This window comes from Helianthus annuus, chromosome 14, assembly GCF_002127325.2.
Source record: "Helianthus annuus cultivar XRQ/B chromosome 14, HanXRQr2.0-SUNRISE, whole genome shotgun sequence".
Taxonomy (NCBI): Eukaryota; Viridiplantae; Streptophyta; class Magnoliopsida; order Asterales; family Asteraceae; genus Helianthus; species Helianthus annuus.
Genome location: NC_035446.2, coordinates 6,093,480 through 6,165,568, shown reverse-complemented (window position 1 = coordinate 6,165,568; position 72,089 = coordinate 6,093,480). Strand labels below are relative to the sequence as shown.

The 72,089-nt window shown below is 37.9% G+C and overlaps 2 protein-coding genes across 2 annotated transcripts; both read right to left on the bottom strand.

Moving 5' to 3' along the window:
• Positions 1-33,756: 33,756 nt before the first annotated feature.
• Positions 33,757-38,949, bottom strand: LOC110908003 (50S ribosomal protein HLP, mitochondrial). The gene is made up of 4 exons (XM_022152907.2): positions 38,795-38,949; positions 36,927-36,990; positions 35,090-35,181; positions 33,757-34,390 (listed from the first exon to the last, which is right to left on the bottom strand). The coding sequence occupies exons 2-4, from the start codon at positions 36,958-36,960 to the stop codon at positions 34,016-34,018; spliced, it is 501 nt and encodes a 166-aa protein (XP_022008599.1). The 5' UTR covers positions 36,961-36,990; positions 38,795-38,949; the 3' UTR covers positions 33,757-34,015.
• Positions 38,950-58,896: 19,947 nt separating this feature from the next.
• Positions 58,897-62,483, bottom strand: LOC110907944 (G2/mitotic-specific cyclin-2). The gene is made up of 12 exons (XM_022152853.2): positions 62,272-62,483; positions 61,704-61,766; positions 61,469-61,598; positions 61,315-61,371; positions 61,172-61,220; positions 60,513-60,650; positions 60,306-60,419; positions 60,138-60,227; positions 59,830-60,051; positions 59,632-59,730; positions 59,371-59,549; positions 58,897-59,276 (listed from the first exon to the last, which is right to left on the bottom strand). Exons 2-12 carry the CDS (start codon positions 61,756-61,758, stop codon positions 59,126-59,128), a joined length of 1,284 nt encoding a protein of 427 aa, XP_022008545.1. The 5' UTR covers positions 61,759-61,766; positions 62,272-62,483; the 3' UTR covers positions 58,897-59,125.
• Between the last annotated feature and the right edge of the window lie 9,606 nt (positions 62,484-72,089).

The window sequence follows — 72,089 nt, the reverse complement described above, 5'->3', positions numbered from 1 at the left end:
GACTAGAAATTGCAATATTGATTAACAAACTACAAACAATCAAACATACACCATGACATTCAAGCAACGCAAGTTGTCATTCTAGAAATGCAGAAATTAAACACACAAAGGTTCAAGAAACATTCACCTAAGATGATCACCGAAGAGTTTAGCCGGACATGGCTCGGTGAATCATCATCAACATCAAACTATTGTTCATACGAATCAAAAGCACAAACCGAATTATTGAAATTGTTCAAAACCAAGCAAGTTCTCCAAAAATCGCCCCCAATGATGTCTAGAACCGTCCAATGATGAAAGATAGTGAAAAGACACTCCAAAACTGATTATATGATGGCAGTTACACTTTGGGGTCGCAGCTTCCACCGTAAATTACGGCTCCACCGTAATTTACGGTGGACATAATTCTTTTACGGCGCGAACAACCTGTGTTACGGTGGAGGAGAAAGTGAAAACCAGGTCCACCGTAAATTACGGCAGGACCGTAATTTATGGTGATCAGCTGCCTTGTCTTCTTTGTTGTTTCTTTTGTTCCACGCATGACCCGTTCTTCACCAAAGCCTCCAAAGCTGCGGTTACTCCATCCTTTAGCTCCTAAACTGCACCTGAAACATAAGCACCGTAGTTATCTAATTCAAGATAATTACACGATTTAGTGGAGGATTATTTCGTCTTTTAACATGCTTAAGGGTTGTCCAAAGGACCACCCGTCAATCACCAAATTATGTATTCGTTAATTTAATTATTAGCTCGTTTGTGAATTTGAATACACTAGAAATCCAATCACGGACTTCAATTAGTACTTTAAAATATCCTCAAGAATCTAACTATGAAGATAGGAAGATCTTATAAGGATTTGGAATTTGTTTCTGTCGTGTTATAATATTCGTATTAGGATAAATAAAGAATCCAATTAAGGACTTACGACAGTACCTTTATCAAATCAAAGATTTGAAATGGTACTTCAAGTATCTGATTAAGAAATGCACCTGTACTTTGTTTCTTAAAAAAAACTAGTACTTAGGATTTTTGGGGAGATCACAAATGATCATAGAATAAAGGAATCACACGAGAAGTTTGTTCTGAAAAGAACATGGTTCTTTGGTGTCGATATTGTAGGGGTATGTCAACACACACACAATCGTATCAGTTTTGGAAATAAAATTGGAACAACCATTTTGTTTATAGTAACTGAATTGTCTCAAATGTCAAAAGATAACAAACGAAGGAAATACAAAAGTCTAATTGTTCACTACTGCATTGTCATTTGCATTTGCCTCGTTTATGTTAAATGCTCGTCCGCGCGCTGGATTTGCATTAACAAGTCTCGGGCAATTGTTCCGGTAGTGAGTAAGATCACCACAGTTATAGCACGATCCAGGTGGAAATTGTGCTTGAACAGCAGCAGGATTTGCAGCATTTCGGTTTTGGATAACATGACGGCAGGTTTCGACCAAATGTCCCAATCGCCCACAGTGGGTACACTTGAGACACGGTGTTTGATTCACATGATGACGGTTGCATTTGTTGCACAAGGGTGCAGTACCAATATAGTTCTTCCTAGCACGAGGCTGTGCTGGCTGATTTGGTGCAACCTGATCATTCTGAGAGACTACTGCGAAGTTTTGTGAAGCCTTACGCTTCTTCGATTTCTTAGAGGACTCGGTCTGTTTATCCTTTGGTTTATCTTGTGCTGACTTGTCAGATGGTCTCGGATCGCCTTTTCGGAAAAGCTTACCCTTCCTGATTTGAGATTCAGTCAGGGTGGCAGATAGTTCAATGGCTTGTCTGACGGTAGTAGGGTTGCTACCAGTAACAATATCCTGAACTGGGTCAGGAAGACCATCGATGTATCTTTCAATCGCCTTATCCAAGGGCGTAACCATGATAGGACATAACAGACTCAATTCCTCGTAACGATCAGTGTAGGCTCGATGTTCACCGCTGTCTTGTTTGAGATCATCAAATTCCCGTTCCAAAGCCCTAAGCTCATGACGAGGACAGAATTCCTTCATCATTAGAGCCCGAAGCTCTTCCCAGGTTTGTGCCATTGCTACATCGGCACCTCGATCCCTCATTATTCCATTCCACCATGTGAGTGCTCTTTTCTGGAATACACTCGACGCAAACTCAACTTTTCGCTCGTTTGGGCATTGCACATGACGAAATGTGCTTTCAAGACTCTCAAACCACTGTAGGAGTCCCGTGGCCCCTTCAGACCCAGTAAATGTGAGTGGCTTAGCTGAGTTGAATGTCTTAAAGGTGCACTGAACATTGTTATTGTTTGCCTGATTTATCTGGGTGATAAGGTTCGGGAGTACAGCAGCGAATTGCTGAGCGATTAAGGCTGCCAAGGCGGCATCCTGAGCTTGATCACGTCGAGGAGGCATATTCTAAAAGGGCAAAGAAACATGAAGGAAAAACTAGTGAGATGTCATTGGATATTTAAAACTGGATGTTAAGAATATCAACAAGGCATAAGGATTGTGACCAGTTGTTCGTTACTTAAAACAAACAAACGACACTGTGACAAATCAAAGTAAATGGGTCAACATGATGTATCACTGAAGACATGCTCGCCTATAAGTGAACACTCACCCCAAGAGTTCCCAGGTAAGAGTGACTGGTCCGATACTGCGGATTTGTACGAACACTCTAGCCTTAGACAGAAAACTCAGGGTACAGGCATTCACCCTTCCAGTTTGCACGTGTTCACATTATTTAGACCCAAACTTTGACGAGATTTTAAAAACACCAAAGGCTTAAAATCCTAAAAACAAATCATCTAAGGATAGATGACTTCTTGTGATGTTTTTGAAAGATTTTGACTCGAGAGAATGAATTGTGTTTTGTTTTTGTTAATCACCTAAGGATAGGTGAAGTGTATTGTTTTAAGACTAAACACAAGATAACTTGTGTTAGGGTCCTAGGAAGGTTATAGTCTAGGTCAAAGCATTACTAATAACCTAATTCCCTATAACCATTGGCTCTGATACCAACTTTTCTGTCACACCCCGACCACGTAAAACAACAAATCGTGGCGGAAACGTCGGGGAGTGTTGTAACAGAATCATTGTTTCGCAACCATGGATCAAATAGTTTTGTTTTATTGAATTATTGAAGTCATTGTTTTTGTACAACTTAGATAAATACAATAATTGTTTTCTCAGTTTTTAAGTCACTAAGGCACGAGTCCATCCTACGTTTAGCATGCATCAACAATCATCACATAGCAGTACCCGAAACATATATGAAAATATGTACGTCAGCATAAAAATGCCTGTGAGTAACATAGGATTTTGTGTATTAGATTCATGGCTTTGGATAATGTGAGAAAAGGTTTTATGTTTTCAAAATAGCCATGAATCTAATGTAAAAGTTTTGTTTCTGAAACGAGTCGTTTTGGAAAAGAGTTTATAGTATAGACAAAAACATACTTTGGTTTTGAAAAGCTTGTATAAATAGTATAACAAAGTATACTTTAGTTTTGAAATGGTTAAATGGATAGTATATCGAAATATACTTTAGTAATTAAAATAATAGTTTTGGTAGTATATCTCAAATATACTTTGGTTTAAGGATAAAAGTGTTGGTAGTATATCAAATTATACTTCGGTTTGAAAATAGCATATCAAATATGCTTTGGTTTAAAAAAAAATAGCATATCAGTTATGCTTTGGTAGTATATCAAATTATACTTTAGTTTATGAAATAACAAAGTAGGTAGTATATCAAACTATACTTTGGTAAACAGTAGCATATCAAACTATGCTTTGGATAGTATATCAAAATATACTTTGGTTTAAAATAACAAGATTGGTAGTATATCAAACTATACTTTGGTAAACAGTAGCATATCAAACTATGCTTTTGGTAATTAACAAAGTAGTATGTTAAAACATATGTTGGATTTGTACTTAGTATATCAAAATATACTTTGGTAGATCACATTTGAGAGCACACCAGACTGTACTTTTGTAGTATATCAACATATACAAAGAGAGTGTGATTTGGTATTCAACCAAGCCTTAGTGTATCAAACTACACTTTGGAGACTATAGAAATACCACGAAGGCAATTTCTATTTGGTTTAAATTAGGTTTCTGACATTCCATACAACAGGAATGGGGTGTCTAGTCCTATAGCGCTATATCATACTACCAATCGGCTGGGTGAATGTGTAAAAATGGTACAATCCAACAATTTGTTTATTAAGTTTTGGAAAATCAGTGTTTAAACCATAGGTAATTGTTTAATTTGTCAAAAGAATATGTATTAAGCATGTGTAATCATATAGTTTAAAATCAGGAAAATAACAGATAGGCATATATGTTTCACCCCAAAACAATTGAAAACAGTAAAAGAGGGGGACTATGTACTCACTTGAGATTGCAAGTATCCTTGATTAAGTGTCCTAACAAAGCTCGGGAAATCAAGGAATCAAGTGGCACCTAGTATGGATCACTATGTTAAACAATCGGATCCTAAATCGGAAGATAGGATAGAATGAAGTTCTATAAATCAAATGAGTATTGCAACTCACATGGCATGATTTAATAGACCTAACATTCTGATTTGGAAGTTTACCTAAGTGCTTTTGACCCGTTTCGACCCATTATGGTAGTATAAGCCACTATAATGCGTCGTTTGCGTAAAACTTATGTTCGGATGGTTAACTATGTGCTATGTCAAGTCTTACATGCCCAATTATCCCTAAACATGTTACTAATTCAGATTATATGTCAAAAATATGTTCACATAATCAAAATATGGATTTTAGCTTCAAAAGGGCATTTTGGTCATTTCCTATGGGCATACAAGCTAACTAGCATACGACTAACCAATCCTATGTGATCATAAGGTATAACCTCAGTGGTTATTCCCTATGCAACTATGATCACTAACTAAGCTTGGTCGGATCTTAAAGATCGACCAAATGGGTCGGGTTCGAAAGGCTAAGCGGTTGTTTAGACCGCTTACCTTACGACCCTAAACAAGCACTAATCTAATAGTGTCGAGTTAAACATGTCAAAACATGTCTAACCTACTGATTTGGTATCAAAACAAAGCGTTTTGATACCCTAAAATAGTTCCGTTGCAAAATGCGTGCTAAAACGCATTTTGACCGAAACTTTGACTCGACACTACAACTAGTTAACGTGGTAATCAGCGGCTATAATCACGAAGGATTATAACTATCGTGATTACAATCACGTTTCAAAGTTCAATTGAACTTTGACTTGACCAATTGATGGTCAAAACCGAAAGTCAAACTGTTGGCCAAACGTTTGACTTTCTGCATTACATAAGGAAAAAGCCATAAAAAGAATGAAAGAAGCTCACTAAGGGTCCTTGCTATCTTTTCAACAAGAAGACAAAGTCCCAATTCAGCTTAGGAGAGCTCCAAAGCAGATGTGAAGGAGAGAAAGAAGGAATGAGCAATGAACAAGTGAATGGAGTGGCCTATTTATACTTGTTGGTGATCAACAAGATCATGACAAGTGGTTTGTTTAGCCATTAAGCAATGAATCACAACCATACAAGTGTAATTGACAGCTATACTTTGCTTGGAGAGGTGCTAACTTGGTCACCACACAAAGGAATTGCAAGAAAGGTCCCTGAATTATCAAACTGATGCTGAAAACAATGTTTCTGCCCAGATGTGATGGTCGCGTAGCGCGACCATAAAGCCTTATGGTCGTCGCGCTACGCGACGGTGTAGGCTGAACTTTCAAAATTTGGCAGAAATGGTCCCTGCACGTTTTTAAAGCCTTTTTCGATGCGTTTAAACCCCGTTAACCTCATTTCAAGGCTCTAAAATGAAGTTAAAGTATAGGGGACTCAAAACATGCTCGAAAACATCTCGGATGTCGGTTCGTTTGGTCGTACGATCGCGTTGTTCGGTTAATTACGACGGAACTCAAACGGATGCGAAAACGAACCAAATTAAGCGACGAATGGAATTTTTTGCATGCCGATCACTAAAATAAAAATATTTTAGTGTGTACAAAAATTTTGGATGTCCAGATGTGTCCAGAACGTGAGATATGCGCGAAAATGCAAACTTATGCCATTTTTGACACTTTTAGTCCCTGTAAGATCATATAAGCATGTTTTCGCACACCGAACCTATCAAAGCTTATTTCTAAGCTATGTTTAGGTTATATATGGTATGTTTAGCTTATGATCAAGTTCCGGACTATTCGTTACCTTACGAATCGGTATAGTTTCGCAGTTTGACGCAAATAGTCCCTACGATCGAATAAACTTGTTTTTTGCCATACCAAACCTTCCAAAACTTATTTCTAAGTTATGTAAAGGTCATTTAAAGTATGTTAAGACTATTTCACTATTCCGGAGTGTTTGTCGCGCTAAACTGATTACGTTTACGCACCAGTGCGCATATAACTTTCCAGAAAGCGATTTAAAGCTCGGAATTGAACAAGAATTGATATGTGCAAAGGATACACATATTTACACAAATCCCAGGTATGAAACACAATGTTTCATAGGTTTGGCATTTGTTTGGTGTTCGTGGTGACACAGGTGTCACATAGGCGGACTTGGGCCTTAGTGACAATAAAAGATGCAAGACTAGTTATTTATGTTATATTTCTTTGATTGTCAAGACATTGTAACTCTTTTAATCAATAAAACAATATTTCAATTTCCATGTGTTATGAAACAATGATTATGTTACAACACTCCCCGACGTTTCCGCCACGTTTTGTTGTTTTACGTGGTCGGGGTGTGACAGTCCAAAAACAGAGGAAACTCTGCCCGTTTTCCGAGAAAATATGTAGAACAAAACGCGTTTTATTATCAAACAAACCATCGGTTTCAAATAAACTTCTATAGAAACAAACACAAACGTATATATTTCTTCGACGACACCTTATAACATACAAGAAACAACGATGACACAGAATTCTTTTTATAAAAAATAAAATAAAATAAAATATAGTTAGTTCCGATAACCAACGAAACGACGATTCTTTTACTTAAATAAATATAGTTAGATATTTATTTCCGTTAACAAACAACACGACTTCTTTTATAAAAATAAATATAGTTTATATATTTATTTCGAATATCAACCAACACGATTTCGTCTTATAAAAATAAATATAGTTTCTATATTTATTTCAAACACCATGAATTCTTTTATAAAAATAATATAATTTATATATTTATTTCAAACGCCAAACAACTCGTGTTCTTTTATGAAATAAATGTAACTATCGTATTTATTTTAAACGACGTCAACACGAAAACGCTATTAAATAAATATAAGTTGTTATATTTATTTCAAACACCTAAAAGGAATATTCCTATATACACAAACGACTTATCAGGGCGACAAAGTTTAACTTAATCGTTTTCGTTAAGTTAACAACGTACCGTCAAATCGTTCGATTAACGACTCGGTAGAGCTCGGTGACACGTGGTTTAGTTACCGTGTTCATTTAGAAACTTATTTAGATATTCCGTGTTAGGGATATGGTAGAATGCACGTTAGCAAGTCAAGTCTTAGAAACGACATTACGAAGTTGTATTTAGCTAGCTTTGCACAGGAATATTCAGGTGAGTTCATAACCCCACCTTTTTACAGTTTTACATTTTTTCTAAATGTTTTTGGAGTGGAAAGACATGCACTTTTTGCAAAGCATACAAGAATTACATATTTCTAAACCATTTTACAAGCAAGTTTTAACTAACACAAATGGATTACGAAAAGCTTATGTTTTATACCGGTTTTTCAAACAAGCGTATTTTTCGAAGTATGCATACACACGAGTTCTAGTTTTCTAAACTACGGGAAAACACAAATACAAGAGTTTACAAGATACAAATGTTACAATGTTTACAAATGGTATGATGAATACAAAAACAAGAAGCACCCTTGGTGATAACTAGTACCAAGTATGATGCGTTTGAGGAAAGATACGAGGAATCGTGTCACGAATAGGGTACCATAAGCACCATTAATCATGTACGTACTTAGACCGCAGAACAAAAGGTTAGATCTAACGGGTGTAGGGCAGCCACACTCTTGGTGAGAATGAGTACCAAGCAGTGCTTTTGTGTCTCAGAATATGCCAACTAGAAAAATGCCTATGGTTTGGTTGCTTCCTATGCCGTGTCACATGTTAATGGCCTTGGAACCCATTAACAACATGATACATACAGAAATACTTGATTTATACAAGAATACTTGAATTATACAAGATACATACCATGTTTTGATACAAGGTTTCCATATAACTTGACAAGAAAATGATTTTAAATTCGTTTTCTCAACAATACCTCAAAAACCGGTTATTCAAAAAGATTTATTTCAAATCTTTTACAAACAAACTATGAACTCGCTCAACTTTATGTTGATTTTTCGCATGTTTCTTTCTCAGGTTACTTTTCAGAAACTATGGCACAGTTGGAATAGGAGAACCATGAAGAGTCGAGTACTTAGTGGGCGTTCAATTTCTAAAAGACTTAGATTATTTGCTTCCGCTGTGCAATGAAGATACCAGTCCAGTCACGCCAATGCTCTGATATTTAGGGGTGTGACATGTATCTGCATAATGTTAAGGGTTGGAATAAGAATATGCATTTTATTTTGAGTTCTGACACCTGTTACATGTGTTACACCGACATGTAACATGATTTTATGCTAACCGCCCACCCCTTTTTTCCCAGGTACAACATGATTTTTGTACCATTCACTGTTGTAGACAACCACATGCATTGTGTGACCTTTGGTGTTGGGTTGCTTTTAAATGAGACTGTTGAATCTTATGAATGGGTAGTATAAGCATTCCTGAAAGCACATGGGACTGAACCCCGGTTGATCTTAAGCGATCAGAACCCGTCGATGAAACAGGCTATTCAACAAGTCTTTACAATCGCTGACCAGGCACCAAATTTTTGACACGTGTTATGTACGTGTAACAGTATTTTGGACTTTGCACCTTGATGCAGCAGCAAAACTGTTACGTGTGTAACACGCATTATCCAATACTTGTTTTTGTTTAGGTATGCTACTTTTTGCAAGTTAATTGGTGATGCTCAGTATGTTCTTCGTTACTTAGTTTAAAGTATGTACGTTTCATGTGAAACATAAACAATATCCCGCTCGTGTTTCAACATGTATTTTGGTTGTAATTTGACAATGGCATGGTTGCCCTTAACTTATTTCACTAGATGTGTATGTTCTTGTATATGGTACCACTTTTACATGCTACGTTTACCAGCATTAAGTAAATTTTAAAAACTTTTGTTGTGCACTTAGATGGCGGTTTTTATGTTTAAGGACCTATTTTTGTTTTTTGAAAAGGGTGCACCCCCGTAACTAATTCGGTAACCAATGAAACCATCATGTATTACTTGTGTTAAACACTACTTTTATGTGGTTACTTGGATTATATTACATGACAATGATTCCCATGTGTTGCATATACTTTTGTAACTTGTGTTACAAATCACATGTATAGCATGTTTAGATGTATACACGTTACACATACCAAGTGTTTTTCATACACACATGTAACATGCGTAAGCCTTGTGGTGCATGTACTCATGTTACATCTATACGTATGTTATTACATATGTATACATGTTACGCACTCTATACTTATGTAACATGTGTAGCTCATAGAATACTAGGATACGTATAGATGCGTCTTGTTTACACACGTAAGTAACATGTGTTAATGACTATCACATGTTACAATTGAAGTAACATGTTGACAAACAGCATACACTTACATAACATGTGTTAATGAGTGTCACATGTTACAATTAAAATAACAATTTTAACATGTGTTCATTACACTTATGTAACATGTTTCAATGAGTGTCACATGTTCCAATTGAAATAACATGTTAAGATTCGTATATATGTGCCTTGGTTTTATTTACTACATCGTATGTAACACATGTTACTTACATGTTCAACCAATATACTTGCGTAAGATGTGTAACACATGTTACAATTGCTTATTGTTTTGAAGTAACGGTAAAGCTATGTACCTTATTTTCTACTTCATCATGTGTAACACACGTTACACTTGTTAATGAGTATCACATGTTACAATTGAAACAATATGTTGACCACCCAATGCTCGTCTACTACTTGCTTACAATTGGTAATGAATAAAACATGTTAATTAGTAACACATGTTTAACATTGTGTTGGCCAATTTGATAACTGATAACTGGTAACCAAATACATTTCCCACCATAACTGTTTAACATCCAGACACTAACATATTACAGACAAGACCAGAATGGTCATATTGTATTTTGGGTTATGGCTATAATTTAAAATAAAGAAAATTCATGGTGACTAGGATAGTTACAAAAACCAACACGCATATATCACCAGCCAGTTGACTTCTTATAAACAAAAGTTGTGGTACCCAAGATAACTATAAAAACCACCATAGATGTTCACCACAAAAACCGTAGAAAAGACCACACTACCCCAGGCAGTGCGCCCCCTAAATGAGGCGGCTTCTATCTTGCCATTCAAAGTGTTAGAGGGCGACAACAGAATATGAGTGGCATACTTCATCCGCAACTTTCTCACCTCCTTCATTTTCCTACTCCCATTTGTACTAAACCCAGCTTCAAATGGTTCATGCACCCCCCCTGAACTTTTCCATGTGCCTCACTAAGAAGATACTGCAGTTTGTACCGTTCCCACTCGTGGCCCAATCAAGCTTCTTCCTCTTGATTTCCAAACCCTTGATCACCGAACTCCTTGGATGGTTTGCCTCCTCCAGGTAACGTACAAACGTCTCCTTTTGGTAACATAGAACAAAGATCACACTGAGATGGTATACCATGTTACACACAATTGATGAATATTGGCGTTTTATAGTGTACTTACTTATTTGTACGGTACTGACTTGTTGATGTAAACATCACTATCCTGTGAAGATGAGGTAACACATATTAGCATGCCTATTGTTACTTCAAAACAATAGACAATTTTAACATGTGTAACATATATTAGAATTTGCCTATTGTTTTGAAGTAACAATGAATTTATCTTATTTTCCAAACCCCTTGGCATAAGGGCTACATGTGTAACACATGTACATGTGTCAGAAATTAAAAATTACAAATTTGTAACACATGTTACAATTGCTTATTCTTTTGAAGTAACATTAAAGATATTTTTGTTCACGAGCATTTATCTTAATGGCTACATGTGTAACGCATGCTACAAGTGCCTGTTTTTTGAAGTAACAATGAAGGAATCTTTTTGACAATTCTATTGTTACTTCAAAACTATTGACAATAAGCAATTGTAACACATGTAACACATGTTACAATTGCTTATTGTTTTGAAGTAACAGTAAAGATATCTTTGTTCACAAGCATTTATCTTAATGGCTACATGTATACACATGTTACAAGTGCCTATTTTTTGAAGTAACAATGGAGGAATCCTTTTGACAATTCTATTGTTACTTCAAAACTATTGACAATAAGCAATTGTAACACATGTTACAATTGCTTATTGTTTTGAAGTAACAGTAAAGATATCTTTGTTCACAAGCATTTATCTTAATGGCTACATGTGTAACACATGTTACAAGTGCCTATTTTTTGAAGTAACAATGAAGGAATCTTTTTGACAATTCTATTTTTACTTCAAAACAATAGACAATAAGTAATTATAACAAATGTTACACATGTTACAATTGCTTATTGTTTTGAAGTAACAGTAAAGATATCTTTGTTCACAAGCATTTCAATTCTTTGTTCACAAGCATTTATCTTAATGGCTACATGTGTAACACATGTTACATAATGTTAGCACAACCTCCAGTGTAACACAAGTTACAAACATGTGTTGCATATGTGCAGCCCCTCTTTATGTCCAAAAAAAGGGTTGGTGGCAATGGTTGCAAAAGTTGCTAGGCACTCCCTAGTCGGTCGACCGAGGAGTTGAGAGTACTCGGTCTAGGTGGAGAGTACTCGGGGAGTACTCGGACATGTTAAATTATAAAGAAGTTACTTTTTGGAGATTAAATATATGTCAAATAACATAAATTTACTAATATTAATAACAAAATACGTGAAAATGTTATTAATTCTTTAATATGATAGGCATAGAAATTATGTTTTATTATTATTGAAGTCAAACTAGGCCCGAGTTGACCTACTAGATCCAATTCTGGCCGAGGTTGACCGCGTTTGACCAACTCTGAGTAATTAGGCGGAGTCGAAGAAAGCCGCCTCGGCAGCCTACCTTGTAGCGACTACTCGGGGAGTACTCGGCCTTGGAAACCTTGTTTTACAACCATGGCTGGTGTAACTATAAGTAACATGTGTAACATTGTTACAACATATGTACCTGCTAATTATGCCAGCAAAAAACACAACTTTTTATATGTAAAATAAACAAGATCATCAACTATTAAATTATGTACTTTCTAAAGGTAATGAAAATGTGATATTCGAGTGAAGTTTATACAAGACAACTAACAACACATCTAAAACAACATTTCAACATTTAAAAAGATATACATTTATAATCAAACAATAACCGAGAATATCAGAAACTCAACATGATTTTAAAACAAAAACAAAAACCTGCAAACTACATAAACATTTACCCATTACTAGAACACTTTGAGCACACAAAAAAATATTAACAGCCATTTTAACAAAAAAAAAATCAAGTCTGAAATGATTTTTCAAAATAAAACACTCAAGAGATTGTTGTTCTTGTTGTTCAGATAAACACGATGAAGAGTGTTGTTTCTCTCTCTAAAATAACTTTCTCTCTCTAAAACACTTACCAGATCTAGAGCCTTCCGATAAACATGATGAAGATTGTTGTTTCTCTCTCTAAAACAGCAACTTTCTCTCTTTATAAAACTTCATATTGTCGTCGTTCACACAAATGAAGAAATCGAATGGGGGTGATGATGGTTTGATATTTAGAATTTTGAATCTTGAACACAGAGAATTAAAGATATGGGATGAATGAATCTTGAAGGGAGAGAATTAGAGATATGGGATGAAGATGGTTTGATGGTGACAAGTTGAATAAGAAGAGAGAGAATGATACATGAAATAGTGATGGTTATAATATTATAATATATAATTTGTACCTGGTACATGTTGTTTTACCCAAATGCCCCTCAGTCCACTCATCAACCCAAAGAAAGTAATTAATTTAAATCAATAAAGCTTAAAAAATCATGAACCCTTGGATGATCTAGATCAATGGTTATAAATAGGGTTTCTTAGGTTTTCTTACCACAAATAAGTTTTCTATAAATCCTTTCCCAGGTTAACAATATCCCTTATCGTACAATATGTACGCGCTCATCTCAGCCGTCAAATCTTCATCCCACATTGAAATTGCATGTTGGTTTTTTGTAACAATTTCGCATGTTGGTTTTTTAACATGCGATTTCATCAAAATTATCACATGCAAAATTGTTACAAAAAACCAACATGCGATTTTATCAAAATTATCACATGCGAAATTGTTACAAAAAAAACAACATGCGATTTCATCAAAATTATCACAAGCGATTTCATCCATGCTATTTTATAACATGCGATTTCACTATATCGTACGTATTGTATATTAAGTGATGTTGTAGTTTACACTTTCACTATATATGTGGTTTGTGCATTTTAACTATTTGAATCCAAAAACCAAACTTTTCTTGATTTGAGTTCCTGTGGTTTGTATTTTTAACCCTTTCAATCCAAAATGAAACCTCATCCAACCCTTCGAGTCCCCGTGGTTTTTATTTTTAACCTTTTGAATCCAACACTTTTAGTCCATGATTTGGATGAGGTTTGCGTTTTGGATTCAAAGGGTTAAAAATACAAACCACAAGGACTCAAATCAAGACAAGTTTGGTTTTTGGATTCAAATAGTTAAAATGCACAAACCACAGAGTCTCAAAAAGGACTTTACTCATTTATATATATATATATATATATATATATATATATATACACACACACATATATATAGGAGAAGGATATGTTAGGAACCACCCTTTATTACGAGAACCGCGAGAACCAATGTGAACACAACCTAAAAATACCTAAAAAACACCCTAATTTTTTTTTACTATTCTTTTTGGAAAAATCGCTATATTTTGTCACTAATAAAAAAATTCAAAAAAAAATTTCGAGTAACAGTTATCCATGCACATGTGCATTTGTATCATTTCTTTGACAAATTCCGTAATTCATTACAAATATCAGACAATTGTACTTTCATTTACACTACCATTAATAATACACTACTTTTTACATTAACAATAATAGAAATGCACATGTGCATCTATATGTATGAACTTGTTATAACATTAACAACACTAGAAATGCACATGTGCATCTATATATATAAACATATTATAACGTGTTTTAGTACACCACTTTGAATACACATTCCCTTTCATCTATCATACCATCCATACTACACTACCATTACCTCCTACCATCCGTAATACAACACCATTGCTTTTTACCGTCCATAATACAATACTATTACCAATATTTCACTTTATTATATGTACATTAACACCCTTTATATCATCCAAACAACATATTACATCATAAAGTGTCAAATATAATCAAACCATCAACCACTAGATATAACTAATCAAAACACATGTATATGGGCCTACTTCATCATTTAAAATCACAAACTTTTTGTACCAAAACACCTTATTTCATGTTGATACATATAGATGCACATGTGCATTTCTGATATTGGTAATGTAAAAAGTAGTGTATTACATATGGTAGTGTAAATGAAAGTGCATTTTTCTACTACTGGTAATATATTATGGAATTTGTCCAAGAAATGATACATATGCACATGTGCATCCATAACTGTTACTCGAAAAAACACGTTTTTTTGTAACAAAATATAGCGATTTTTATTAGAAAAATACTAAAAAAAATTTTGTGGGTTTTTTGGATTTTTTTTTTTTAGGTTTTTTGGATTTTTTTTTTAGGTTTTTTTTTGTGTTCACATTGGTTCTCACGGTTCTTGCAATAAGGGTGGTTCTCAAATGAACCTTACCCTATATATATATATATATATATATATATATATATATATATATATATATATATATACACACACATATATAGGTAGAGGATCCTGTAAAAAAGGCCTAAAGTGTGAGAAAGGTAAGAAAGAATCTCAACCATTAGATCTTTTGATCTAATGGTTGAGATCAATAGGGCCCAAATGTAAAATATTTTTCTTAATTGGGACTGAATTGAAAATTATAGGGGTAATAAAGTCTTTATATCCATTCAAAATAGGAAACTGTAAATCAAAATTCCTATAATACCGATCTCTCTCTCCAATTGATCGTACAGTTTCTCTCTCTTTCTACAATTTCAAAACCCTAATGTCGCTAAACCTCCATATCGATCGAACAGCAGCGACGACGAGCGGCAGCGGCGACGGCGAGCGACGAGCGGCGACGGCGAGCGACGAGCGGCAGCGACAGCGGCAACGGCGAGCGGGCAGCGGCAGTGGTTGTGCGGATCGGCAGCGGTGGTGCAGCAGTGGTGGTGCCGGAAGTGGAGAAGATGATACAGAGGTGTTATTTTTTTCTTTACTGAATGGTGTTATATCTTGTACTGAATGATATTATTTTTGTACTGAATGGTGTTTTTTTATTTACTGCTGAATGGTGTTATTTTTGTGCTGAATGGTGTTATTTTTGTACTGAATGGTGTTGTTTTTGTACTGAATGGTTTTTTTTATCTACTGCTGAATGGTGTTATTTTTGTGCTGAATGGTGTTATTTTTGTGCTGAATGGTGTTATTTTTATACTGAATGGTTTTTTTTTATTTACTGCTGAATGGTGTTATTTTTGTGCTGAATGGTGTTATTTTTGTGCTGAATGGTGTTATTTTTGTACTGAATTGTGTTATATTCTTGTACTGAATGGTGTTTTTTTTATTTACTGCTATATGGTGTTATTTTTGTGCTGAATGGTGTTATATTTTCTGAATTGTGTTATATTTAAAACACCATGTAGGAACATGCTCTGAATGGTGTTATATTTATGGACGGTTATAAGTCCTAAAATCCAGGTTTTTCTCTCTCCAAATCCTTAAATCAAGGATTACCATATTTGAATTTGTTAATGCATTTACAATCCTACCCTTTTCAATTAATTTTAATCTAATGGTTGAGATTCTTTCTTAACTTTCTCACACTTTTGGTATTTTTTACAATAACTCCACCCTATATATATATATATATATATATAGGGAGGGGCTCATGCGAGAACTCCATTTATTGTGAGAACCGCGAGAACCAATGTGAACACAACCTAAAATAGCTAAAAAAAACCTAAAAAAAACCTTACCCCCACCCCCCCCCCCAAAACCTAAACCCCCCCCCCCCAAGCTAAATGCTAAAAACTAAAACCCACAAAAAACCTAAAAAAAAACCTAACCCCCCCCCTCCGCCAAAAAAAAAAAAAAAAAAAAAAACCTAAACCCCCCCTCCTCCACCCCCCAAAAACCTAACCCCCCCCCCAAGCTAAAATGCTAAAAACTAAACGCCCAAAAAACCTAAAAAAAACTAAAAAAAAATCAAAAAAAAATCTGAAATTTTTTTTAATATTTTTTATGCTCAAATCGCTACTTTTAGTGGCAAAAAAAAATTTTTTTTTTTTAAATTTAATTTTTTTTTGGCTTCGAAAAGTAGCGATTTTTAAATAAAAATATTAAAAAAAAATTGTGTGATTTTTAGCTATTTTTAGGCATTTTTGGTTGTGTTCACATTGGTTCTCGCGGTTCTCGCATGATCTTCTCCCTATGTTCTCGCATGAACCGCGAGAACCAATGTGAACACAACCAAAAATGCCTAAAAATAGCTAAAAATCACACAAATTTTTTTTTAATATTTTTTTATATAAAAATCGCTACTTTTCGAAGCCAAAAAAAATTTATTTTTTAAAAAAAAAAAAAAAATTTTGCCACTAAAAGTAGCGATTTGAGCATAAAAATATTAAAAAAAAATTATATTTTTTTTATTTTTTAGATTTTTTTAGGTTTTTTTGGGGTTTAGTTTTTAGCATTTTAGCTTTGGGGGAGGGGGTTTAGGTTTTGGGGGGGGGGGAGAGTTTAGGGTTTTGTTAGGTTTTTTGGGGGTTTTAGTTTTTAGCATTTAGCTTTGGGGGGTGGTTAGGTTTTTTCTTTTTTTGGTGGGGGGGGTAGGTTTGTTGGGGAGGGGAGGGTGGGGGTTAGTTTTTTTAGCTATTTTAGGTTGTGTTCACATTGGTTCTCAAGGTTCTCACAATAAGGGTGGTTCTCGCATGAGCCCCTCCCTATATATATATATATATATATATATATATACATATAGGGGAAGGGTCTATGCAGAACACAAAATATTGCGAGAACACGCAGAACACAATGAATCACCTAGTTTTTCAATCCTAAAAACCTAAAAAGTAAATGAATGTTGCAAATGTAAGATTTATTGTTTCTTACACTAGAATTCAAAACAAAATATGAAAAATTTTCACTTTTTGTATAACCTACACATATGTAGGTTATGTGTAGGGTAAATTACCAACATGTATGTAAGCTACGTGTAGGTAAAAAAAAATATGGTTTTTTTATGTATATATAATACTCATATGAATGTAAGAAACATAAAATTTAAAAAAACATGAAACTTAAATCCCAAAATTTAGTGTTTTAGAGTTGTTCTTTTTGTTCTTGCAATAGTTAGTGTTCTGTAATGATCCTCATCCTCTATATATATATATATATATATATATATATATATATATATATATATATATATATATATATATATATATATATATATATATATATAACGGGATCGGGAGAAAACGCTCAAAAGTGTGAGAACGGTGAAAACGCTTCCTGAGCCAACACGTGTCACGTCGCTTAGAAAAGGGCGGAGGGGTTTTTTTGTCCTTTCATCTTCTACTTTTCCAGTTCCGCTTTTCCCAATGTTGTTTTAATTTTTGGTTTTTAAGATTTTTGCCGTTAACCAAATTCAATAATTAATGGCGTTTTAATGGTTTCATTGTATCAACAGTTTGGCGTTTATGGCTTTTATGGCGTTTATTCACATCGTATGCCATTGGAACCCAGGGGGCATGAAATCTATTTGAATGACGTTTTCCAAGGGGTTTTAAACAAGATGGCCTATTCTATTATTTTTTATAAACATTTTGGCGTTTGTGGTATCTTGGCGTTTTACTATTGTTAAATTATATTTCAACCACAGGAAAAAAAATACAAGGGAAGGAAATAAATTAAAAATCCTAATTGGATCTCTTTTCCCAATCTTCACTGTCATGAGTCTCTCTTGCGACATCCCGTAACTTTGAGTTGAAACCAAGTCCATTTGGTGATGAACCGACCCGAACCGTTTAAGCCATAACATGACCCGCATATCCCGAAACTCTTGAGGTTCGAATCATAACATAAACACTATACATTAACAATTGTTATTATTATTAATAGTTGTGAGCAATTATGAATTTAAGCTAAAACGTATATATATATATATATATATACAAACACACATATATCAATACTATTATTAATAAACAAGTAAGCGGTGTGTGGCCCAAACAGCACCGACCCAAAAACAACCCATCATGAAACCATGTTATGGTCCTCAGCCCATCTTCGGCCCACATATGCAATATCCACCGCCCACGAGAATACATACATATAATTACGAATGTTGCTCACCCTCACGGATATCTCACAAACCCTACGACAAATCTCCATCTCTGCGCACGTTACCATCCATCCCTCTCCTTCCCTCGGTAACCGGAGAACATCACCGCTTCTCCGCCACCGATCGTCGTTACGCGGTATACTCAACCCTAGAGTCTTTTTTTTTGCGACAACCTATCTTTTCCGTTCGGAGTACTCATCTTCCGAAGCCTGTCACTCGTGACTAACGACAACCACATCGCGGTTAGTTCGAACTAATGTTAAGTTGTACATGTTTTTTTTAGCAATCAATATATATGTCTGCATAAGTGAATCCGATTGATGGAGTTTTGTGAACTGTTGGAATACATGATCATAATTGAAGAATGATATCTGTTCGTGTTGTGTGAATATGAAACCGATCTTCTTGTAGTTTTTGTTTCGATCATAGCTGTGAAGATATGCATGTTATATATGCTATATATGTAGGTAAGGATTGGCTTGAATGTGATTGCATGAACGAGTATCGTTACGATTAACCGACACTTAATGATTTGAGTATACATGTAAACGTAATCGTAGATTTATGCACATGAATGAATGATACATATATGTGTGTAGAAGATAGGTGATGTATATCATTCTTGATTCTCCTGTACTGTTATACATGAACGTGATCAGCAAGCTATATGGCGCAAATATAATTTTTGGATCATCATGCTATTATAACTTATAAGTGTAGACACAGTTTAATTAAGTTCAGTAACTTTTGTTTAGTTTTGATTGGCTATATGTATTATATTTGGTACATGATGAATGATGAATGATGATATGCTAAAAAATTGGTCCAATGATGTTAACTTACAAGTCACTACTAATTTTTGGTCCAGTCATAGCATGAAAGGAATATTTAGTGTCGGCCATTATTGTCAAGTTTATAAAAATAAGTTATCAATAAAGGGGTAGGGGTATATATGTCATATTGTATCCTGAATATATTTACTGTTTTGTTCGATTATGTGGGTATAGAGGTTAATGGATTGTGATTTAGTTTTGGGCATTAGGCTAATTACATGAATGGTACACTGTTAGAGATGTGGGATTCTAAAATGTAGTTTTAGAAACAGAAGCCTATTTTTTTAACCTATAGTACTTGCATAGTATGTGGGATGACATGCGTTATGTGATTATTATTATTATTATTATTATTATTATTATTATTATTATTATTAACTTATGGTATGCTATATAATGATGCTAAGTGTGATCAAGAAACTGTTTGTGAAACTGTATGTGTGAAAATGGGTACACATGTGAAACATGATATCGTATTCTACTTGACTTGTGATATGTACCAATACGTAAAATATTTCATTGTGAATTTAAATTAATTGAGATGTGGTGATTATAATAGGGCGGGATTGACCAAATTGTTTGACAATTAAGATTACCTACCGAGCAAGCCAAGGTGAGTTCATTGCATTTTCTCAAGCATGCGTCCCGGTGGTTTGGGACAACTGGTAAACATTTGGAAGGGAAACATTGGGTAAATAACTTAATCGGTTTTGGTTATTGCCTGGAGGGCAATGGGGGTGATTAGTTGATAGCGCTATTAGGTGGGAAACCTCACACCGGGCCGTAAGGACGGGCGTGAACTAATTATCTGGGTATGGCTATGGTTGTTAGAGGCACACTCCTCGGATACATATGGGCACTCTCCCTAGGGTATCTAACGATGGCAACATAGCAAACGGTCGTTAAGGGGTACCCACTCCCCGGATACTTATGGGCACACTCCCTAGGGTATCTAACATGAGCAACATTGTAACGCAACATTAAATCGCATTAACATACATCTGGTAACTCAACCCGTTAACAAAACCTTGAACTCACCAGCGTAGTCTGACACACTTGTTTACATGCTTGTAGGTAATTACTGAAGGAACTTGGAAGCTTGCCGTCTGATGCTGCTGGAGTGGTTATGGTCATAATAAACGATTATGTTGATTTGGTTTTCATACATTTATACGCTTATACTTTTATGCTTCCGCTCATTACTTTGGTTTTGGTTTAACTTTTCAAACCATACATTTCTTTCAATTAGGTATTTCAATACATTATAACTTGTGTTTGATATGATTGGTGGCTCTTTGTTGGATCGTTGCACCTCCAATAGGGACACGCCCTAGGTGGTTATTTGGGGGTGTGACAGTTTGGTATCAGAGCCACTGGTTATAGAGAACTCGGTTTTAAAAACGTTTTCATAAAACCAGACTATAACCGAATTGATCCAAACGATGACCATGACACTCAGCTTCAGACTGCAAGGTTCGTTCCTCGTTAGCTTATGCTTTATATGCCTAGTAAAAGAAACTATATTTATAGCATGCACGATACGACATGGTAGGCATCATGACACATTGATAGTGTAACGTAACACATACATCTAGTAAATCCTAATCTTGTTGGTAGTGCTTGTTTTGTGTTGATTGGGGTGGGAGAAACTTCAAACATAAGTTAAGAAGCATCGAGAGGAGCATGCAAACCGCCTTATTATCATGGGTGCACACATAATAATAACGCGTGGTGCATGCAAATCCCAATGAGGCTTAACGAGTGTAAGAGGGATTCTTCCCTGTTCGTGTATGAATATGGTAGTTAATCGTTCTTAACGTGATAAACCTGAACACATTCCTCGTTTTTCGACTCCTAAATCCATTCCCTTCTCCTATTATAGAAACATGAGTGGACGAGGACACGGTCGTGGTAGCATCAACATGACTCAGGCTGAGTTAACAAATCTGATAAACACGCGTGTGGCTGAGGCTCTGGCAGCCTACCAAGCCGGTATGAACTGTACCAAATACTTTTTATCCTATATCGTGAACCCAACTCTTACTCTTGTGTCGTATCTTCTTTCACTCAGCGCACCCAAACAACCAGCCTGTCTGTACGTTCAAAATGTTTATGGATTGCAAGCCACAGACCTTCAGCGGGACGGAAGGGGCTGTGGGACTTATAAGGTGGTTCGAGAAAGCTGAGTCAGTGTTTGCTATGTGCAACTGCCCTGTGGGGGACCGCGTGAAGTATGCAACAGGCACGCTTGAGGATGGTGCCTTGACCTGGTGGAATGCCCAGGTCCAACTGCTAGGTATTGAGGCGGCGAACGCCACTACGTGGGATGATTTTAAAGAACTGATGAGAGAGGAATACTGTCCTCGAGATGAAATAGCGAAGTTAGAGAATGAGTACTATCATCTGACAATGGTGGGGTCTGAAATTGAGGCGTATGTGAAGCGGTCGTATGAGTTAGCTGATTTGTGTCCGAACTTGTCCCGACCCATGTCCCGAAGAATCGAGTTGTTTATTAAGGGGTTACCTCCACGGGTGAAGGGTTTAGTTACAGCAGCGAACCTCAATAACCTAACCCAGATTGTTAGATTGGCACATAAAATCGTTGACCAGGAGGTGGAGAGCGACTCACTGCCACCACGTATTTCTAAAGCTACTACTGCCGCCACCACCGCCACTACTCCTGTCACTGATAGTAAACGCAAGTGGGGTGATATGGACAAAGCGTCCAACTCGGTTCAGCCCCAAAAGAAGACAGACACTGGCAGTACTCGCAGCTTTAGCCAGTCATCCTCAGCGAATCAAAGTCAGAGGTCTTATACAGGAAAGAAGCCCCAGTGTGGCAAGTGCGGCTATCACCACTTCGGGCAGTGTGGACGAACATGTAACAGGTGTGGTAAAGCAGGCCACGAAGCCAAAGATTGTAGAGCCCCACAGCCCGGACATCAGCAACAACAGAACCAGCAGCAGCAGCAAGAGCGAGGCAACAGGGGATGCTTTCAGTGTGGTGCGGAAGACCATTTCAAAAGAGACTGCCCCCAGCTGAATCAGAACCAGAACAACAACAACCAAGGAAATGGGAACAACAATGGGGGTAACAACGACGACAATGGTGCTAGGGGACGTGTCTTCGTGATCGGTCAGGGTGAGTTCCTACTTGACGACTTTTGTGTTACTGTTTTATTTTATTCGGGTGTCGATACTAGTTTCGTGTCTTTAAGAGTTAGTCAAATTCTTAATCGTACCCCAGCACTTTTGAACACCAAGCGCATTGTATAGCTAGCAAGCGGTAAAAGCCTAGAGGCCACACATATAGTTTAGGGTTGTAATCTTGTTCTTGCTGATCGGACCTTTTCTATCGACCTCATTCCTATCGTTCCGTGGAATTTCGGGACGAAATTCCAAACCAACATGGGGATGATGTGACACCCCAAGAAAAACCAGGAAATCACGCAACTTAACTAGCTTTCTCAGTAATCACGTGCTAAATTTCGAGACGAAATTTCTTTCAACTTGGGGATGATGCGACATCCCGTAACTTTGAGTTGAAACCAAGTCCATTTGGTGATGAACCGACCCGAACCGTTTAAGCCATAACATGACCCGCATATCCCGAAACTCTTGAGGTTCGAATCATAACATAAACACTATACATTAACAATTGTTATTATTATTAATAGTTGTGAGCAATTATGAATTTAAGCTAAAACGTATATATATATATATATATATACAAACACACATATATCAATACTATTATTAATAAACAAGTAAGCGGTGTGTGGCCCAAACAGCACCGACCCAAAAACAACCCATCATGAAACCATGTTATGGTCCTCAGCCCATCTTCGGCCCACATATGCAATATCCACCGCCCACGAGAATACATACATATAATTACGAATGTTGCTCACCCTCACGGATATCTCACAAACCCTACGACAAATCTCCATCTCTGCGCACGTTACCATCCATCCCTCTCCTTCCCTCGGTAACCGGAGAACATCACCGCTTCTCCGCCACCGATCGTCGTTACGCGGTATACTCAACCCTAGAGTCTTTTTTTTTGCGACAACCTATCTTTTCCGTTCGGAGTACTCATCTTCCGAAGCCTGTCACTCGTGACTAACGACAACCACATCGCGGTTAGTTCGAACTAATGTTAAGTTGTACATGTTTTTTTTTAGCAATCAATATATATGTCTGCATAAGTGAATCCGATTGATGGAGTTTTGTGAACTGTTGGAATACATGATCATAATTGAAGAATGATATCTGTTCGTGTTGTGTGAATATGAAACCGATCTTCTTGTAGTTTTTGTTTCGATCATAGCTGTGAAGATATGCATGTTATATATGCTATATATGTAGGTAAGGATTGGCTTGAATGTGATTGCATGAACGAGTATCGTTACGATTAACCGACACTTAATGATTTGAGTATACATGTAAACGTAATCGTAGATTTATGCACATGAATGAATGATACATATATGTGTGTAGAAGATAGGTGATGTATATCATTCTTGATTCTCCTGTACTGTTATACATGAACGTGATCAGCAAGCTATATGGCGCAAATATAATTTTTGGATCATCATGCTATTATAACTTATAAGTGTAGACACAGTTTAATTAAGTTCAGTAACTTTTGTTTAGTTTTGATTGGCTATATGTATTATATTTGGTACATGATGAATGATGAATGATGATATGCTAAAAAATTGGTCCAATGATGTTAACTTACAAGTCACTACTAATTTTTGGTCCAGTCATAGCATGAAAGGAATATTTAGTGTCGGCCATTATTGTCAAGTTTATAAAAATAAGTTATCAATAAAGGGGTAGGGGTATATATGTCATATTGTATCCTGAATATATTTACTGTTTTGTTCGATTATGTGGGTATAGAGGTTAATGGATTGTGATTTAGTTTTGGGCATTAGGCTAATTACATGAATGGTACACTGTTAGAGATGTGGGATTCTAAAATGTAGTTTTAGAAACAGAAGCCTATTTTTTTAACCTATAGTACTTGCATAGTATGTGGGATGACATGCGTTATGTGATTATTATTATTATTATTATTATTATTATTATTATTATTATTATTATTATTATTATTATTATTATTATTATTATTATTATTATTATTATTATTATTAACTTATGGTATGCTATATAATGATGCTAAGTGTGATCAAGAAACTGTTTGTGAAACTGTATGTGTGAAAATGGGTACACATGTGAAACATGATATCGTATTCTACTTGACTTGTGATATGTACCAATACGTAAAATATTTCATTGTGAATTTAAATTAATTGAGATGTGGTGATTATAATAGGGCGGGATTGACCAAATTGTTTGACAATTAAGATTACCTACCGAGCAAGCCAAGGTGAGTTCATTGCATTTTCTCAAGCATGCGTCCCGGTGGTTTGGGACAACTGGTAAACATTTGGAAGGGAAACATTGGGTAAATAACTTAATCGGTTTTGGTTATTGCCTGGAGGGCAATGGGGGTGATTAGTTGATAGCGCTATTAGGTGGGAAACCTCACACCGGGCCGTAAGGACGGGCGTGAACTAATTATCTGGGTATGGCTATGGTTGTTAGAGGCACACTCCTCGGATACATATGGGCACTCTCCCTAGGGTATCTAACGATGGCAACATAGCAAACGGTCGTTAAGGGGTACCCACTCCCCGGATACTTATGGGCACACTCCCTAGGGTATCTAACATGAGCAACATTGTAACGCAACATTAAATCGCATTAACATACATCTGGTAACTCAACCCGTTAACAAAACCTTGAACTCACCAGCGTAGTCTGACACACTTGTTTACATGCTTGTAGGTAATTACTGAAGGAACTTGGAAGCTTGCCGTCTGATGCTGCTGGAGTGGTTATGGTCATAATAAACGATTATGTTGATTTGGTTTTCATACATTTATACGCTTATACTTTTATGCTTCCGCTCATTACTTTGGTTTTGGTTTAACTTTTCAAACCATACATTTCTTTCAATTAGGTATTTCAATACATTATAACTTGTGTTTGATATGATTGGTGGCTCTTTGTTGGATCGTTGCACCTCCAATAGGGACACGCCCTAGGTGGTTATTTGGGGGTGTGACATCTCTCTTCTTTAATAGTACAAGAACTGTCACCAAATATATGGCGTTTTATGTAAAACTTAACAAACCCATCGGTTTGATTTTTTTTTTTTTTTTTTTTTTTTTTTTTGCCTGCTCGTCTGTTGAACTGGTTTTTTTTGTGGATGTTTCGGGACATAGATCTATGGCGTGTGAGTGCGTTTTTCGCTTTTTCTTTATCTGGATCTTCATCTTTATAGTGGACCCACTCTTCAGTGTCATTGATCTCTTCTCCTCATCCAAACCTTCTTCAAGAACAAAAAATACAAAATGCCATATGACTGGCATCAGTATCTTTTTCTTGAAATTTTGTCCATCTCATGCAGTAAAATCTTTCTGAGTTATCCCCTCTGATAACAATTCATTCGGTTTATTTGTTGGCGTTTTACAGTGGGTGGTATTTAGTAGTATTGGCGTTTGTGTTTCTGGTTTGATCAAATGGAAGTTGCTGAGACGTATCATTTTATAGGATGTCTTTTTGGCGCCTAAATTAGGCGGTGCATTATTATAATAAAGTATTCGTCTTTTCAGTTACTGTTTTGTAATTAATATTTTTGATAAGCTTTATCTCTGAAGTCTATAACACGTCCCATCTTTCAAGTTTGGCGTTTTAGATTCTTCAGTATTACTGATTTTGTATTTACTGTTTCCAGTTATATTTTCAAGTTTGCTTTTAATTTTTTTTTTTTTGGTTTTTTATAATAATTTTCAAAGTAATTTTATTATAGTTTGGGAGTTTTTTGGTGGCGTTTAACTGGATGATATCGTTTAAACAAGCATTTTGGCTGTTTTGGCGTTTTTATTATATATGGCATTTTTATTATATAACAATTAACTGAAAAGGAAAATAAAAAAAAAAGAATACATAAACAATTGATCTTCCAAATCTTCTCTGTCACCAGTTTCTTTCTTCTTTTTTGAATCATGTTAACTGGCTAGTTCGACTTTCGTATGATTCATTTTGTTTTTTTGTTTTTCAAGTAGTTTTTTGTGTTGCTGTTTGGAAGCACACAGTCTGACATCAGCATCTTTTTCTTGAAGATTTTTCCATCTCATGCAGCAAAATGTTATTGAGTTTAAATCCTTCAGCCAACAATCTTGAATTTTTACAATCAACGATGTTTGATTTTTTAACTTTTTTGGCATTTTACCGATAAAAAGAACGCCACGAAATAAGATCACCTTAAACCTCAAATTTTGATCATGCTAAAATCAATAATGTTTTGTTGTATGAGATGGACAACATTGTTAATCCTCGGTTAAGAAAGATAACTGACAATGTTGTCCACCCCATACAGCTAAACTTTATTGACAACAAACCTCAATAATTTTTTTGTATGTTTTGGCGTTATAAATTGGAAGGAAGTTTAGGATAAGTCAATAAGATTTTACTCAATGAAATGGTTAATATCCTCACTTAAGGATTTTGTCTATTTCATTGAGCGAAATCTTATTGACAGCCAAACTGAATTTCCGAAAAACGTTTTGGGGTAGAAGATATTTGATGTTTGGGTTTTTTGGCGTTTCTAAGGCGAATGGGTTATATAAAATACGGCGTTTGGGTTTTTGTGTGTGTTTTTAATTGAAGGTCTTGGATGTTGTATATATACGATTTTTTAGCGGTTTCTTTAGGCGGGATTTTACTATAATTAAGTTTGTCATTTTATATTTAATGACGTTTTACTTAGAATAGTCTGTGATTTTTGTTTTTGGCGTTTTACTTCATGAGATGGCGTTTTGTGTGGAGTAGTCAAAAAACCCTTTTACCCTTAATGAAGCGCGTCCACGTAATAAAATTGATGTTATTTACGAAAACGCCACCGGGCCAATCTAGGCAATAGATTGTTTTGATCGGACGATCGTTAAGCGTTTTCACCGTTCACACACTTTCTACCGTTTTCTCTAAATCCCGACCCTATATATATATATATATATATATACAATTCCAAGATTAATTTATACATTGTGTTTTCGTAGTTTATATATACTACTATTTAGGACCTCGCAAGTTGTGATTGTGAGGACCCGCATCTTACGCTGGGTTTGTAAAAAGGTAGACATGACATAAATTTACAAATAATAATACGTGTCCGAAGTGTAATATGAATCGCTAATAATAAATCTATACTATATAATAAAAGAAACCAATAAGGGGACACTTGTCATTATTTTAAACCATCCTTGTTTGTAGATAATTATTTAATTTAAATTATTAAATATTAATTGAATTAATATAAAATTTTATCAACTCTAAATCATTGGCATAAACTTAAATATTATTTATAAGAAAAGAAACAAAAACTCTATAGAAAATAAACGATAGTGACAACACTTTTGATCAAATAATTTTTTATGAATTTTATGGTGTTGGTTTCGTTGAAAAAAAAGAAACAAATAAAGAGGATCATCTTTACAAATCATTGTTATCCAACAAGGAAGCTAAAAACTTGATGTGTCTAAACTGTAATGATCAAGTTATGAATTTATAAAAATGAAAAATTGGATTTTAATAATTTCAACTATAAAACTCAACATTTTCGTCTTAAATATTAATTAAATTAATATAAATTTTATCAACTCTAAATCATTGGCATAAACTTAACTTCAAATAGTAAAGTCTTATCTAAACTAAAACTTCAGATCGTAAAGTCTTTATTTAATTTAACTTATTAAATATTAATTGAATTAATATAAAATCTTATCAACTCTAAATCATTGTCATAAACTTAAATATTATTTATAAGAAAAGAAACATAAACTCTATAGAAAATAAACGATAGTAACAACACTTTTGATCAAATATTTTTTTATGAATTTTATGGTGTTGGTTTCATTGAAAAAAAGAAACAAATAAAGAGGATCATCTTTACAAATCATTGTTATCTAACAAGGAAGCTAAAAACTTGATGTGTCTAAAGTGTGATGATCAAGTTATGAATTTATAAAAATGGAATATTGGATTTTAATAATTTTAACTATAAAACTCAACATTTTCGTCTTAAATATTAATTAAATTAATATAAATCTTATCAACTCTAAATCATTGGCATAAACTTAACTTCAAATAGTAAAGTCTTATCTAAACTAAAACTTCAAATCGTAAAGTCTTAACTAAAAAATATTGTTTTACTTAACAGTAGATAAACATGCATATTATTTATTGTTAATGTTATTATTGTTAACTATGAGATTATATTAAACAACTTATTAATCAAACAAAAAATTTAAAATAGTATTAACCTAATTTAAAAAATAATAATAAATCCATTTTGATTTATAAAAGATTGTTTTTAACAATAGATAAACCCGTGTAATACATCAAGTTTTTAAAGATATAACATTTTTTTATTATTTGCTATATAAAATTAAATTTATTCAACCCTATAATAAACAGAGTTTTTTTAAATATAATTTTCTATTATTTAGCATATAAAATTACATTTCTTCCACCCGTGAATACACATGGTTTTTTTTTTAAATATAATTTTTTATTGTTCGGTATATAAAATTACATTTATTCAACCCGCACAATACACGAGATTCTTAAAGATATAATTTTTTTATTGTTTAATGTATAAAATTATATTTACTCAACACGTGTAATAAATGAGGTTCATAAAAATATATTGTTTTTTTTATTTAGTATCTAAAATTACATTTATTAAACCCGTGTAATACACGGGGTTCTAACCTAGTATATTATAAAAATAGAATTTGAAAAGAGAAAATTGACAAAATTGTCCCTGTGGTTTGAGTATATTTGTCATTTTTATCCAAGACAATTTTTTTGTACAATATAGTCCTCACTTTTGGGATTTTTTGTCATTTTCATTCAAAAACCTAATTTACTTTATTTTTTTCTATCAAACATTTGGATGAAAATGACATAAAATCACAAATCTCAGGGACGATTTTGACAAAAAAGTCAGATGTTTGGATGAAAATGACAAAAAATCCCAAAAGTGAAAGACAATATGGTACAAAAATATTGTTTGGATAAAAATAACAAACATGCCCAAACCTAATGAACGATTTTGGCAATTTACTCATTTGAAAAATAACATTGATGGGAGTTTCATAAAAAAAACAATACAACATTATTTGGTGAAAAATTATTCTGAAAAAATATATGATGTGAATAAATTATTATTAGTTAATAATAATAATAATAATAATAATAATAATAATAATAATAATAATAATAATAATAATAATAATAATAATAATAATAATAATAATAATAATAATAATAATAATAATAATGGAACTTAGCATATGCAAAAGATTGTATACAAAGTTGAATAGTGAAAACTGAAAAGTACACACAATAGAAAGTTAGTAACTTAGGTTAGGTATAATATTTATTTAAGATATTTAATATTTAGTTAACTTTTTTATTTCAGATATTTTAGTTACTTTCTAAAAACTTAACAGATCTTTTAATATTTACGTGCTCCAAAGACCATCTGTGTTACGTTTAAGCATGTTATATAGAGCAAGAGTGCAATTTTAGAAAGATAGAGAGTATGTACAGATTTTCGAACTATCCATGCGATTAACGCATGAAAATATATAACGTCTTTCTTACTTTAAAAAACTTTTCCTTTTAATTAATAAAAAAATTATTGATTAATTGATTTGTGATTAGTTAAAACCAGTTTACGTGTGATTAGTTAAAACCAGTTTACGTACTGCATATATCCCAATCCTATCAATAAGATTTGAACTATAGATTTAGAAAAATAAGTTAAAAAAACAGAACAAACAATGTTTAAGCATCATGAACAAAGAGATGCAGTCAAAAAAAATAAAGGGTTATTGGATTTTAATAATCCTAAGTTTCACCTGTTGACCGATAATAATCATAACTTTAAAAATTCCCTCCAACGATCCCAAGTTGTAAGAATTTGGCCCCCATTGATCATTTTATAACATATAATAATTTGGCCTCCTCAATAGATTCATATGCACCTGCAGCCTCCTTAATTGAGTTAAGTGTATCTGTAGTTTGAAAAGGATCGATGGGAGCCAAATTCTTACAAGTTTGGATCGTTGGAGAGAATTTTTAGAGTTGAGATTATAATCGACCAACAGGTAAACTTAGGATTATTAAAATCCAATAACCTAAAATTAAAAACTTGAGAGCACAACTTATAAGTCAGCGTAACAAACTAAAAACCATTAACATCTGCACCAATTTGCATACCTGATGGCGTTATGTTTCTTTTTTACCATCACAAATCTGAAATTCCAACAACTTCACCATCAGCAAATTATCTTTTGAACTAAATCAATCCAAGCATAAGACACAACTATGTGTTTTGACATCAAAGTGATCATTAAAAATAACCACTTTCAACAACTTTTCCCCAATAGATGTTATAGAGGTGGATGAGTAGGTTTGATTGGTTAAGCAAACAAGACGAGCCGATTATGAGCTGCTCGGAATCGGCTTGCTAAAAGCTCAAACCGAACCAAGCTTAACGTATCTCGAACCTCTATTGATACTCATTTTATAAATGACCTCCACACTAGACTTACGAGCCTAAACGAGTATGCTATTTATATAATATTAATTTAAAATATTATATTATTTAGGTAATAATTATTAGATATAAAATTGTGATAAAAATAACTACAATATATATTATGTTATATATAAACTTAAATTATCATAGTCATTAAAGGCGTTAGGCGAACTCAAGGGGCATAGGTCTCGCCTGTGGCCTAGACACAAGGCGCAAAAAAACGCGGGCCTGAGAAAAAAAAACTTAAATTTTTTTTATATATTAGAAATTTAATACTATTCTTCAAATAAAATAAAACTAAAGCTCTTATATAACATTTTATATCATCTTTTTAGTACCAAAAGTTATAAATGCTAGTTTATTAGTGTAGAAAAATAGTTTTTGTTAGATAAAAGTAGAAATCTAACTGGAATCTTGCCAGATATTGGCCGGAAACTCTCCAAAATCTAGAAATCTCGCTGGATATGCACATGAACCATCACCTGGAGAATTAAAGCGCAATTACCTTGACTTAAGACCATGGGGTATGGTGGGGCTTGGATTGGGGCTTGGGTTGGGCATTGGTTGACACGTGGAATGGGGTGGCAGACATGGGTTAAACCCACATTCAACACGGTATGGTGGGGCGGGGGTTTGGTGGGTTCGTGGGCTGACCGGCTGGGCTGACCCGCTGAGCTGACCCAATATTATTTAAAAAACAAATTTAATTTTTTTAATATTTTTAAATAAAGAAAATTACAAAAAAAAAATCCTAACTTTTATATTTGTTTTTTATCTCTTCTCTCAACGCCAAGACTAGTTCTAACTCGTCACCCTGTAGATGATCAATCGGCTGGGATAGAATTTTCAAATCATCCCGTCTTTGTTTCAGGGCATCTCTAGCGGCATCTCTAGCTTCTTTGCTCCTTCGTATTTCGGCCCTTTGTTGTTGGAATACGTTGAATGTATCCAACTTGCATGAAATGTCATCCAACTGGTCGCTGTATATTCCCCCACGCGAGCCAGAACTCCCAGCTGAAGGCGATGCCATATCAGATCTAGATTTTTGAGCACGCCTTCTTGAGGCATTTCTTCCATGCTCAGGCCGGTTTGGACTTGGCGAATTATCCAAAATGTCCTCAAACTCTTGATCTCGTGCATCAGATTGGGCTTGGGACGAGACCCTTGACCTTTTGGAAGACGAGTTAGTTTCGCTACCAATGGGGATAGTCGCCCACTTTGGATGGAATTTACAAATCTCCCAACAATGCATGAAACGAAAGTCGGTCTTCATATTTGATTTGAATGCGACCACTGCATTTGTCAAAATGTCGGCTTCGGTTTCACCACTTTTAGGGTTTTGCTTTGCTTTATTTAAAAATCCACTAAATTTTGTAAGTTGGGAGCTTATCTCGCTCCACTTTGAGGATAAGCTATCGTTTTCACGATAAGTCTCCCTACCAATTTCTTCATGGAATAGTCTACTAACCGATTCCCACAGGGCGGTTCGATGTTGCGAATTTCCTATTTTAATAAAAAAAATATTAATATATTACAAACTTATATAAAAAATAACCATTCCATTAATATAAACAAAGGTTAAGAATACCTAAAGTTGAATGTTGAGATTGTTCACACCAAGCCCTCGCCAATGCAACTTCTTCAGCATAGACCCATTTTTGTTGTTTTCGTTTGGCGGTTTCAACTACTTTATCCTCCTCGGTTTTTTTCTTATGACTTCTCTTTTTGATGGGTTTCGATGCGGAAGGACCATCATTGGGTGGTTGAGTTTCGGAAACGGATTCGTTTTGTGAAAGGTCGATGGAGGTTGGTGAAAGGTCGATGGGCGATTGTGAAAACGGGGTAGGTATTGAATCTTCGGTGTGTGGGAAGTTAGTAAATAAACGATTCCCGAGATACGATGCATAACCCGCCATGTCGGGCATAGGAGAGTGTATGAAAAATGGACGAGCTATTGGACAAGTGGGTGGTGGGCTAGGATTATTTTATTGGAATCCATACGGGTTGTTCGGGTCATAAGGACGATTGTAAGGATACATTTTTTCGTTTTGTAGAAGGAGAATTGAAGATGTATAGAAGATGTAGTTGAATGTGGTAAAAAATGAAAGAAAAATGTGAGTTTTATAGTGAAAAAATGGAAGAAAAAATATTTTTTTTTTAATATAGCCGTTGGCCAACGGCTAGCCCAACGGCTCTTTTCTTTTGGCTATTCACAAACCGCCATGTCACCTTGCTCCCCCGCCCCACGCCCGGCTTGAAACCCAAGCCCCAAGGGGCCACGCCCCAACCCAAGCCCACCCGGGGTGGTGCCTTGGGCGTTTTCCCCCAACCCACGCCCCAACCCAAGGCCCATACCCCATGGCCTAAGGCGCAATTGCCTCGCCTTTCTAGGAAATTGGGCCTAGTCGCAAGAGGCGATGACTTTTAACGACTATAATAATTATAGATGTATAAATAATTAATAAATAACAAACCAAGCTTGAGCTTTAGAAATAGAGCTGAAAACAAGTCGAGCTCAGCCTCTCCTAAGTTAAACGAGCCCGTTACACCCTAGTAAAGAATCAAACTAGGTTCTAGGTCGGAACATATCGGGTCAGGCTGCCCCACTAACAGTTTTTTTGTCCAATTTATTAACTTTTAATCAACGTATTAAATCATGATTACATAAACAAAATGATCTAATTTTCATCTCACCTGTTTGTACCAAAAAAAAATCAGCCCACAAAAGGACCAGCCCTTGTATCTCATGCAATATGTTGTGCAAGACTGAGAATCTTGACATGCTTTTTCTTCCTCAGCTCATGTGGGACCGGGCCAAAGACTCTAGTTCCGATCGGTTCGCCTTGCTTGTTGACCAGCACAACGGCATTATCATCAAATTTGACTTCACTCCCATCAGACCGGCCCTTCTGCATGGCGGCACGGACCACTACCCCGTACACCACCTGTCCTTTCTTTACTTTTCCCCCAGGTTGTGCCTCTTTTACCGATGCAACTATCGTGTCCCCTAATCGGGCCCCTTTCTTTCCCTTCAAAGCTTGTATGCACATCACTCGTTTTGCCCCGGAGTTGTCCACCACTTTGAGATTAGTTCTCATTTGTATGAAAGTCCTTATTTGCTGTAAAAGTTGCATGTATCAAAGATATGTTTCACATTACATTATCGTAGATAAAAAGGACCAGTGAGTCAGTGACCGACCATACGAGCAGGTCAACCCAGTAACAAAGGCCAACAGATTGGGACCCACAAAAAATTTTAAGTACACGGATGATCCCTGTGATTAACCAAAAAATTTTGTTTGGGTCCCTAACTTCCCAAAACTACACAAATGGTCCCTGTGATTTGTACTTTGTAACGCATTTAGTACTCAACTTTTGCCAAATATACATGGATGGTCCCTACTCCCTGTGGTTTGCACTTTGTAACGCATTTAGTCACTAAAAGTTGGGGACTAAATGCATTACAAACTGCAAACCATAAGGACCATCCGTGTACTTTTGGAAAGCTAGGGACTAAATCCAAAATTTTGGTTAACCACAGCGACCATCTGTGTCCACAGGGACCATCCGGGTAAAAGGGGTTGCAAAATGTATATTATTTAATTAAAAACATTTTTTGAAGAAAAATTGATTTAAGTGGTTTTATGCATACAAGCATACCCTTTGGTGGCTTTTAACCTATTTGACCCGTTCAAATCATTGAAAGTGTTACCTTCTTTGTTAGATTTCTTTACATTGCCTCTCAGAGACCTGACTTAACCCGTTCATAAAGAAATGGGTCAAGAATGTTACGTTTAAATTGAAAAATTGGAACAAACCTGAGCCAAGAAACTATTACAAGTGGTCTCTTGTGGTGATCTTAGGATTCCTGAGTAGGAACCATTGAGGCCTCGCAGTAGTGAACGTCCAGCTGGTTTGGTTTATTTCATGCATAAAATTGGACAAGAAAATAAGTTAATGCAAAGCTTATCAAACAATTTATGAACATAAAGAGACTATAAAAAGTAAACCAAGCTTATAAATGAAAATAGAAACAGCATGTATGATGTATTAAAGTAGGAGGTAAGTTACGAACGCAACTACTTGTTACTGAGGCTACAAGTATAATTAGAAACCCTTAATGAGTTACAGACGAATGTTAGGATTCAACGGTTCTACCTTTGGCAAAAATATTCAAGAAGTCAAAGGGAATAAGTAACACTTTTCAATAACGGGTTAATATGGTTCGGTTATGGTTATATGTGTTGGGAATAATCTTGATCGGGTCAACGGTACGGGTCAAATAATTAGAATTGGTCAGCAGGGTTTTTATTTTGTTAGAATTATTAAACTTTATTATGTTTTATATGTATTTAATCGAATTTATAAGTAGGTAAGATATGTATGATATGCACTCGAATTGTAGATGATAAGCTTATGTATTTACCGGTGTGATAAGCGGGTGAATAATTCAAATAACTGCCGGAGGCAGTTACCCGCCAAAATTCAACCGCCAAAACATTATGTATTTATTCATGATTGCCGGCAACATTGTCGGATATCAAGACATTCAACTTCTGTTAGAATTGTCCAGTATCCTTTCAATATTCATTATCTTTCATTCATTATTTGCACCATGGAAATCCAATTCAGATCACTCTCAAACATGAACCCAACCACACCTCATGTTTCCGCTGCAAATATGACTTCTGATCCCCAACATATTTTAAGTCACATGTTTCTAATGTTTGTAGTGTTTAATTGGGTCGTGGGTCCAATTGTTTAGTTGAGTTAAGTCGTGGGTTAGTGGGCTTAGCTGGATTTGTTCACGTACATCACGTCGCAAGAGTCTATTTAAGTTAGGGTTTGAGTATGAATGTAAGCAATCAATTTCAGCAGTAAAAGTTTGCTTCTTAAATCTATTTCATTCACTAAACAACACTTTGATCTGAAGGGTTGAACCAACAATATGTGTATAAATAACCGAACCGTCAATAAAACGAACATTTATATTTTTTTTATAGAGTAAACTGCCATTTTGGTCCCTGAGGTTTGGTCACTTTTGCCACTTTAGTCCAAAACTCAAACCTTTTGCAACTGGGTCCCTGTGGTTTCAGTTTTATTGCCATTTTGGTCCAAAAATGAAATCAGGTCATATTTGTCTTATAAAATCCTGCAATTTTGTCATTTTCCTCATGGGCAAATCAGGTCATATTTGTCTTATAAAATATGGTATTTATTTATAAAAAAGAAATGATCATTTTGCCCCTGCGGAAAAGGACAAAATAGCAGGATTTTATAAGACAAATATGACCTGATTTCAATTTTGGACCAAAATGGCAATAAAACAGAAACCACAGGACCCAGATGCAAAAAGTTTGAGTTTTGGACTAAAGTGGCAAAAGTGACCAAACCACAGGGACCAAAATGGCAGTTTACTCTTTTTTATAAATAATATATTATATGTCAGAAATGTTTCGTTACAATTCTTTTAAATTAAACTACAACTTCATGTAATACGACTAATTAACATCAATATACAATGAGGAAGGTATCTAACTTAAAGAAGAATATCAGAGTAACTGTCTCAATGTCTCATTCAGAAAAGGATTACATGAATGCTACTGGAAATATTTGTTTATACTACTAAGAGCAACCAAGTCTTAAAGTGCATACCATGAAGGAGATTAGAAGCAGAATTTGTTGCCATCTTGAGCTCCAAACAACTCTCTTCTAGCACCTGCAAACATCAGATCAACTTTAGCATTATTCCTATTCTATACCACCCAGGAAAAGAGTGTAATGTAAATTTTTGTTAATGCACTTCTTAAGTAATGCTACAATTTTGTTAGATCAAATATTGCCCCACCAGATCACCAATAGAGACCAATTCGAGATGATCAAAGTCTCAAGTGATACACCTATTGAGTGGGTTAGGCTCCAAAGAACATAGATCAAGAAGACTAGATACTTTGCAACAATTATTTAAAGGCAAACATGACTATTTAAACATACAAAAGGTAAAACGACGCCCTGCTTGCGGTATGCGCATATAATGTATATATGTGTGGGCCATCGGGGGGCAAAAGTGAAAGTGCACTAATTTTAACGTTATTTTACTAATTTCGTGAAAATAACGTTAAAAGCTGAGGTCGGTTAATCAGGCATCATGTGGTGGCCGGTGGCGTTGATAGCTGAAAGACAAAAGGGCACATGCACTAATCGGTCTTTGTCCCGATTGCTGAGTGTTATGTGCCTTATGTCCAAGGCTTGATGCAAAACTACTATCGAGTCGGGGCCTCGGAGGTCTCACTGGAAGCAGCCCCTCTATTCCTACGGGGTAGAGGTAAGGCCGTAAGGTTGTCTACACCTTACCCTCCTCAGACCCTACCTTTGCTTTGCTATTGGTGGGATTTACTGAGTATGATGATGCTGATGATGAAAAGGTAAAATGAAATGCAAGTTACATGAAATTATGGAAGTAAAACATGGATAACCACTACTACAAAATGCATGCAAAAAATAAGGAAGTGGGTAACATGGAGTTGTTTTAATAAAAAACAATGAGTTGGTTAGCAAGTGGGTCATTTGGTGGAGCATGGATCGGACCGTATCAATTGGCGTTACAAATTTTAACCTTCAAGGGGTGGTGCAATGATAAGCACCCGATTCCCCTCTAGCAGATGTCTCAGGTTCAAATCTTGCTTCCACTAGGTTCCTGATACGGGTCACCTACCCTAAACCCACCTCTGGCCCAAGCAACCCGACCCAGACCCAAATTACTAGCATCACATGCCCACGTTTACATGTTCGGTAGTTAATTCTCATGCATTTTAGGATAAGCCAATCATTTCACGTTTCCATGTTTATACATTATCCCATGTTTACTACAGTTAGTTTTCCATTTTTCTTGTATTTAAGAATGGTTTGAGTTTAATGAAAGAAGGTAGAAAATTGTTGAATGAAACTTTAGTTTTATGTCTCTCTTCTTCTCTTATGTTCTTGGGAGTTTGTAGGTTTTCTCCGTAAACCTATCAGTTCCCATCATAACCTCTTGAAGACCATCTACCCGGCACAAGGTACGAGTCACCTGATCCCATTGTTTAGCCCTTTTTTAGCGGTCCTGTGAGTTTTCCAACAACGGGTTATCATAGTTACCAAAAAAAAGTTTTGACCAAAAAGTTCAATATACTCATGTGTTCACTGAGGCGTAATATCAAACACCTAATGTGCACAAAATAATGGTGGGTATTCTACTATTCCTTTTCTATACTCGCCCTCTCACTTGTCTTCTTCATTGAGACATTACATCAAACACCTAATGTGCACAAAATAATGGTGGTGGGTATTCTGTTTTTACACTCATCCTCTCACCTGTGACTTCACTGAGACATTACAACAAACACCTAATGTGCATAACACAATTCGAAATAATCGAAGCATCAGATTTAACATAGTAGCAAAAATGAATTCCAAATCGAAATTAGCAACTATGTAGACGTGAAAAATAAACAATACAAAGGGAAAGAAAAAGAGAAATAAACCGTCGATAAATTTAAGAGTTCTGTATCTATAGTCGCCGATCGTCTGCTACTTCTGCCGCTGCCGAAATCGGTGGAAATTTAGGGATGGAAGACTGTAAAGGAGGGGTATTTTCGGAAAAAGAAAAACAAGTATTACATTTTAGTCCAATGTTGTTTGTCCAGTTAGTTATGTAACTTCGGTCTAAAAAAACATGAGTTAACTGTTATTTTTGTCTCCGTTGTTTGTCTAATTATTCGATTCAACTATAGTTTTTTTGGACGGAATTGACATGTTTCAAGAAGTTAGGGATGATACAGTAAAAATTTTAAATTTGACCTGGACTGAAATAATTGAACAAACCAAAACGAAATTGGCAGTTAACTCATATTTAATATAGGAGATCTATGGTAGAATGATAGGCAATAAGTTATGCCACAATCCTTTTGAATAGCAAACCAATCCTATCGAAAACAAAATTTTGCTTCCTCAACGTCCAGAAATTGTTGTGCATCACTCTATGCACTATGTCCTGGAAACTATTAGACGGTTTATAAATATTAGATGGTATTTAATATTAATCATTGTATAGGGTATTGAATTGTAATATCAAACTCTATATATAGAGATTATTATTGTATTCATTATTCAATTCAATATTACAGAATTACTTTGTTCTAACTTGGTATCACAGCCAGTTTTTACCAAACCCTACTTGCCGTCAACCTTAACCCTACCTGCCGTCAGCCTACCTGCCGCCTCTTCTTCTTCTTTTTTTTTTTCTCCGGCGGCTCAATCCCTTCTCTACCACCTGCACCGGCTATCTTCTTCCTTCTCCCACCAACTATCCAGGGCCACCCTCCCTCTATTTACTACTCAAGAGAAAACTAACCACAACTCCCACAAGTTTGCCTTCACTCTTACCCATACTAATTATGGGTATTGGAAGGCTATGGTTGAACCGTTTCTCATCTCAAACTCTCTGTTTGGGTATGTTGATGGCACTATTCCCTGTCCGGCGGCTAAAACATCCGAATCTTCTTCCACCGATAACCCTAACTATGCTCGCTGGGTTGCGAACGATGCTCACGTTCGCATGCTAATTATCTCTAATGTTTCTGAATCCTCGTTCCAGCATGTTCAAGGCAAAACTTCCCGCGAGGTTTGGCTCTCACTTGAACGTGCCTATGCCCCGCAAACAGCTTCCCATGAATACACTCTAAAATCCCAGCTTCTTAAACTTACCATGAAGGGCGATGAAAAACCGGTTGATTATTTAAGTCGTGCTCAGGAGCATGCTACGGCTCTTGCCAATATTGGTGAACCGATAAAGGACAAGGATCTGGTCATGTTTGCTATCTCGGGTCTTCGCGAAGAATATAATGGTTTGAAAAGCAACCTTTTGGCTCACTCCCCTTCGGTCCAGTTTCAAGAATTACATGGTCTTCTCACCAACCATGATTACATGTTAAACAAGACCCATGACCCCACCTCCCCCCCGGTTCCCCAAGCCTACAACACTACTGCCAGTGTCTCCCCTATTACCAACCTTCAATCTCAACTTCAAAATTTACAGCTTCTTGCCACCCAACTTTAGCTACCACTTGCAGCCGGTTAACCCCCCCGGCTCCGCCCACATCTGTTCTTGGCCAACCCCCTCCTCAAGCATATTTTGCCCCGCGTTCCTTCAACAACAACCGCGGTTCTCGGCGTGGCAACTCCCGTGGTAATTCTCGTGGCCAATTCAATAATTCTCGGGGGCATGACAATGCATCTCAGAACCGGCAGTTTGGTTGGGCTTCTACTCAGAACACTGTTTATGGTCATTGCAACCGATGTGGTATTGGTCATTTACCAACCCAATGCCCCACCCAATCAGGCTCCCCTCACTCTTTAAATCAGGCGAATTTTGCTACTTTTTCAGATGGCGGCTCGGCATACGAAGCTTGGAAACCTGATACTGGGGCTAATGGTCATGCTTCTCCGGATTTAGCGAGTCTTGACAACTCTGAAGCGTATCACGGTAATGATTCTCTCCATGTTGGTGACTGTCACACCCCAACCGATGGCGGAATCATCGGGGCGCGGCACTAGGCGAATCAGATTGCTCAAGAGAATCCATAACAACTATATTGCGATGATATTTATTACATTCGTTAAACAAATAATACAATCACATAAGTCATCACAGATTTCTTGTTCTCTCGAACAATTCAAATCCGACAACCTAGATTTTGGGTGAGTTTCTAGACTTCCTAGCTTGATTTGATGTCGGCTTCAACTAAACCTGCAACATACGTTAAAATATTGTCAATACAAAAGTATTGGCGAGTATACAGGTTTGATATGTAATAGTGTAATAGGTTAAAAGTGCTACGAATTTCCACAGGCATAAACGTAATACACGACATATATACTCACAAAACTGATACTACCAGCTAAGTCCTCGATGCTCGATTCTTCGATGGCATAACTAGACCCCGTTGGGCGCAATAGTACTATACTAGTCGTGGTGGGACGTCACAAGTATTAGTCCTAGCATATATGCAACTAGCATCACGTATATCTATGCACAGTTATTCGCAAGTGACAAATTGACTGATTGAATTATTCGTTTGATAGGTTCGATTTATAAGGAACGTATGTTACACCCAAAATTCGATAAAAAGGGGTCAAGTATACTCACAGTGCGTATATGGTTGGATTGGCGGGGTAATGCCTGAGAATACCCTGATTTCAGACTGATTACATGAGTATTGGTGTAACACCCCGTGTTTTCCAAAAGTCAAAGTCAAAGTCAAGAGTTGACTGTTATTGGAATTAAAGATTAATAAAGATTAATTTCATTTTAGTTTCATTTTGATTTTCGTATTATTTGGAGTAAGTGTTGTATAATCAAACTAATCGACCGATAATCGAACTGTGAATCAACGACCGACTGTGAATGATAGGAAGTAACAATGCAATAAAGCTAGTCAATCAATAATCAAGCTAATCAAATCAATCATCGAACTCAAGTGTGGGGATCTTAGTACTTTTTATACGTGTGTGTGTGCCTTATGTGTTACTTGTGCATGTTTACTTTTATGTTAAAGTGTGAGGTGAATCAATCAAATCAATCAAGACTCAAGGGTGAATCAAACTCAATGGAAATCGAACCCGAAATGGTTGTAAGGATGCTTGTATGTTAGATATAGTAGTTGAGACTAAAAGTAATTTGATTAGGAATTCTATCATTCTCAAATCATCGTTCATCGAACTCGAAATATCAAAAAAAATCGTCGCGAAACACTCAAAACCAGGCAAGCCGATCGAACAGGGCAACCTGATCGAACAGGCTAGCCGATCGAACAGGCTGTTCGATCGGACAGCTGCTCGATCAGGAATGCTGTTCGATCAGCTGACCCTTTCCTCTTTTGGAAGCCTATAAATAGGGCTGTCCTTGTCAAACTTTCCACTTTTGGAAAAGCTCTGACCGACCAGCCTCTTCTTCTCACTAAATCTCAGATTTCTCTCAAACCGGTAAGTATTTCGCTCTAATCCTTGTACGTTTTTGTTCATTAATCGATTCTCCATCTTTCTATCTTTCAAAATCTGAATTTCATCCATGAAATCACCAAGATCTAGGTGTTCTTGGGTGATGTCATCATGTGTTCTTCAAGAACACTAAGTTTTGACATCATTCCACCATGAATAGCTTAGATCTAACCGATTTCCACATAAATAACCTAAAATCTTTCAAAGATCTTAACATTTCACGGTGGAAAAGGATTAAAGAATGGGTTTTCATCTATCTTTCAACTCTTTTACACTCAAAACGGTGAAAACGAGACTTGAACCGGTTTATAAATCAATCTAGACAAACACATGGTTCAAGATTCGGGTTCTACCGAGAGATATACCGATTCCGGGTTAAACGTTAAACTTAGGTTCCAAACCGTCTCTGACCGAGTTTGGGTGATTCCTGCTCGAGTCAGTAGACTAAGTAGGGACTTCAGCTTGTGGTTCAACTCGTAGTCAAAATATCTCTAAAACATCAACGATTCACGGGAATAACCAAGTGTTAAGTGTTAGGTTAACCGAATCGAGAAGCTGGCCGAACGGCTAGGCTGTTCGATCGAACAGCCCAACCGAACGACTATGCCAGCCGATCGACTAGGCTAACCGATCGACTAGCACTTAGTCCCCCAAACTCACAAGGTGTAGTATTGACGAGGTACTGTTCGATCGACTACGCCACTCGATTGTAAACATTACTACTCGAATCATGAGATACTATACTTCAACACTAACCTATTCGAAACATTGGAATGTCACCCGATCGAACATGCCAACCGATCGAGTGACATATTTGAGAACAATGAAGTGCTAGCCGATCGGTTGGGCTAACCGATCGAACAACTGTTCGATCGGCCAACTTGAAAGGTAGTACAAACCATCATACACAAACACATCCTTCACATCAAAGGAAGAAACAATCCACTTGAAGGAACCAGCCGATCGAGCCAGCCGGCCGATCGAATGGATGTTCGAACGGACTTTCAAACCAATCGAACAGCCCACTCGATCGAACTGCTGTCCGATCGAATGGTCTACTCGATCCAAGTACATTGTTTACTTTTCCGCGTTACTCATCGTTGTGTTATCGAACTATTCAGGCTAACCTATTCTCAGTGCTCCCTTCAATCCACAATCAATCACTGTGAGTATACTCGATCCCTTTTTGCTTTCAGCACTTTTGGGTGTTACATACGTAATCTATCAAATACACAAACAACACAAACTATTTGAACGCTAACCTACTTGCATGTATTACTTGTCTAAATGATTGCTGTTTATTATGTTTACACGTGGAGTGCTATCTGCCTGCTTTAGCAACGTAGTACTATAGTTTGGACTCAGCACCCGTTCACACGGGGGTTGCTAAGGACAATACTTGCATGGATTACGGTGGTAATCATGTATTGCGAACTGTCTCGGACAGTCAACCCGAAGTCGTTGGTATCGATGGTCCCATGTTGATAATTTACATGCATCGTTTGCCCTTGTGTACGTGCTTGGTTATGCGTAAACTTTTCCAAACTCTATATGCTATATCAAACTTGTGTACTCACCTTTACATTATATGTATTGACTTTTATTTTAACGTATGTGACAGGTGTTTAAGCTACTAGCGTGCTAGGGAAGCGAGGCAATAATAAGCTTCTAGGAGCCTGTGACCTTAGGACAGTGTCCTCGTACCTGTTCCAGGGCCATAATTATCTGTAGATCTTGTACTGGCACCTGTAGTCAGTAAGAACTACCGTTAGCTGTCTAGAAGTCTTGAAACAATATTTAAATTCGGTCTGTAATAATTAAGAATATGAGTTGTCGGAACAGTTCCCATATTGTTTAGTTGATTTCTATGATAACTTGTTATTATTTGGGACACGGTATGGGGCGTGTTATATAACTGAATTGTATGATAGTTGTTGTGGAAACTTCTGAACAATCTGTTTCGCTCAGTGCCGCGCCCCGATGATTCCGCCATCGGTTGGGGTGTGACAGATTGGTATCAGAGCCATAACTATAGGGAATTAGGTTAGACACGATCTAGTCCGGATCGCTGTCTTAGAGACCTAGACTATAGTTAGGAACCAAGAGACCAAGTTTATGTGCTTATTTTATGTTGTTTCCTTTTATTCTATCACTACATCCGAACTCCGAGCCAAATTTTGTAATTTGGACGGGATTAGGAGTGAAACTCGCAAATTCCTGCCTAAATTACAAATTTTTTCGATTATTTTGTGCGATTTTCTATCAACAAACGGGGGAGAATTATACCAAATAAGGGCTGAAACCCGTAATTTGATGAAAATTTTCCTCTAAATTTTCTTAAAACAAGGAAGAAATTGCTGAGCTAGGGGTGAAACCCTAACCTTGGCAGTTATTCCGACGTTATTTTATCTCGCCAAGGCAATTGACGGACTCCAATGACCTGAACTCACGAGTATGGCCTAGAATGCGCATGCATAATGCCCAAGAATCGAGGCAGAAAACATGTCCCCTAGAGTCGAAAGTGACGACAAGTCAACTGTGAATAGTTAAATTGCCATGGTTAGTCAAAGTCTAGTAGCCGCAGACAATCCATTTTCCGATTTTGGGTGTTGCTTTGTTGATTTTATATGATTTACCTGTTTACGTGTTTTAAGATTTGTTGGTTACTCCGTTTGTTATCAATCTACGTGACTCTTGTTGCTATTCTATCTCGATTCAAATCCCTGTTGATGTGATCTAAACGAAACCAGTGTGCTATGCTACGCTATACGACTAAGATAGACGATACAATGTGGTGCTATCCGATACGCAAAACGAACGGCACTCGACTTGTGGTTATAGGTTTCTGTTTTCTGACTACCTCTGTGATAAAATTTCGTGCGTGTTTAGGAAATTAAGTGCTCTATTTGCTTAATTGCTTATGTGCCCTAATTGCTTCTGTGCTTATGTGCCCAAATTGCTTCTGTGCTTATGTGCCTCTATGATTATGTGCTTATGTGATTATATGTGTTACGTGACGAGAGATGCGACGTGATTCTAAGCTTTAGAGATCTAAGAACGTGTGAGACTCGAATTCGTTGTGTTGAGCCTGTGACGATGTCTATTGCAGACCATGTCGTCATCTGGACAACCTAGATCACACTCGCGTCTTACCCGCCAGGAGAAAAGAGATCGACGTCTGGCTGCTATCATCTCTAAGACCGTGGCGAAAGCCGTCAGTGATGTGTTCGAGAACGCAAGCAAGTCATCTGAGGAATCCCGAACCCTCACGCCCAAAGACTCCAACAAAGCTACTTTTAGCTTCAAACAATTCAAGGCATGTGGGCCAAAAGAGTTTACCGGTGAAGATGGCCCTACGGCTCTGTTTCATTGGTTTGACTCGGTAGAAGTCACCCTTCGTCAAAGCGGATGCCCAGATCACCTCCGTACTCTCAATGCTACCGGTGTCTTCCAGTCGCGAGCTTTGGACTGGTGGACTGCAGAAAGGAACAAGCGCGGGAACGACGCTGCATACGAGCTGACGTGGAAGGAATTGAAAGCGATCATGATGGACGAGTTCTGTCCTCCCCACGAACGCCAAAAGTTGGAGGATGAGTTCTGGAGTATCAAGCAAAAGGAGGGAGACAATGCTGGTCTCACCGCCCGTTTCAAGCAATTGAGTATCATATGTCCCGACCAGGTCAAGACTTCTGACATGACCATCAAGAAATACATCCGTGCTCTTCCGGATTGTGTCGCAGATTTTGTTCACGCCGCCAAACCCGCAACGATCGAGGAAACCTACCTACTCGCTGCTGAGATTAACGACAAGCGAGTTAAGGCTGGTGTCTGGGATAAGCCATCCAAGTCGTTGCATCAAGTTACTGCCGCATCAACCGACAACCCTACTGCTCAAGCCTCCAAGACCTCGAGAAGAAGAAAGAAGAACAAGGGTTGTGCTGCTGCAACCAATGCTGCTCCTCTTCAGTCAGTACCACCACAACAGCAACAGCCGCAGCGTTCAGCGCCAGTGATCAATGCGCCGCCAGCGAAGCGTGCGTACACCGGCCCCCACCCACTCTGTGCTACATGTTCTTATCATCACCCGGTGGGTGTGGCTTGCCGTTTCTGTGTCCACTGCAACGTTTACGGGCATTTCACTGCGAATTGCCGCTATGGTCCCCGTCAAGCTCAAGCCCAAGTCACTGCCAACCAAGCTCTACTCCCTGCTCCTCAAGCTCCCCAAGCTGCACAGGCCCCGACAACCAATGTTCGGACCTGCTTTGCATGTGGTGACCCTAACCACTTCGCGAACCGGTGCCCGAACAGGGTGGTGAAACAAGAAGCCCAACAACCCCAGCAACAACAACAACAGCCTCAACAACAAGCCGCTCACGCCAGAACTTTCAACATCAACGCACGCCAGGCTCAAGCTGATAACAACGTGGTCAATGGTACGTTCCTTGTGAATGGCATATATGCATCATGTTTGTTTGATACTGGAGCCGATAACTGCTTTGTGTCATTTGAGTTTGAGAAACTTCTTAGACGTAAGCGCTCTTATCTTTCGACACCCTTCGAAGTAGAAGTCGCTACCGGAAGAACCATTGCTGTCAATTCTGTGCTCCGTGATTGTACTCTCGAGCTCAACAATCATATATTTCCGATTAATCTCATTCCAATGCAGCTCGGAAGTTTCGATATCATAGTAGGCATGGACTTTCTTCGTGAAAACCGTGCTGAAGTTGTGTGTTCCGATAAAATGATTCGATTTGTGTTAGCTAGTGGTGATATTCTATGTGTGTACGGTGAAACTACTGCGAAAGATCTCAAGCTCATGTCCTGTCTTCAAGCTCGCAAATATCTCCGCAAGGAATATCGAGCCTTCTTGGCCAACATTGTTGTAGCAGAGGCGGACAAGAAAAGGAAAGTTGAAGTCAAGGATGTTCCTGTTGTCCGAGAATTTCCTCAGGTGTTCCCTGATGATCTTCCTGGATTACCTCCTAGTCGTGATATCGACTTTCGAATCGACCTTATTCCAGGAGCCAACCCAGTGGCCAAAGCTCCGTATCGACTCGCTCCATCTGAGATGCGAGAACTCTCAAACCAACTCCAAGAGTTACTTGAAAAAGGCTTCATTCGCCCGAGCACTTCTCCATGGGGCGCACCAGTCCTTTTCGTCAAAAAGAAGGACGGGTCGTTCCGAATGTGCATCGATTACCGGGAATTGAATAAGCTGACCATCAAGAACCGATACCCCTTACCAAGAATCGATGATCTGTTTGACCAACTACAAGGTGCTCAGTGTTTCTCCAAGATTGATCTACGTTCAGGCTACCATCAGTTGCGGATTCAAGAGGAAGACATACCCAAAACCGCTTTTCGAACCCGATACGGCCACTACGAATTTGTTGTCATGCCTTTTGGTTTGACCAACGCACCTGCGGTCTTTATGGATCTGATGAATCGCGTGTGTAAACCGTTCTTAGATCGTTTCGTCATTGTATTCATCGACGATGTCCTGATCTATTCCAGATCGAGGGCCGAACATGCGCAGCATCTGCGATTGGTTCTCGAGTTACTTCAGGGAAACCAACTCTACGCCAAATTCTCCAAGTGTGAGTTCTGGTTGGAGGAGGTTCAATTTCTGGGTCACATTGTGAATAGTCGGGGTATACACGTTGATCCTGCAAAGATTGAGGCAGTCAAGGGATGGGTTACGCCAAAGAATCCGACAGAAGTTCGCTCTTTTCTCGGATTAGCTGGTTACTACCGGCGATTCATCGAAGGATTCTCGAAGATTGCTGTACCACTTACCTCCCTTACTCATAAAGACAAGCCTTTTGTGTGGGGAACCGCGCAGGAGACTGCTTTCCAAACCCTCAAACACATGCTGTGCCATGCACCAGTTCTTACACTGCCGGACGGAAGCGATGACTTCGTTGTCTATTGTGATGCTTCAAACCTTGGACTTGGCTGTGTTCTCATGCAACGAGACAAGGTTATAGCTTACGCATCTCGACAGCTCAAAATCCACGAGAAGAACTATACAACCCATGACCTCGAGCTAGGCGCAGTTGTCTTTGCCTTAAAGATTTGGCGACACTACCTGTATGGTACAAAGTGTACGATCTTCACCGATCACAAAAGCCTACAACATATCTTTAACCAGAGGGAACTCAATATGCGTCAACGCCGATGGGTAGAACTTCTCAACGATTACGACTGTGAGATCCGTTATCACCCAGGCAAGGCGAATGTAGTTGCAGACGCCCTCAGCAGAAAGAATTACGTGATAGGTGTTCGAAACATCCAGGCTCAGTATAACCTCGAAGCTCTCATCCGCGAAACACAACACGCTTGCTTTAACGAGCGTACGTTGAAGAAAGAACGAATCTATCACGATGGAACTCAGCTCGTGAGCAAAGCCAACGGGATATTCTATTATCTGGACCGAATCTGGGTTCCGAGGAGGACAGATTTGCGAAAGATCATCATGAACGAAGCCCACAAATCCCGATATTCCATTCATCCCGGTGCGGACAAAATGTACCAGGACCTTCGCTACAAGTACTGGTGGCCTGGGATGAAAAGGGATATTGCTCTATATGTTGGTAGCTGTTTAACTTGTGCAAGAGTCAAGGCTGAACACCAAAGACCTTCAGGCTTACTCGAACAACCGCCGATACCCGTATGGAAGTGGGAAAGCATAGCTATGGATTTCATAACTAAGCTTCCGACCACGCCATCAGGTCACGACAGTATTTGGGTTATAGTCGACCGTCTAACCAAATCAGCCCACTTTTTGCCAATACGAGAAGACTATAAGGTGGCCAAGCTAGCCCAAATCTACACCGACGAGATCATTAAGAATCATGGTACGCCTCGAGACATCATTTCGGATCGCGATGCTCGGTTTACATCGAGATTGTGGGAAACTTTTCAAGCAGCTCTTGGTACGACGCTGAATTTGAGTACCGCATTCCACCCGCAAACCGACGGGCAGACTGAAAGAACGATTCGTACTATTGAAGACATGCTCCGTGCGTGTGTTATCGATTTTGGTGGTAGTTGGAGCAAACACCTACCGTTAGTCGAATTTTCGTACAATAATAGCTATCACTCCAGCATCGAAATGGCACCTTTCGAAGCCTTGTATGGTAGGAGATGTCGCTCGCCTATTGTATGGCACGAGGTCGGTCATTCACAATTGACTGGGCCCGAGATTCTGCAAGAAACGACTGACAAGATCCACCAGATAAGGGAAAATTTGGTAAAGGCCCGGGACAGACAAAAGATGTACGCCGATAAACGACGCAGGCCCCGCGAATTTGCAGTTGGCGACTACGTGCTCCTAAAGGTATCGCCTTGGAAGGGAGTAGTCCGATTCGGCAAAAGAGGGAAACTTGCGCCTCGATTTGTTGGACCTTTTAAGATTCTGGAAAGGATCGGTAAAGTTGCCTACAAACTCGAATTACCGGAGGAACTCAGCAATGTCCACCCGACTTTCCATATTTCAAACCTTCGAAAATGCGTAGCCGACCACGACGCAATAATACCACTCGACGATCTTCAGGTCAATGAGACGCTACACTTCGTGGAAAAGCCTGTCGAAATCATGGACCGACAGACCAAGCAACTCAGACGCTCTCGCATTCCTATTGTAAAAGTACGATGGGAAGGCAAACGAGGCGCGGAGTTCACTTGGGAACTCGAAAGTGACATGAAGGCCAAGTACCCGCAGTTGTTCATATAGATCTGAAGCATCAAATTGGTAAAATCACACGGCGATGTACGGTTCTCGGCCTAATTTCGGGACGAAATTCCCTAAAGGAGGGGAGACTGTAACACCCCGTGTTTTCCAAAAGTCAAAGTCAAAGTCAAGAGTTGACTATTATTGGAATTAAAGATTAATAAAGATTAATTTCATTTTAGTTTCATTTTGATTTTCGTATTATTTGGAGTAAGTGTTGTATAATCAAACTAATCGACCGATAATCGAACTGTGAATCAACGACCGACTGTGAATGATAGGAAGTAACAATGCAATAAAGCTAGTCAATCAATAATCAAGCTAATCAAATCAATCATCGAACTCAAGTGTGGGGATCTTAGTACTTTTTATACGTGTGTGTGTGCCTTATGTGTTACTTGTGCATGTTTACTTTTATGTTAAAGTGTGAGGTGAATCAATCAAATCAATCAAGACTCAAGGGTGAATCAAACTCAATGGAAATCGAACCCGAAATGGTTGTAAGGATGCTTGTATGTTAGATATAGTAGTTGAGACTAAAAGTAATTTGATTAGGAATTCTATCATTCTCAAATCATCGTTCATCGAACTCGAAATATCAAAAAAAATCGTCGCGAAACACTCAAAACCAGGCAAGCCGATCGAACAGGGCAACCTGATCGAACAGGCTAGCCGATCGAACAGGCTGTTCGATCGGACAGCTGCTCGATCAGGAATGCTGTTCGATCAGCTGACCCTTTCCTCTTTTGGAAGCCTATAAATAGGGCTGTCCTTGTCAAACTTTCCACTTTTGGAAAAGCTCTGACCGACCAGCCTCTTCTTCTCACTAAATCTCAGATTTCTCTCAAACCGGTAAGTATTTCGCTCTAATCCTTGTACGTTTTTGTTCATTAATCGATTCTCCATCTTTCTATCTTTCAAAATCTGAATTTCATCCATGAAATCACCAAGATCTAGGTGTTCTTGGGTGATGTCATCATGTGTTCTTCAAGAACACTAAGTTTTGACATCATTCCACCATGAATAGCTTAGATCTAACCGATTTCCACATAAATAACCTAAAATCTTTCAAAGATCTTAACATTTCACGGTGGAAAAGGATTAAAGAATGGGTTTTCATCTATCTTTCAACTCTTTTACACTCAAAACGGTGAAAACGAGACTTGAACCGGTTTATAAATCAATCTAGATAAACACATGGTTCAAGATTCGGGTTCTACCGAGAGATATACCGATTCCGGGTTAAACGTTAAACTTAGGTTCCAAACCGTCTCTGACCGAGTTTGGGTGATTCCTGCTCGAGTCAGTAGACTAAGTAGGGACTTCAGCTTATGGTTCAACTCGTAGTCAAAATATCTCTAAAACATCAACGATTCACGGGAATAACCAAGTGTTAAGTGTTAGGTTAACCGAATCGAGAAGCTGGCCGAACGGCTAGGCTGTTCGATCGAACAGCCCAACCGAACGACTATGCCAGCCGATCGACTAGGCTAACCGATCGACTAGCACTTAGTCCCCCAAACTCACAAGGTGTAGTATTGACGAGGTACTGTTCGATCGACTACGCCACTCGATTGTAAACATTACTACTCGAATCATGAGATACTATACTTCAACACTAACCTATTCGAAACATTGGAATGTCACCCGATCGAACATGCCAACCGATCGAGTGACATATTTGAGAACAATGAAGTGCTAGCCGATCGGTTGGGCTAACCGATCGAACAACTGTTCGATCGGCCAACTTGAAAGGTAGTACAAACCATCATACACAAACACATCCTTCACATCAAAGGAAGAAACAATCCACTTGAAGGAACCAGCCGATCGAGCCAGCCGGCCGATCGAATGGATGTTCGAACGGACTTTCAAACCAATCGAACAGCCCACTCGATCGAACTGCTGTCCGATCGAATGGTCTACTCGATCCAAGTACATTGTTTACTTTTCCGCGTTACTCATCGTTGTGTTATCGAACTATTCAGGCTAACCTATTCTCAGTGCTCCCTTCAATCCACAATCAATCACTGTGAGTATACTCGATCCCTTTTTGCTTTCAGCACTTTTGGGTGTTACATACGTAATCTATCAAATACACAAACAACACAAACTATTTGAACGCTAACCTACTTGCATGTATTACTTGTCTAAATGATTGCTGTTTATTATGTTTACACGTGGAGTGCTATCTGCCTGCTTTAGCAACGTAGTACTATAGTTTGGACTCAGCACCCGTTCACACGGGGGTTGCTAAGGACAATACTTGCATGGATTACGGTGGTAATCATGTATTGCGAACTGTCTCGGACAGTCAACCCGAAGTCGTTGGTATCGATGGTCCCATGTTGATAATTTACATGCATCGTTTGCCCTTGTGTACGTGCTTGGTTATGCGTAAACTTTTCCAAACTCTATATGCTATATCAAACTTGTGTACTCACCTTTACATTATATGTATTGACTTTTATTTTAACGTATGTGACAGGTGTTTAAGCTACTAGCGTGCTAGGGAAGCGAGGCAATAATAAGCTTCTAGGAGCCTGTGACCTTAGGACAGTGTCCTCGTACCTGTTCCAGGGCCATAATTATCTGTAGATCTTGTACTGGCACCTGTAGTCAGTAAGAACTACCGTTAGCTGTCTAGAAGTCTTGAAACAATATTTAAATTCGGTCTGTAATAATTAAGAATATGAGTTGTCGGAACAGTTCCCATATTGTTTAGTTGATTTCTATGATAACTTGTTATTATTTGGGACACGGTATGGGGCGTGTTATATAACTGAATTGTATGATAGTTGTTGTGGAAACTTCTGAACAATCTGTTTCGCTCAGTGCCGCGCCCCGATGATTCCGCCATCGGTTGGGGTGTGACAATTGGATAGCGCGTTAAATGATATCGGAACACACGGAATTGAACGAAAATCAGATTTAAGGTTGGCCCGTTCGGATGGGCTGTCCGATCGGATGAGTTGTCCGATCGGAAGGGCTGTCCGATCGGCCAGCCTGTCCGATCGGCTAGCATGTCCGATCGGTTGGGCTGTCCGATTGACCGGCCCTTCCAGCTGTTTTCGACAATTTTGCATGTTTTCGGTGGTTTTGGTCGAGACGTTTGCTGAGACGCGTTAAACAACTGAAATTCCATCAAAACCGGTTTGTTCTATCAGCCGGGAATCACCCCGTTCCATCAGAACTTGCCGTTCTTGGTGGTTTTCCCTTGTTTAACCCGAAATTTGTTGTCTCATCGTTAGGAATCAGATCTTTGACCAACACGACACTAGAAATGAGTAGAAGGTTGGTATAAGCTCCGATTCCACCGTTTTTTAGTGCCTTGAGAGTAAAAGAGTTGAAAGAAAGTTGGAAAACCATCCTCCAATCCTTTTATTCATGATTATGTGTAGATCTGATGTGAAAACCTTGTTTATTCTTGTGGAAATCCCTTAGATCCGAGTTGTTCTTGGTGGAATGAGGCCAACACTTGAAGTTCATAAGAACTCCATGATGACATCACCCTAGAACACCTCAAATCCGTTGATTTCACGGTTAAAAGTGGGAATTTGAAAGATAGAAAGGTGAAGGAATGCATATAGATCAAGGAAGTACAAGATTTGAGTTGAAAACTTATAAGAATTGCGAGAAATCGAGAGATAAAGGGGTTGGAATGTCTGGTCGAGCAGCAACAGTGACAATAAGTGTATTGGAGGTGAATGAGGGGTATTTATAGGCAAGGAGGAAGGAAATGAGGGCAAGTTGGCCTGGATCGGATGGCCCGTTCGATCGGCCGGCCTGTCCGGATCGGACGGCCTGTCCAATTGGCTGGCCCAGCCGTTCGGCTGGCCCGTCCGATCGGTTGGCCCAGTCGTTCGGCTGGCCCGTCCGATCGGTTGGCCCGGTCGTTCGGCTGGCCCATCCGTACGGAGGCCTTTTGATCCTCGTTTTTGGTGCGTCGCGATAGTTTGGGCCACATTTCCATATATTTATATTATTTATTTGTTTATTATAATTAATCACAAAAGGGTCGTATTTACGTATCTATATATTCAATATTCGGTGCGATGATCGAGTTACGCGTGCCTTCGAGAGCGTTCTTCGATGTGATGTGCCACAACGATTATCGTGGTACTACTTGCTCGTATTGTCGTCATCGTTACGATGGCTGGAGACATGGTACTCACCCGGTAGTCTTTGTTAGCGTTGTTTGTTTACGTTTTGACACCTCACGGTTATCGAGGAGGGTAGATTAAGCCCTCACTCAACATCATCGTGAGTGCTGTTATTTATGAAAATAGCTTTGTAATAGCGATAGAATATGCGTAATTATTCGATTATACTTCGATGTAGCGATGTATCTGATATAGTTACATTATGATCCGAATTTCTGGTGCTAGGCGTAATGAGTGTAACGAGTAGTAACAACGCACGAAAGTGCGGGTTGTTGCAGTGACGGTACTCCTTTACCCATTTTTCACATCGATTCTAAAACCTTCTTTACACCTCATAAAACGTTTAACCTTTCTAATATTTTGCATGTTCCTGCCCTTAAACAAAACCTACTTTCTGTGCAAAAATTCTTTTCTGATAATGACGTTTTCTTTGAATTTCACTCTTCCTTTTTTGTTGTGAAGGACGAGTCTACACGCACTACCCTCCTAACGGGTCCAAGTGAACAGGGTCTATACACCATTCGCCTACCTCACCTCAAATCACTTCCCAAAGTTGCTTTCACTGCTGTCAAAGAATCTTCCACGATCTGGCATCATCGACTTGGTCATCCCCACCGGCGTGTTTTGCAGTCTATTATTTCTAGTTATTCTTTACCTGTTTCTACAAAACTTTCTTCTTGTTTATGTACTTCTTGTCAGTTGGGAAAATCATCTAAACTACCTTTAAAACTTTCTACTTTTCATAGTTCTAATATCTTGGATTTGGTTTATTGTGATGTTTGGGGACCTTCTTCTACTTTATCTCTTGACGGTTATCGCTATTTTTTATTATGTGTGGATCATTATTCTCGTTACATGTGGTTTTACCCTTTAGCACAAAAATCAGATGTCTATTCCACTCTTAAAAACTTCATAACTATGGTTGAACGTCAATTTAACACTAAATTAAAAACTACTTAAACCGATTGGGGCGGTGAATTTCGCAACCTAACACCCTACGTTATTCATCGGCGCTCTTGCCCTCACACTAGTGAACAAAACAGCATTGTCGAACGCCGTCATCGGCATGTTGTCGAAACCGGCCTTGCCCTCCTAGCCCACTCCAATCTTCCTCACCGTTTTTGGTCTTTTGCTTTTGAAACTGCTACGTATCTTATCAACCGTTTACCTTCTCGCACCTCTTCCAACACATCTCCTTTTCTTCATATTTTTCATCATAAACCCGATTATTCCTTTCTCCGTGTCTTTGGTTGTCAATGCTTCCCTTATTTTCGTCCCTACACCCGTCACAAAATCGACTTCCGCTCAACTCCTTGCATTTTCCTTGGTTATAGTCCTTTTCATCACGGTTACCGGTGCTTCGACCCGGTCACCGAACGTGTCTATGTGGCACGTCATGTTCGCTTCAATGAACATGTTCTTCCGTATCGTGACTCTCCACAACCCGCTCCTCCTCCACCCATCTATACCTCAATTTTTCCCCAACACCACCCCCACTCGACCCTTCACAGCCCGCTGCCACTTTTCAAAACTCCACCACGGCTGTTCCGCAATATGAGCAGCCTCCACAGCCTCAACTCGAACCTAAGCAGCCTCCACCACCTCCACAGTCTTAACCCGAGGCTGCCCCACCGCCTATCCCACCTCAGCCTCCAACCACTGCTGACCCTCAGTCTATGCCTCAGCCTATACCCCCTCCGCCACCTCCTCCTCCACCTCGGCCCCGCCCCTCCAATCTACGCCCTAACCCGAAACCTACTGATCATTTCAGCCCTTCGGCCTATTATTCTCACACTTCCACTGATCCACTTATCGAACCTACTTCTTTCACCGTTGCTAACAAGTCACCGGAGTGACGTCTTGCCATGAACGAGGAGTTTCAGGCACTTCATAAAAACGGGACATGGTCCTTGGTCCCTTGTGTCAATAATACTAACTTGGTTGATTGTAAGTGGGTATACAGGTTAAAACGAGATGCACAGGGAAACGTAACTCGCTATAAAGCTCGTCTTGTCGCCAAGGGGTTCCATCAACAACATGGTGTTGATTACCATGATACTTTTAGTCCGGTGGTGAAGCCTACTACTATTCGGGTGGTATTATCTCTTGCGGTTTCTCATAAATGGTGTATGCGACAACTAGACGTGCAGAATGCCTTTTTACATGGCACCTTGCAAGAAATGGTTTACATGAAACAACCCCCGGGCTTTGTTGATCCACAGCGGCCGAACCATGTTTGTCTCTTACACAAGTCCCTCTACGGGCTTAAACAAGCACCGCGGGCCTGGTTTACTCGGTTCTAAAACTGATCCCTCTTTGTTCATTCTCAACTCACGGGGCTCACTTGTGTATATTCTGGTCTATGTTGATGATATTATTATTACCAGGAACAACAACCAAGCTATTGATCATATTATCACTCGTCTCAGCTCAATGTTTGCCATCAAAGATCTCGGCCCCTTGCACTACTTTTTGGGCATTGAAGTTGTGCGTAGCGGGCTTGACCTTATTCTGTCTCAAAAGAAGTATATTTCGGATCTCTTACATCGCTCTGGCCTGTCTGACTGTAAACCAGTTTCTTCTCCGATGAGTTCTTCTCAGGTTCTTTTACCTAATGACAGTCCGTTATTCTCTTATTCAACCAAATACCGTCAAGTTGTTGGTGCCTTGCAATATGCCACGTTAACACGTCCTGATATTGCCTTCTCGGTCAATAAAGTTTGTCAATTTATGCAAGCTCCATCCGAAAATCATTGGACAGCCGTTAAGCGTATTTTGCGGTATTTAAAAGGTACGGCTGACTTGGGCCTTCGGATCCGCCATCATTCGGACTCGGGTCTTCATGCTTTTACCGATGCTCATTGGATCGACTCTGTCCAGGCCATTGGGCTGGGTGTCCTGTCGATCGTCGATCCACGGGGAGATTCGCTGTCTATATTGGATTTAATGTTGTTTCATGGTCAGCCCAAAAACAACGCACTGTGTCTTGTTCATCTACCGAATCCGAGTATAAAGCCCTTGCGGATACCGTGGTGGAATTAATCTGGTTAAAGGCCCTTCTTCATGAACTTGGTTTTACTACAAAATCCTCACCTATACTTTGGTGTGACAATTTGGGAGCCACCTATCTTTCGGCAAATCCGGTTTTTCATGCCCGCACAAAACATGTTGAAGTTGATTTTCACTTTGTTCGTGAACAGGTGGCTCAGGGGGATCTAAGTGTTATGTTCATCTCTACTAATGATCAAATAGCTGATGTGTTTACCAAGCCGCTGTCTTCTCAACGCTTCTTGTCTCTACGGTCCAAGTTGCAGGTCGTTCCCCGCCCTCAACTTGCGGGGGTATTTAATATTAATCATTGTATAGGGTATTGAATTGTAATATCAAACTCTATATATAGAGGTTATTATTGTATTCATTATTCAATTCAATAATACAGAATTACTTTGTTCTAACTGAAACAGACAGCTTCGAAACCAAGGGAACTATATGTGTATTACAAGAAGAGGAACTTGAGGCGGAGTAATTAATTGTTCATAGTGTCATAAAGTCGTCGGTTATTACTCGTATACGCAAAATGAATATAACACGAATAAATATATGGGTCAGGTTAGCAGTGCCGTTCCTACATTTTCGGAGGCCCTAATCGAACTAAGAAGTGGTGGCCCTTTTGCAAAATTATCATTTTCAACATATTTAGTAACAAAACCCTCCTCATTTATCCGGGCTTGGGACCGGCAATTATAAACTAAAAAGTTTATAATTCGCATAGTTATTTTTTTTTTTTTGAAAGTCATATGTTTTCTATAATTATAGTATATCTTTAAATAAAAACTACTTTTCTAGCTTTAACCGAGGCAAATTGTTTGATGAAATTATTGTAATTAGCCCCAATTCAACAAATTAGCCCTAATTCAACAACTTAAAATCAACCCTAATTCAACAATTTAAAATAATGAAATAAGCCCTAAAGGCCTAAATAACAAACTGAAATCAACAAATTAGCCCTAATTCAACAACTTAAAATCATCAAATTAGCCCTAATTCAACAACTTAAAATCAGCAACTAATGAAATAAGCATAATCCATAAACATGAGATTCAAATTGGCAAATACACCCCTGATCTATTATTAGAATTGGGTTATTAGGTTTATATAATGTTCACAGACGAGATATTTGGGCCTGATCTATTAGAAAATTGGTGGCCCTTCAAATTTGGTGGCCCTAGGCTTGGGCCTAGGTTCATATACACATAGGGCCGGCTCTACAGGTTAGGGTTGAAGAAATCAACCCGCCAATCCAACATTATTAACCTGTCTAGACCCAAAGTGTTTTTATTTGTTTTTCATTTTGAGGTTGGATTTGATTTATTGTGTTGATACAAGTTGAGCATTCTTCTTGAGTTCTGAAAGTTAATTTCAAAATATTTTTCTTTTCATTTTGAAAGGAATCATTTTTTATCAAATTTTAGAACTAAAATTACACAACTTGTCATATAATGATATCAACTGATCATGATTTTCAGAAAGAATTTAAGTTTTGTTAGTTTGTTTCTCCATTATTTAAATAAAAGGTTTAAGCCTTTAATGGAGCTACTACATGTTCTATTATTGAAATTTAAATAAAAGGTTAAGCCTTAAATGGAGCTATTATATATCATAATGGTAATGACACATTTTTGTGTGCCAAATATTCAAGGAATGAACAGACTTACCAATATTAGCATTAAAACAATACTTAAAACACTTGAACATTGTCAATGTCAAACACAAATGGAACGACGGCTCGCAGGCGAGCTAAATAGTTGCAGTTACGGATAATCCTAAGAAAACTTAAGAACAGCAACCAACTATACATTGCTCAAAACATCAAAACAAAAACCAAGGGTTTTCAACATAAACGTCATGTCACGCGTTCATAATCAGTCCCAAAACCTCGGCTCCAAGATGAAGCTAGCCGGTTGGGTTCGCGCCACATGCTCATATTTTGACGTCGAGTACTTCTTAAACACCGCAACAAGTTTCCCTGTGCCCGCTTTCTGGTGTAAACCGACCATCATCTTCGCACATTCCCTGTAAAAAGCGACAAAAATGGCAAATTGTTACATAATTATAACTTAGAAGTGAAAATTTGTTGCATTTATTAATTCATTATAAAAGATCTTACAAAAGGTGATTCTGTGAGTATTGTGAATGAAATTCACTTGTTTTGGTCCATTGTTTCGAACCCTTGAGAGTAGATTCGGCAGTGAAAACCGCAGCTGCTGCTAGCAATGACGGTGGGAACTTCAGCGTCTCGTATTCCACCAAACATAGGTCAATCAAGTAGAAACACAGTAGCTCCATCTATACAAATAAACACAAAGATTATCAAAAAAGAAAAATCAATTTGCTGCTAGCAATAAATATTGTTTAAAATCTTGCAGACCTCTTTGTAAGATCTTGCAGCTTTGAGAAACCGCTTCACAAACACGAATGGCGTTGGAACCGAGAGGTTGAATTCAAGTGTATTCATCATTTCTTTCTCCTGGAAACATCAAAACGAGAACAAATACGACGTTATAATTATAAAATAATAATAATAATAATAATAAGGTAGATAAATAAAATTGTGTTCGTTAGTTACCATATCAAGAACTTCAGATCTCGTGTAAGCTTTATCAGAAATTACGATAAAATCATCGACAATCGGCACCGTGACTTCTTCATATTTACAAGCGAGAAGCATTGCGGTTATTCCAACGAGTTGAAGATTCTTCCTTACAACGGGTCGGCGCGACAGGAACCGGTCAACAAGATTGACAGTTAGATACAGAGTCTCTTCCATAAGTTCAAACTTGTAATGAACCTGTTTTTTTTTTCATCATAAGTTATAATAATCATTAATTCTGCATTTGGTATGGTATCATAAAATTATAAACTTTAATAATGTACCTCAATTAGCCAGTCGATGAGAATGCCTCTCATCCTATCGGTTATGTCACACTGTTGTGACATATAGCTCGGTGTAACACAGCTTAATATCTGCAATAATATAGAAAAACTTGTTCAAATGTCAAGAAATATTTGACTTTATGCGACTTCTAACGAGTCAAACTTTACCTCTTGTTTCTTGTAGTGGGCATAAATCTCATCAATATACTCCACAACAGCAAGTTGGTCATTTTTGTCAGCATTATCAATGTCCAAAATCGGTTCCTCATAGACATCTTCATCCTAATAATAAACGGATTCCAAACACTAGTCAACGTAACTTAAACAAGCTAAAATACAATGAACGAAGGGATGATTAAATATTTAAATTACTACCATCTTATCGATTTCCTCCAGCATGGATTCTGTGTGTTGCACAAACATTGGTGCATTAAAATCCTCTTCAAGATCAATAATACTGCAGTCTTCATTGTCGGTTGCAACAGCGATTGTTTGGATCTTCGGCTTCTTTCCCTATTAAAAAATAAAGTTCATATATCTTTACAATTTTTTTGTAAAATAGGCATGAGTTTCTTTTTACTTATTTATGTTTCTTAACTATGTGGAGTTGGCCATCTCAATCAGATATAAAATCTGATTATCAGTCAAGGGCCGGTATTTGAGATATAAGGTTATTGTGGTGGGATATTCGTGGATATCGGTAATTTTGGTATCATGCAAAATTTATATATACACATATAAAACGTAAAACATGTATAAATGAATAGTAATATTAACTCAAAAGGGCCAATATTTGAAACATGATCCAAAATAACGGTCAATATCATTCTAATATCGGTCAATATCGCCAATATCCCACCGATATTAACTGCATAGTATAAAACTGATTAAAAAATATAAAAAAAGGCTAAAAAGTCGCCGAAACCGTCCCACAAATAGGCGTAAAGTGTATTCAAACTCACAATCTTCTACATTGCTTTAATAAAATAATATGATTATTATTTTAAAAATATAGGATAGATAAGGGTTTATACCTCTGGTAAGGGCAGTGATGGTTTAGTGGTGACATGTGCACTAATTGCCCTGCAGAAACAAAGGTCAACAAAACTAATTTAACTCAGTGTACCCAAACACAAACTTCTTGTAACAAGAACAACAAAAAGTGCCTATTACCGACCTTGTAACGGGTCGACGGACCGGAACAAGTGGTTTCTTAGCAGGGATTTGTTTTTTTCTAGACAGAAAGATAACAACAAACAAACAAAACAACATTCATTAAAAAATTGCATAGATAAAAAACAAGAAAATTGAGTTGACTTTTTGGCGTTTACCCTGGTAACACATTAGCATAAGGGTATGCTGTTGGACCAGTGATAATGTTCTTGTTGATCTCACCCAATGCCCTCCTGTTTTGACCGATCGGTGCACCCAATTTCCCACATCCGGGCTTGAATCCCCCTACTAAATAGCATCAAAATTTCAAACTTTATTAGGGATTATAATCTTTTTTATTCAGTCAGACATTTCATCAAACAGTTTACATTCATTCTTTATTTAAACTCTAACCTTGTGGCTTTGTAGCCCTAAACACATCTGTGATATTCCTCCTCGATTCAGCCATTACACAATCTGCATAAACCAAAATCCCAAAACGACACCGTTTCAAAACCCATCAAAAAAGCTTAAAATTTCATAATAAGAAAAAACATAAAAGAACATAAAGAACCCATCAATCGTACATATAACTGAAGGAAAAAAACCCATTAATATTCATCAAAAGGATATCAGATTTTCAAACCATATTACGGTTTATAATCTTTTTTCGTTCAGTCAGATATTTCATCGAACACTTACCCTTCATTCTTCATTTAAACTATTATAAACAACCATTAAGAACCCATCGACCATACACAAACCTTAAGTAAAAACCCATATAATATGTATCAAAAGATATCAAAATTTCAAACTTTATTAGGGTTTATAATCTTTTTTCTTCAGTCAGACATTTCATCAAACACTTACCCTTCATTTTTCAAAATTTCAAACTTTACTATAAACAATCATTAAGAACCCATCGATCGTACATAATATTCATCAAAAACATAAAAACTATCATAACCCATTAAGAACTCACCTGTATCGCAACAAAGAACTACAAACCCTTCAAAAACGGACCAAAAAGTGCGAAAACGAGAGAAATGACAAAAGATTAACAGATAATCTTCATCGATGATGAATCTTGAAGTGTATTACTCTCTCTCTAACGATCTGATCGATTGAATTTTGAATATTGATCCGTTGAAATTGAAATTGGGGGAAAAGGGTTTTAGAAATCGAATTGTAAAGAGCGGATTTATGTCCGGCTTTTGTTCACATAAATTTTCTTTTGAAAATAACGGCTAGTTAACCACAGCCGTTGGATCTTTTGTTTGGGTTGATCTGTGTGGGCCTGTGGGGTGAATTTTGTGTAGGACCTTGAAGTTATGGGGTTGTTACCGTTTTGGCCCTTCAAACGATACGCTCGTTTAATTAGAAAATGACTTTTCAAAGTCTTTTTAAATTGTTATGATTAACATTGGTTAAATTATAAGATGTCACTTGTTTGATTTGGTTTAATTGGTTTACATACATTTGATTCAATTAAACGTAAATTACACAGATGGTATCATCGAGCTGGGGTCTCGCTCGAAACAGTCTCTCTGTTCCTACGGGGTAGAGGTAAGACTGTCTATATATTATCCTTCTCAGACCCTACATTAGTTTTGACATTGGTGGGATTTGCTGAGTATGATGATGATGACTCAGATGGTATCATATTATACATTTGGTCCAAACTTTTTAGAGAGTATAGTAATAAGTTTAGTTTGATTTTTACTAAATGACATTAACAATTTGTTAAGTTCAAATAAATGCCCATGTATACATATTAGTTTTGATATTGATGGGATTTGCTGAGTATGATGATGATGACTCAGATGGTATCATATTATACATTTGGTCCAAACTTTTTAGAGAGTATAGTAATAAGTTTAGTTTGATTTTTACTAAATGACGTTAACAATTTGTTAAGTTCAAATAAATGCCCATGTATACATATTCAAATCCCATGTTATTCACTACTTTCATAAGCATTGGCCCCAATTCCTCAACCCCCTTACTACTTAAACATCAACCCCATCAAGACACCCATTGTCGAACGTTATCGGAATTACAAAAGGATTAGGACCGATGCTGACAAACACATCATATGTAACACCGAGAGTATAACATTGGTTGAAGCCCGACAAATATTTTCATTGTGGATTTCCATGAAAGCAACATACATAAACCATTCTTTGTCTAAGAGGTTTTAATCGAATCTAAAGAAGGGGTTGGGGGTCGATTAAGAAGAAAGATGATGGAAATGTGCATTTAGGGTTTTTTATTCGAATCTAAAGAAATGTCCCGCATATTAACCAATTATGGTAACTTAAGAGGCGGGGCATTTCCTTTTCATAAATGTGTTATCTTTTACAAACTTTATTAAGTTTGATAAATAATCTTGACATACTTTATTTGTTTTATAAAAGAACCATTTTTTTATAAAACTCTTATAATTATATAAACTTGTTTCGTTATCACCTTTAACTTTCAATTTTTATGTCATATCCTCATAAACATTAGTTTAGGTTATAAAAGATATGGTTGTAAGTTTTATAAAAGTGTTTTGTCGATCTTAGAGCTCATTATAAACACACATCACATATCCTTAAATAGATACGTATTGTATATTGATGGTTGTCAAGGCGCGTTGTTAATTTGAGAATTTAAGAGTTGGACTTGATTAATTTGTCTAGACATGTTATGGTTTATCCTTAAATAGATATGTATGGTATGTTCTTTGTATCCACAGACCTCAGGTGCATATTGTCTAATGTTGTTCCGTGACAGGCCGTAATAAGGGCAATGATCCAGGATAAATCTAAAGTTCAATGGATGTTGTATGTAGATGAATTGTGTTTCATGCGGAGGAAAATAAACTATGCAAAATCACGGATTGTTTCGACTTATCTGATGAGATACAGAGATGGAAGTGGAGATGGAAGAAGGCTCCAGCAATAGATGGGGAGTTAGCTGAATGGCGGGAATGTGTAGGTGAGCTGGACCTAGTTTACTTACCTAATTGGTTGGGCGACGACACATGAGAATTTTTGGTGGGCTCGATGAAAAGGATGATAATCAAGGACGAGGATTACAGTCGGAATTCGATGATCTAGTGGTGTAAATGGTGTAACGCTCCGCATTTTTGTACTTTCCTTAATTAGAAAGATGTAATCGTATTTCAATTTTTTGAAACTTGTATTCGTATCCATTTCCAACTTTGTTGTCACACCCCCAACCGATGGCGGAAACATCGGGGAGCGGCACTGAGCGAAACAGATTGTCAAGAGAAATTCCATAACGACTAAATTACCAAATAGTTAATATTATATCCCATACCATAACCCATTAAGTAATCTAATTATTACAGACATAGTTATTCTCAAAACAAAACATGTTCCGACAACTCAGATTCAAATAAATTAAACTGTCTTTGTTTCTAGACTCTCAATCCTACTTGATTCCCAAATAGCAAGCATCCTAGCAGATAGCATCCTAAACACTTGTCACATGCGTTAAAATAAAGTCAATACACATAGTGTAAAGGTGAGCATACAAGTTTGATATAGCATAATAGAGTTCGAAAATAATTTACGCATAACCAGCATGAGACATGTAGCAAAGTGAAAGCTAGTAGGTTATCGACAGAGAAATATGCACAGACGTGACTGCGAGTTGTAGAATGCACAACACATATCCCCACTGGGACATGTGAAGTAAAGCCCTTAACAACCCCTGTCCACGACAGGTGCTGAGTCCAAACTATAGTACTATCGTTGCTAAGGTGTCAGGCAACAATCACTATGTTAACATAACATACAAGCATTCATCGAATAACACGTAACATGCAATAACGATCAGTGTTTAAATAGTGGTTGCGTTGTGTGTCGATTGTGATTTGAATAAGTAACGTATGTAACACCCAAAAGTGCATACAGCAAAAAGGGATCGAGTATACTCACAGATTGTGTTTAACAAGTAAACACTCTCTTGGATTGAAGGGAGCGCTGAGAGAGAGAGTAGCCTGAACAGTTAACGATAGCATAAATGATAAGCGGCGCGTAAAATGATGAAAGATACCAAGTGTCGGATGGTAATCCGATCGGATGGCAATCCGATCGGATGGCCATTCGATTGGATTGTCATCCTGTTTGGTAAAGATGTGTTTGTGTATGATGGATTGTCTTTTGAAGTTTTCGTTGTAGCATTTTGAAAACAGAGAAGTATCTCTACCCTTCAGGTCGGTCGATCGAACGACGGTTCGATCGGACGACGATCCGTTCGGTGAGACATTCTCAGAGAACAAGTTCACAGTAGTGTTGTCATCCAATCAGATTGTCTACCGATCGGGTGGCAATCCGTTAGAACTGATAGTGCATTGTGTAACACCCCGTGTTTTCGGAAGTCAAAGTCAAAGTCAACATTGAAGTCAAAGGGAGAAAAGATTGCTAATTGCAATCTGTCTCTCCTTAACCAAACCCTGTTTTGACTTCTTTGACTGTAATTAGTCTATTTTGAGTTTGTACGTTAGTTGTATTATGTGGAGTAAGTTGCTAAAATCGAAGTAATCGAATTAATTATCAGTACGAACCGCATTACGACTCTGAATAGCAGGAAGTAACAATGCGATAAAGTGAATTAAACGCTAATCAGTCTAATCTAATCAACATCAAACTCGAAACTCGAATATCGCAATGATTGGTTATTGTTATACGTGTGTGTGCCTTATGTGTTACTTGTGCATGTTTACTTTATGTTATGTGTGGTAATCAATCGAATCAATCGAAACGCAATCGAACTCAATCGCAATCGAATCGCAATCGCAAATCGAATACGAAATAAGGATGATTGTATGTAGATATAGTAGTTGGGATTAAAAGTAATTTGAATAGAAAACTCTATCACATTCGCATCTATCGCAATCGAAATCGGAATATCAAAAATCGTCATCCCGAACGCTCGAATTAGGCGACTGATCGATTAGGCGACCAACCGATCGAACAGCCAGCCGATCGGACTGCTGTCCGATCATGCTGCCCGACCGATCGGCCAGCCTTTTCCTCTTTTGGCATCCTATAAATACCCCTGTCATTGTCATCATTTCCACTTTTGGAAACCTCTGTCCGACCAGCATGCTCAGCTCGCTTTTTCTTCGATTTCTCTCAATTCCGGTAAGATCTCGTCCTAAATCTTGTACTTTCTTGATCTACACGCACTCCTACACCCTTCTATCTTTCAAATCTTAACTTTTAACCGTGAAATCATCAAGATTCAAGTGTTCTAGGATGATGTCATCATGGTGTTCTTGAAGAACTTCATGTTTTGGCCTCAATCCACCAAGAATAACTTGGATCTAACCGATTTCCACATAAATAAACAAAGATCTTTCATAGATCTGGACATATTCACGGTAAAAGGGATTGAAGGATGGTTTTCCAACTTTCTTTCAACTCTTTTACACTCAATACCTTCAAAATCGGTAGAAACGGAACTTGTGCCAATTTGCTAATCATTCCGGTGGTTGCGTGGCTCCAGATCCGGATTCTATCCATGAGGTTCACCGATTTCTAGTTAAACGTTCAACTCCGTCTCGAACCGTTCACTAACCGGATATGGGTGGTTCCTGTCCGACCAGGAGAACCAAGTAACGACGAGGGTTTTGTGGTTGACTCGTTGTCAAAGTACCTCGATAAAACGACAAACGAACAAGTTAGCCAAGTGTTAGACGAACAGGCTGACCAGGTTAGGGTGCTGACCGATCGGGCTGCTGTCCGAACGGACAGCCAGCCGATTGGACAGTCAGCCGATCGGCTAGCACATGGGTCCCACACTAAACCAACTTATTTTGAAGATTGAGTATTGAACGAAGTGCTGTCCGATCGGACTACGGTCCGAATGGATTACTCTTCGGATCATGAGATACTTGACTTCAACACTTGATCGATTTTCAACATGTTCGACGCACTAAGAGTGCCACCCGATCGAACAGCCGTCCGATCAGGTGACACCCTGCTGAGAACTTGTTTGCTGAGGTACCTAACCGATCGGGTAGCCGTCCGATCGAACGACCGTCCGATCGACCGACCTGAAAGGTAAGGATACTTCAATGTTTTCAAATGCTACCACAAAAACTTCAAAAGTCAAACCATCATACACAAACACATCCTACTCAAAGAAAGAAACAATCCACTCGAACAGCCATCCGATCGGACTCCCATCCGACCGGACAACTGTCCGAATGGACTGTCGACCTAACGGTCAGCCGTCCAATCGGACTACCATCCGATCGACCAGCTGTCCGATCCTTCAACACTTGTCTTCGTTTTACGCATTGCTTATCGTTATGCTATCAAACTATTTAGGCTAACTTCACTCTCAAGCGCTCCCTTCAATCCATCAATCGCTGTGAGTATACTCGATCCCTTTTTGCTTTAAGCACTTTTGGGTGTTACATACGTTACCTATACGAAAATCACATCGAACACACTACGCAACATTTTAAACGCTAACCATTACCGCATGTTATACGTGACTTAATGAATGCTTGTTTATTATGTTTACACATGGAATGTTGTCTACCTGCCTTAACGACGATAGTACAATAGTTTGGACTCAGCACCCGCTCATGCGGGGGTTGTTAAGGACAATTACTTGCATGGATTACAGTGGTGATCATGTATTGCGAACTTCCTCGGGCAGTCAACCCGCAGTCATTGGTATCGATAGATCCGTGTTGATAATTAACATGCTTCGTTTCCTCTGTGTACGTGCTGGTTATGCGTAAACTATTTCGAACTCTATATGCTATTATCAAACTTGTATACTCACCTTTACACTGTGTGTATTGACTTTTATTTTAACGTATGTGACAGGCAATTAGGAGGCTTATCTGCTAGGAAGGCGAGGCTAGAATAAGCGTCTAGAGCATAGTTGTCTGTAGATCTTGCAGCTAGGGTCTCTAGAAGCAAGCGAATAATTTATTATATTTAAATTTGAGTTGTCGGAACAGAAATATTTGCCTGGATTTTGTCTGTAATAATTTATTTTACTGTTTGAGATACGGTATGGGATGTATTATTTAAATTGAATAGTAATGATAAATGTTATGGAAACTTCTGGACAATCTGTTTCGCTCTGCCGCGCCCCGATGTTTCAGCCATCGGTTGGGGTGTGACAGATTGGTATCAGAGCCATAACTATAGGGAATTAGGCAGACTCGACCTAGTCCGGGTCGATGTCTTAGAGACCTAGTCTATGGTTAGGATCCAATAGACCGACTTGTATATGTCCAATAGGGACTATGTATGAGCTTATTTCTATTCTTCACTATCCTCACCTACGCTACACTATCATTGCACTCGAATTTTCAACTAAAAGACGAGCGATTTAGTCGGGATTAGGTGTGATAGCCACAAATTCTCGACTAGGAAGCTTGATCGACCTGTATTTTCATATCATCTCTGCTATCTTTACTTGGAACAGATCCTATCAATGATCTCTTAATTTCAAGTTTAAGGTGACAAAATCTTTCAATCATATGTGGAACAGTTTCACTTTTCATACGAGCAAACAAGCCAAGTTCGTTTTCAATAACGAACGCTTGTTTAACGAGGAGAATTATACCAAACCAGGAGTAAAATCCATATTTTGATGAATAATCTCCTCTATTTTACTAAAATCCAAGGGAAGTTGGCAAGCCAGGGGTGAAACCCTAACCTTGACGACTTGTCCAGGGATTTTGCCAAAACTCTCACCCAAGTCTCGACGGACTCCAATGATCTGAACTCATAGTACGACTAGAAGGATGTGCACCGGATGCCCAAGAATCGAGGCAGAGGCCCTATCCTGAAAGTCAACATGTGTACGACGGATCCTTGAGAATAGTTGAATCGCTTTGGGTAGTCAATGTCTAGTAGTCGCAGACAATCTATTTCTCGATTTTTATGTGTTTTGATTCCGAGCCCGCAACTGCTGACTCTGATGACTCGTTGATTTTATGTGTTATATGTGTTTAGCTGTTTATATGTTTAAAATTTTGAGATTTATTCGATTTTTACACCCGTTTCGATCGACACACACGACCCGCATTGCTCTTCTATCTCAAAACGTTAACAACTCGTTACTACTATAAGCAACGCTGTACGCTATGATACTCGCTATACTATACGCTTATGCTATACTAATCGCTACGATAGACGCAATCGCTATATTCGAGCAATCACAGACCTTGAATGATAGGTTTCTGTATTCTCACTGCCTCTATGATTAAATGCGTACGTGCTTCTGTGCTTCTGTGTTTCTATGCATCTGTGCCCTACGTGCTTATGTGCTTCTGTGATTACGCGAATCCGTGGTTATGTGCTTATGTCTTGATGTGATACATGCTTCAACGTGTTCCTAAACTTTAGTAAGTAGTAGACGTGTGAGGTGAGATTCGATTACGATGTGTCTGAGACCTACGACGATGTCTGTTGCAAACAATGTCGTCATCTGGACACCGAACCCCACTTACCCGCCAAGAAAAGAGAGACAAGCGTCTTGCTGCTATCATCGCCAAGCAAGTAGCAAAGGCAGTGAGTGAAGTGTATGAGAATGTTAGCAAATCATCTGAGGAGTCGAGGACTGAAGCTCCCAAGGATGCTACCAAGACTGTTTTCAGCTTCAAACAGTTCAAGGCATTCGGACCAAAGGAATTCACCGGAGAAGATGGCCCAACAGCTATGTTTCAATGGTTCGATTCCATCGAAGTCACTCTGCGCCAAAGCGGCTGTCCAGAAAATCTCCGTACCCTAAACGTGTCACGGCCCCCGACCCGGTTTGACCCGTTTCAGGAGCCGCGGGACAGAAATCCCGTGGTATTTAATTTAGGCGACAACGGAAGACTTTTAAAACATGATCTTTTAATAATTTAAACTGCCCGTTTCATTATTTAGGGATAAATTCCCGTAATTTACAATAATGTGATTTCTCAGGGAAATCTTTATTTTTCAAAACATGTTTCTTTTATTTATTTACATTGAGCCACTTTTCTAAGCTGAGAGTGCTCCACGGCACTTTTCCTTGCTCATAACGGATCACCTGAAACATGTTTGAAAAATGTTTTGTCAGCGGGGAAATACTGAGTGAATCATTCAGTTTATTAAAACGACACACTTATTATAATTTACAGTATTAAGGGGAATTACAATGTTTCTGATATCAAACCAACTACCCACAGTACTTGTCACTCGACTACCCATTGGCTATCTCGTTGTCCAAATGGTGTCTGTGACTGTGGTCAGATCACCCCTTGGCTAACTCGTTGTCCAAGTGTGACGGGAAATAAGTAATGTATACAAAACCCCACATACCGGCTGTAATTTGGTGATCACATAGACTTAATCCCTGTAATTATAACTTTGAAAATAGCTTGGAGTTTTGTAAAACAGTTGATAAAAAGAGAATGACTCACTTTGCAGATTTTACGAGCAAAGTTTAAGCCTTACTGATTTGCCTGTGATTAACCTAATTTAATTAACAAAGCACATACAAACGGGTTAGTAACTAATTCAGCAGTTACGTCAATTCACGAGATTAAACCCTCACAACAATTAATAAGTGCAATACTTAATAATTCAATGGATTCACAACGAATGACAGAGCATAGTCCGAATTCGATCAGCACTCAAACATTCAAGTCGAAATCACAATGAATAACAAAGTATCAGCTCAATTTGAGCAGCACTCAGACAATCGTTGGATAGTTATAATCGATCGGACGTTGAATTGTAATAGCGATCGAGTTATTACCCTGATTGCGGCAGCACCTCGTGATTCGTGTGTGTGTTGGGGACTGTTTTGAGTATAACTCGACGTACACAGAAGGTATAAACGTCGTTCTAAAGGCAGAAGGCAAGTCCCAGGTCGGCTATTTATACTAATTTTTGGGACTCCCTTACGGACCGTATGCCTGATCCCTTACGGTCCGTAAGCTAAGCAGTCTAATTATAGGCTGCCTAGGCTCGGGACTATCTTGCATGAATCAACTATTTTGGCCAATCAGCTTTAAGCAACGTATAATTTAGATAATTATTCAACTAGGGTTTGCCCCCCTTGAGTTTTAGGGGCCCTGATCCTGATTCCGATTGTTCTGAAAATTTTAGGGCTAATGTAGAATTACTTGGGTGTCTCAATTAGGGTTTTCTTATTGACTAATTATCGTCCTAATTATTGATTTTAGTGACAGTTGTTACATCCTCCCCACCTTGAGAAAAATCTCGTCCTCGAGATTTACTGAAATAGATGAGGGTACTTTCGCTTCATTTCTGATTCCAGTTCCCAAGTGTACTCTGGTCCTCTCCTGGATTCCCATTTGACTTTCACTAGCACTAGTCGTTTGTGTTTGAGAAACTTAATCTTCCAGTCTTCTATTTGTAGGGGTTTCTCTACGAATTTCAGTTTTTCATTTACCTCTATATCTTGAAGAGGTACTACCAGGGATTCGTCTGATAGACATTTCTTGAGATTGGATACATGAAACACATCATGTATTCCAGCTAATTCTTCTGGTAGTTGTAAACGATAAGCTACTGGTCCTATTCGTTGGATCACTGGGAATGGTCCAACATATCTTGGACTCAGTTTTTGTTGGTGCACTACATCTGCTGATTACGTCTTGTATCGAGTCATAAGTCATAGAACGTTAGATCTGGGAATGTAATATGAGAAATTGGAGAAAATGTATAGAATTAGATGTTGGATCGCTCTTAGGACCATTAGGTTAGTGGACCGCTCGAGTGATCATGTTGGATCGCTTGCTTGGCAAACTAGCTG

What these genes read in the sequence shown, in the direction of transcription:
- LOC110908003 (XM_022152907.2), bottom strand. Translation starts at nt 36,960, where the DNA reads ATGGCAACAAATTCTGCTTCTAATCTCCTTCATG. An exon ending in TGCTTCTAATCTCCTTCATG is followed by an intron (nt 35,182 to 36,926) that starts GTATGCACTTTA and finishes AAACCAAACCAG; the next exon opens with CTGGACGTTCACTACTGCGA. An exon ending in GTAATAGTTTCTTGGCTCAG is followed by an intron (nt 34,391 to 35,089) that starts GTTTGTTCCAAT and finishes CAACTTTTACAG; the next exon opens with CAAATAAGGACTTTCATACA.
- LOC110907944 (XM_022152853.2), bottom strand. Translation starts at nt 61,758, where the DNA reads ATGGCTGAATCGAGGAGGAATATCACAGATGTGTTTAGGGCTACAAAG. An exon ending in CATCACTGCCCTTACCAGAG is followed by an intron (nt 60,651 to 61,171) that starts GTATAAACCCTT and finishes ATTTTTTAATAG; the next exon opens with GGAAAGAAGCCGAAGATCCA. An exon ending in TGGAGGAAATCGATAAGATG is followed by an intron (nt 60,420 to 60,512) that starts GTAGTAATTTAA and finishes GTTTATTATTAG; the next exon opens with GATGAAGATGTCTATGAGGA.